Source organism: Lissotriton helveticus, chromosome 2_1, assembly GCF_964261635.1.
Source record: "Lissotriton helveticus chromosome 2_1, aLisHel1.1, whole genome shotgun sequence".
NCBI lineage: Eukaryota > Metazoa > Chordata > Amphibia > Caudata > Salamandridae > Lissotriton > Lissotriton helveticus.
In genome coordinates, this window is record NC_136059.1 from 2,065,089,338 (window position 1) to 2,065,161,426 (window position 72,089).

Below are 72,089 nucleotides of genomic sequence, written 5' to 3' on the forward strand. Positions count from 1 at the left end.
TGTCACCAATGAAAGAAATATTTTAAAAAGCAAGAGCCACAACCGTTAGCTCTTTAGCAGAAGCCTCCCACCTTCGAGCTGCCCTCACATGATTTTCTCCCGCGTGGGGTTCCCCAGAGAGGTGGTGTCCGATAGGGGGACTAATTTCATCTCCAAGTACATGAAGACTCTGCGGAAGGAGTGTGGGGTGACCTATAAGTTTGACACTCCTTACCACCCCCAGGGTGGGTCGAGAGATTCAACCGGACCCTTAATGGCATGATTATGGGCCTAGGTGAGCCCATGAGGCGTAAGTGGGATGTCCTCTTGCCATGCCTGTTGTTTGCCTACTGTGAGGTACCACAGAAATCCTTAGGGTTCAGTCCCTTTGAGCTGCTCTATGGTCACCGGGTTAGAGGGCCCCTGAGTCTGGTCCAGGAAGGCTGGGAGCAATCTCCCTGGAAACCTCCCCAGGATGTGTTCATTTACATGCTGGCCTTCAGAAACCAGACTCTGCGTTTCAGGAAACTTGCTGAGGCAAACCTGGAAGCCAGACAGGAGGAGATGAAACACTGGCACCATCGGGAATGCCACTCTGATAGAGTTTCAACCTGGACAAAAGGTTTGGGTCATGGCCCCCCTGGAGCCTTGCGCTCTCCAAGATAAGTGGACCAGCCCCTTTGAGGTGGTGGAGCGCAAAAGTCCTGTTACCTACATGGTAGATTCACGGTCTCCTAGGAACCCCTTACGGGTCCTGCATGTTAATCGCCTGAAGCCCCACTTTGAGAGGTCTGAGGTGAGCATGCTCCTGGCCCCCGGTGCTGGGATGGAGGAGGAGAGTGATCCCCTTCCTGACCTCCTGTGAGATTGTTCAGTGGAAGGTGTGGTCCTTTCCCCAGCACTGACCCATCAGGAGCAGGGGGATTGTTGCCAACTGTTGGGACAATTCGGTGATCTGTTCTCCCTCGTGCCTAGTGTCACTGATTGGTGTGTCTATTACGTGGACACCGGGGTCAGTCCTCCCATTAAAAATAAGGCTTACCGAGTAGCTGACCAGGTAGGGGCCTACATTAAGGAGGAGGTCACAAACATTTTTGCCCTTGGGATGATTGAGTCCTCAAGCAGCCCGTGGTCCAGCCCAGTGGTTCTGGTCCCAAAAGCTGCTGCACCTGGTGCCACCCCAGAACTTTGGTTCTGCGTGGACAACTGGGGCCTCAATGCACCCCATCCCCAGAGCTGATGAGCTCCTAGATCGGTTGGGGGCTGCCAAATACCTCAGCACATTTGACTTGGCATATGGGTATTGGCAGATCGCCTTGACCGAGGGAGCAAAGGAGAGATCAGCCTTCTCCAACCCCGATGGGCACTACCAGTTCCGGGTGATGCCCTTTGAAATGAATAATGCCCCTTCTACCTTCCAAAGGTTGGTCAATTGGGTGTTGGTGGGGCTGGAGGACTTCAGTGCCGCCTACCTGGATGAGATTGCGGTGTTTAGCTCCTCTTGGGAGGAACACCTGCGCCACCTCTGGGAGGTATTAATGGCACTGCGGAGAGCAGGCCTCACAATCAAAGCCAGTAAGTGCCAGATTGGACAAGGTTTGGTAGTATATTTGGGACACCAGGTGGGGAGCGGCCAGGTGGCACCCCTTCAGCCCACAATTGAGACTACCCTTGCGAGGGAACCCCCCCCCCAAGACTCAGACGCTGGTGAGGGCCTTCTTAGGACTCACAGGGTACTATAGGAGGTTTGTTAAGGGATATGGCCACATTGTTGCCCATTGACAGATCTGACTTCTAAGAAGCAGCCAAAGTAGGTTAACTGGACTTACACCTGTCAGAAAGCTTTTGACGCCCTGAAAACCGCCAGGTGCACTGCACCCGTGCTTCAGGTGCCCAATATTTCAAAGAAAGTAATTGTCCAGGCGGACGCCTCAGAGCATGGTATAGGGGCTGTTCTGTCACAGAGCAATGAGGAGGGACTAGACCAACCGGTAGCCTTCCTAAGTAGAAGGTTACTTCCCTGGGAACAGAAATGGAGTGCAATTGAGCATGAGGCATACGCTGTGGTCTGGGCGCTGAAGAAGTTGAGGCCCTACCTGTTATTGGACTCACTTCCGAGTTCAGACAGACCACAGACCCCTTTGATGGTTGATGAAGATGAAGGGTGAGAATCCCAAGTAGTTGAGGTGGTCCATTTCCCTACCATGTATGGATTTCACGGTGGAACACTGCCCTGGTACCAAACACATCAATGCTGACTGTCTATCCAGATTTTTCCGCCTTAGTGAGGAAAACCCCAAGGAGATGGTTAGTTCTCCCCCACATTTCAGCTGGAGGGGACGATTGTTAGATCTGGCATCATTGGCGTAGGTCTCCCTTCCCCTGCTACTCTTCCTGTCTTGTATGTTGGCTGGCTATAGATGTTTTGGGCGCCGTGCCACAGATACTCAGTGCCACAGCGCAAATGCTCCATGTATATAAATGACCGTGTGAAGTAGTACTACTCTGACACTTACATTAGTATAGCCTGTGTTGTTAAGGAGTACTGTCTATCCCCCTATCTGGGCCTAGGACCTGATAGGAACTAGGAGTTTAATATGTTTATAACCGGGCCGGCGAGGGCCACCTTTTAGTGACAACCGTTTATGTGTTATATGTTGTGAAATGCCTTTCCTGAAAACGCAGTAGTTTCTTGTTTAAAGCTTTTCTGTGGGCTGTTGCAAGTCTGCGTAATGGCCATCTGGTTTTGGAGCAGCAGGGCCAGCTGGGTCAGACCTGGCTGGAGAGAGGAATCAGTATTTCAAGCATGGGGAGGGGCGACTCTTTGATCCAAGCAGGGTTGTGCCTGGCAAGATGAATGATGGCTCCACCTCCCACTGGGTGTCTGATAGAAGACCCCCCTCATTCAGAAAGGGTAGGATGTCAGCTCTTAAAACAAGTGCTCCCCGACCCAACCGATCTGGTTCTGACTGGCGTCAGTGATTTGTAACCTTGGAAAACAAAGACTTGTTAGGTATAAAATGCTGCGCGGGAACTTTGGCCAGATGAGTTCCTTCTGGATTTCAAGACGAGACTCTGCCCGAGTGAACGGAGAAAAGGACTTTGCAACTTTAACCCATCTTGCCAAAGAAACTACCGGAGGGCCCAAATCGAGCGAGCCTCCTGCTGAAGTCTCAGGGACATTAGACTTCACCCAGTTGGGCATTGGAATTCCCGTGCGGGGAGTTCCGCTTACAGGTGAGGCCCCCGTCGAGTAATTCGGAGCCTCTAGGTCTACTGTAAGGGCCGTGGACTGGACCACTTCTAAAACCTTTACTGAAGTTGTGCGGGACGCTGCAGCTCAGAGGGAACTGCCGCCGCTGAGTGCCTGCCTAACTCTGAACCTTTGAACCTTCCTTTGCTGAACTTGTGCAGGCCGCTGCAGCTAAGAGGGAACTGCCGTTGCTGAGCCCCCGCCTAACTCTGAACCTTTGAACCTTTCTTTGCTAAACCTGTGCAGGCCGCTGCAGCTCAGAGAGCCACCGCTGCTAAGATCCCACCAAAATCTGTACCCTCCAACCTTCTGCATGATCCGTGTGGACAGCTGCAGCTGAGGGAGAGCTGTTGCCACTGAGATCTGCCGGACCATCGTGATTTGTCCCATGGGCCGCTGCACCTGAGAGAGAGCTGTAGCCGCGGAGTGCCCACACCTTTTGCTACTGTGCACCATCATGATCTGTCCCATGGGCCACTGCAGCCGAGAGAGAGCTGTAGCCACTGAGTGCCCACATCTTTGCTACTGTGCACCATCATGATTTGTCCTGTGGGCCGCCGCAGCGGACGGAGAGCTGTAGCCGCTGAGTGCCCACACCTTTTGCTTCTGTGCACCATCGTGATCTGTCCCGTGGGCCACCACAGCAGGGAGAGATTTGTAGCCACTGAGTGCCCACATCTTTGCCACCGTAACCCATCGTGATTTGTCCCGTGGGCCGCCGCAGCCGAGAGCGAGCTATAACTGTTGAGTGCCCACACCTTCTGCTACTGTGCACCCTTGTGAGTGGTCCTGTGGGCCGCTGCAGCTGGAGGAGAGCTGTAACTGCTGAGTGCCTACACTCCTGGCCACTGTGCACCTCCGTGAGCTGTCCCGTGGGCTGTCGCAGCCAGAGGAGAACTGTACCAGCTGATCGCCATCACCCTGTGTTACTGTGCATCATCATACTTTGTGGAGCTGGGCACCGCAACTGAGAGAGAGCTGTAGCCACGGAGCGCCCACACCCTTGACACCTTTGACTACTTTGCATCCCCCTTTGGAATTGTCCAGCGGTCCGCCGCATCTGAGAGTGAGCTGTAGCCGCGAGCGCCCGCACCCTTGACACCATTGACTACTTTGCATCCCCCTTTGGAGTTGTCCCGCGGGCAGCCCCAGCTGAGAGTTGTAGCTAATGATGGCCCGCACCCTTGACAACTTTGCATCCCCCCCGGAATCGCCCTGTGGGCCGCCGCAGCCAAGAGAGAGAGCTGCTGCCGCTGTGCGCCCACCACAGAGCAACCCGACGAGAGTCCTTGCCTCCCCCAATCCGGGCCGCTGCAGCGCGTGCTGCTACTGCGGGGAGCCCACCTAATCCAAAGTACCTGAGTCAGTGTGGATGCACGCTGCGGACCTCTGCTGCCCCGTATTGTGGTCGCTAGGAGTCCGCCTGTAACCGTCTCTGGTTCTTTGAGAAGCGGCGTACTGTCCCCCCTTCCAACGACAGGTACCTAGTGCGCAATGGATCATGTAGGCCCCGTCCCTCAACTCAGTCAGTGTTCAAGACATTGTCATTCCTTTGAGTCCCTACAGGTTGACGTGAATTTTTATTGTTGATGCGCTTCGAGAGTTGAGTTAAACTGCTAGATAAAGATATTATTTTTCTATACCTTCCTGAGTTGTTTTCTTTTGTGGTGTCATTGCTGACTTATTGTACGTGGTCATAAATGCTTCACACACTGCCTCTGAGACAGGCCTAACTGCTCGTGCTATATTACCACAGGGTTGAGCAGGGGTTATCAAAAGGGGTGACCCACTTGCCCTGACATAGGAGGAAGGGTCCCTATTTGGACCGGTGCACCAGCCAGTGCCAACTAGAGACCTCCATTTCTAACACTAGCACAATATCAATTTACACAGAAAACTCTTGCACTGTGACATTGATCTGCAGTGGCAAAATACCCACAGCATCTAAGCTAGCAGATACAATAAAAAGCACAGCACCAACATGTTGGAGTTGGAGGCAAAAATCAGGGGAAACCACACCAAGAATGCCTTGTCTAACACTATTTGTCTGTACCACCCTGCAACTCTTGCTGTATCTAAAACTATGAGCAAGTAACTACCTTATATTTTTAAACTTTGTATAGATGCCCTGTCTTTCTGTATGGTCCTGAAAGGTGCAATAGAGCCTATTTCTCTTACCAGACAATGATATTTTTAAACAGAGACCTATAATATATTCTATAAGCAATACTGCCAAAGAATGCGCTTTATATCAGCAACAGAAAAATATTGAGCAACAGAAGAAACAGAAAATAGGCAGAGCTGCAGACAACTGGAAGGACACTATTTTATCTTTCCTTTGAACTGCACACAGGTCTGTCATACATTTTGCACACAATCAAAATAATGGGACTATTATAATGTTCCAGCCTTCTTACACAACAAGGCTCATGAAATCTGCAGGAATGCCAGCTCTACATCAGCTATTGCCCACAAAATGGGTGGCACATCTGCAAAAATCTTGAGGGAAAACAAACACTACTTTCTACTTACATCAATGCCCATCATAACATTCACCCGCCTCGGGACAGTGATAAGAGGAGGGTAAACTCATCACATGCTCAACACAACTAGGCATTAACTGAAAAATTCAAACAGAAGAGGACCAATGATCGGAGCAAGAGAGCACAAAACATGTGCTAAACTAATGCTTCTGAAACACCCACCAAAACACACAGCACTGTACTATTTGTAATACATAACAGAAGGAAACAATGCAGACCAATCACTCCCCAATATCTACAACTAAGTCATACGTGCAAAAATACAATAAAAATGAACCTACAAATAAACAATCAAATTTGTCTTTAAAGGCACAAATCCTATCCACTAAAATCTAAATGAAAGCCTCACTTCCTCATTTTCGCAACAACCAGAACAGCCTGAACGTCACTGCAAGAATAAAAATAGTACAAAGAAAAGGACAGCATTTGCAAATTGACTTTTCTGAAAGCAATGCTACAGCTGTATCCGGCTGGGCCATTTTAAAATGTGCATCTTAATCAGGACTCAGATAATTAACATGATCGGGTGTCCAGTAATCTGTGCTGTTTAATTTGTAAAACAATTATTTCACTGCTAGGCCTGTATCACAAACAACAAATTGGCAACTTTTCCCAAATAGGCCTGACGGGCCCTATTTCTTCTGCCACCTTCTATGAAACTAGGTTAGTAATTTCTCTTTTTAAAACTCCTACAACTATATCTGGATCTTCTACTTTCTTCACAATGAGCTTGGTAAATACAGAATTGTTAGTGTTAAAACTCTCATTTTAAAATACAGTAACCTGTTGAAATGGGTTCTCATTTTGTTTCTGGAAATTATTCACATTTGGTCTGGACAACTTATTTAAATACATTTCAGCATTTCCCATGTTTTGTGGTAGCATCTGGGCTTGAAAAACACCTGTCAGTGGAACTTGTTTCTGAATTCATATTTGCATTTGCTGAACTGGCACATTTTGCACCTGCATTTCTCTCTGTGTTTGCGCCTTTCCATTTGCTGCATCAAGTTTAAATTTACATTTTTTCTTCCAATGCTCAAATCTGTTATAAAGACAGCAAAAGGATACTTTTTCCAGCAGTGCAACATCCATACCTGAATTTGCACAAACCAAAATACCTTTACTTCCATCCTGTGAAACAAAACCTTGTAACTCGCTTACTTTCTCTGCAAACAGCTTATTCTGAAAACTTTTCTGTGCAAACCATCTCTATACCATCATTTTTTTCTTTAAACTCTTTTCTGTTTCATCCCTTGTCCAAAACTCTAGAACCTTTCAACCTTCAGAATACCATCTATCAGCTTTTCTTGAAAACAAACCAAGAGGCATATTATCAAGACAGGCGATAACATTATCTCCGTTTTAGCGGCAGAAAACTGCCGCTAAAACTGCGATAATGGGCTTGATAATATGCTCTATGGAATTTCAATTGAAGCCCATGTTAAATGTGAAGGACATCTAACATGGGTTTCAATTGGAATTTCATAGAGCATATTATCAAGCCCATTATCGCCGTTGTAGCGGCAGTTTTCTGCTGGTAAAACGGCGATAATTTTATCGCCTGTCTTGAAAATATGCCCCCAATATTTACTATACGTGCACACTAGTCTGAATAGAAAACATTAATCTAATGCACAAAGAATCTCATGCTACTGGCATCAGGCCATTCTCTCCCACAGTGTTAGACACACACTTTCACAAGACTCATGAACCAGGTCTTTTAGCTCCTGTGTTGCGCTTTCAAACTGTACCCTATTAACATTGTTTGCTAGCTTCTGCCCTTCAGGAAAGGCAGGCTCCACACTGTGTATCTCTGCCTGTCTGTGTCAGGAGCTGACCATCATGGACCCCACCTTAGGAATTCCTTTTCTGTCTTTGCAGAACTCTTTCTCCCCAGCACCTCTCTTCTCTTGTCTGCCGCTTTGCTCCAAGTCTCCCAGCTGGATGAGCCCCCTCCTTGGGAATGCCTTCCTTATCACACCAAAGGTCATGGCAAGCCAGCCACAAACTGAATTCACATGCTATGTCTTTCAACTTGAAAATCCTTTTTATTCAGATAAACACTCACAGCCCAGAGCTTGAAACACTTTTTCCAAATTAAATACACGTTCCATTGTGAGAAAATCCAAATGAAACACACCCACTCAGCAGTTTGTGTCTGAAGCTGGAAAGCTCAAAATACAAACACACTATTCCCTTTCCAGAACTTCTGCCCCCCCCCCTTTTTCAGAGAGAGAGAACACATTCAGCGCTGCTGAATTACAAGCATGTATTTCGCCCCTCCTAACTGCACGATTGGAATACGTGTCTGTTGAGCACAAAGATACATTACCTTGAATCATCATGACACTCTCTTCAATTTAAATGTGCATCCCTTCCTTACATTTTTCTCATGTTGCACTCTTCCTATGTCAAAACAAGTGCACATTATTTCAGTATTTCTGATCAAACCATATTTCTAATTATGTATTATTCTTATTCTTCAAAAATTAAAGTGTCATCCTTCCAATTGGCATCTGCATAACACAATGACAACAAGAGGCCAAATTAAGCTCATTCCAGACAATGTTAAGAAGGGGTCACACTCATCAATTTCTCAAAGATGGTCGGTCCTCAGACGTGTCATACAAAAAAACACACAACGCAGCTTGCTGAGGCAAGGCATCCTTACCTCCACACAAAGAGCAAAGTCGCTACTCACTCAAACAAGCATTTCACAAGCATTACCACCGAAGTCAGTCCACACACCTCATAGCACCCAAAAACCACAATCAAACCACAAAGACCGCACGAAGACAAGTAGACAGAGACTGTGCAAAGTTCAAGCAGACAGTCCGGAGACTGTACCAAGTTAAAGAATGCAGTCCGGAGACTGTACCAAGTTCAAGAATGCAGTCCGAAGACTGTACCAAGTTCAAGAAGACAGTCTCTAGCCCCACACCTTTTCAAGCATAGACTAAATTACCAGATAGTCTGGCAGATTGTTTGCAAACAGTCCCAGATCTTTTCGAGCGTGGGCCAAATTTCCAGTTGGCCTGGCAGACTGTTCATGAATACTCTGTGTCCTTTCCAAGGGTTCGCAAACCTACCAAGAACAAACCAAGTTGATATTAAACCGCACCAAGACACAACCCGTTGACTCATGTCGTTCAAGCAAGGTCGTTTGCAAACTGCATCCAAGACAGTCCAGAGACTATACCGATATAAGAGGACCCGCCTCTGCCCAAGACCCTTTCAAGAGGAAATCCAACTACCAGTTGGTCTGGAAGATTACCTGTGAATGGTCCCGGGCCTTTTAACAAAGAAGCTAATTACCAGTTGGCCCAGTAGACCACTCACAAGTGCTTTGTGTCCCTCAAGGGTCCGCAGACCCTCCAAGTCCAAGACAAGACAGTCCGCAGACTGTACCAGGACAAACAGCCTGCCGGCTTGTGCCATTCAAGCAAGACAGTCAGAGACTGTACCAGTACACAACCCGCAGGCTAGTGCCGTTCAAGAATGGTGCCATTTTCCAAGAATCAAATCACTCACCTGGTGCACTCAGGTCGAGCCAAGTTATTCTCCACTGCCGACTCTTTGGACCAAACAGTCAGCTCCAAGGTTTTGCCTTCTCAGGACCCCAGCCGGTGACCACTAGCAGAGGATCTACCCGATCGTAAGGGTGGGGCAGCTGCGAGAACCACGCTCGGTCTTACGGATGTGGGGCCCGATCCACCCGCCCGATCAGACACCACCCCGGCCCCTGTGACCCGATTACGGGTGAGGGGGCCACACTTCATGGGGTCCCTGTTTGGGCACCATCTGAAGGGGCCCCGCGGGTGATATATAAAAACCACCTGCTATGCCTATGTAGAGTCAGTCAGACAGTAGAGAATACAAAAAAGCATTTATTACCAATACTCTGCAGAGGAGTCCATCATGACCTGCACCCTAAGATGACCGGAGAGGGACTGCCCCTCCCAGACATAGGAATAGCAATTATACATTTCAGCAGAGCACAAGACACACCCACCCAGTAACTTTCCACAGAAGGCAGCAGGAGCTAAAGAGGGGCACACAAGGATGAGCTAAGAGTCTGAGGCTGGTAACACACTATCTCTCTCTGTCAAGGTCATTCTGCTTCCCTGCAGCTGAGCCAGTGGGAGCAGGCTCCCTCTCATGGGAAAGGTATGCAGAAGTATAAACAATATATCCATTAGAACAGTAAGGCCCAACCTTAGGAGAAAATGCACACCAGTAGCTTTCTGCTGAAGCAAGCAATACATACACATTCAGTCACAGTCTAATATAGATTGCAAAATACAAAATGGAGTCACACTGACTAACTAAAGCTTACATGCTGCAAGGATAACTCAGTGGGTTGCATAACGTGAATGCAAATGCATGTATTTTAGCCACACAATCCTAACGTGATATCACATAACAACTGCATTACTGGAAAGAGGAATTTCAAATCTAACAATGAGAACTTAATATCTGCCACCGTTATAACAAAGAAACATACCACTTCTTCCCACTGAGGATGCTACAGTGCTGGGATTGGTAAAATCCTATTAGGATTCAGAAGTTCCTTCACCACTCCGAAAAGAGTTTTTGAACAATTTTTGGCTGTGGTAATTTGGTCCAAGTAAAAAGTGGTATAAGCCGCTCTACATAGACCATGGTTGTTTCTCAAAGCTGTTTTGTACATGAGCTTACTATCCTCATAATACGCAAGCCTCCAGAATCAGTCCAGTCCTGTACATCTTTAATTCTCTGCCTGTAATGGCTCTGTGAAACAGGGAGCTTAGGGATGTGATCTGGTTGGGCAACTAATTTTCACCAGCAAAACTATAACACTCCATCATTATGTATCTCCTGGAACAGTGTTACACCTTCAATACTTTGGCCTTTGAAAGTTCAGTATAGTGAACTGATATCACCAAAAATATACCTACCAAAATTACTTTAGTAAAGTGTCTCCACAAGATCTTAAAATCTGCAGAATATACATGTTCCAAATGTGAACTATGAATCAATGGAACTCAGCAAATACAGCTATATTGTACCAATAGTTTCATACACTGAAAGCACTTTACCACTCTATGTACGTTTGACAATGTTGAACTTTCACTCCAAATCACTAAAGAATAGGGCTGCTGTCCAATGTGATGGTGACATCAGTACTGAAGTACCTTAGCAATGTATCACATTTCATATACAAACCTAGGATGTTAAAGACAGTAAGAAACACGGATTGGGGGATTTATTCATACAGCATATTAACTTGCATAGCCGCAGACACCTTCCCAATACACTTAAGTACAGAACAAAATACATTATAACATTTAACTCCTAAATGCTTATAGTTAATAAAACTTTGTGGTGTCTAAGTGAAATGATTCCACCACATATGGTGGCTTGAACTGTTGTTCTAAATATTCATGAACATCACAGTACGTTTTACATACAGCATTCGCTATCTAATACTTACCTTAACATGTCAACAGTTGTCTAATGAGTCATGAGTTTGCCCTGAGTTACAGTTCACCTCATTGAGTCCACCTACGTGTATGTAATGGGAATTATCATCGTGCACAATCCCTGCAAGAATGCCATTTATCTCCAACATTTCTTAATTATATCGACAGTACAAAGGACATGGTGAAACGCTTTAGGGTATGTGTTACTCTGTCAAAATGTATTACCACAATACTTGGATACCATGTTAACATTATTTGTCATAAAATAGACTGGCTAGCATACACATTTGTGAAGGAGTGATACCTCATCCTAATCTTACGCTGTAAGCATTTATGCAATAGTATTTCTGATATCAAACACCTATTGGGATATGTATGGCATCAAATATTGCTTGTGAAAAATCCCAAATTAACTATGTGAGATTTGGTACATCCACTGCATCATAAGTGCCCAGGTTGCTATGGCACATGTAATAGTGATATCATTTCATCATCCACATCAGTAAAGGACTATCACACCTGTTAGGTACAACTGTTCCTATGACATCAAACAACTTGAGGTATATGTGGAGTTGAGGCAGACATGTGTTTGCTCAGAATAGCCCATTGGTCGTGGGCAGGAATCATGTGGGATGCTATTGCAAAAACAATAGACAAAGAACACAATTATACACCTTGTATAAAAGTTACATCTCCAAGAACTCTCCTTGTGTGTTGGACATGGGCACCCTTAATTTGAATGTGAAAAATCATGGCTGTAACAAAAAATGGGTTATGTAAGATGTGAAACTCCGAACAGAACTTACCCCCTTCTTTCTGCTTTTGGGCTCTCAACTGCCCATTAAGCTCCGGATAGGTCAATGCAAGGATGCAGACTATTAGGGGCATCACAGTGCGGCACGCAAGCCGCATACGTTGGGAGGACTCCCCTCACTGGATTTCTGTGATCTTCCAGGTCCAGCATCTTAGGTCCTCCCACCTCTTGAGGCAATGGACGCTGTGCCTCATATATACCCCTATGGTCCGCACCTTCCTAGCGATGGCCTTCCACGTGTTGCGCTTCTGATGGGCATTGGCCAGTATGGATCCAAAAATAGGAAAGAAAAACATTCGAAATCAGATTTTTTGTTTGTCTGCATTGCTGTTATGTACATTTTCTGCAGATATCAGTACCATTGCTCATGAGTTGGTATGCCACATGTGTATTGTCACATGCTGGCCTAAACCAATATCCTCATACCTACATTTGTCTTGACCTGTTGCCCGTCCTAATTCCATGCCACGGTCTAAACACACTAATCTAGGCCTGTGACATCATCTAACCCCGGGCCCCTACATAATCTTTGATGAGACCTAGATTCTATTAGTGCTAAAGATTGATTACCTCTGAAAGATAAACATTCATAATCATGACATAGTGAATAGTGGCTGCTGTGGATAAGGGGCCTACAGTGTGGACTCTAAAGTATTTGACGTGTGAGTCAAATGAGAAAGTGTTACCTCAAGAAATGAGGTCATTCTCCCTTTAAACCGCTGTCCATTTAAATGCATTCAGGGGCCTATTTCAAGCACATCTCACAATTTTAGCTGCAACAAGTTTATGTTCTGGACAGCTTTACCCCAGTGCTTCAGTTGTATGACCCTGTGACTCAGCCCCAGGCTGGTCCATTATTCTGGAGGTAAATATGAGAGGTACCCCTTAACGAGAATCAAGGGAAGTAGGGTTAACCAACCAATGAAAAGGAAGAGATTCCCTTGAGCAAGACTAAATTAACTGAGCCAGAAGGTCAAAAACAATAACAAGATTCGCGTATGTAAAAAGAATTTTGCAATTTATTGGTAATACAAATATTAAAAAAGTGGGCAATAAGGGGACCACTTGACACAAATAGTTAAAAGAAGGGGGAGGGGGTACAATAAAAATGATAATTGACATTCAATATTGGCCAGCAAAATTGAGACATGGAGACAGAAAACAGTAAGACATTAAACTCGTACAGTACTAGGTGTATATTCAAGCTCTATTTGTGACACCTAAGTTATGCACACCACAATAGAGTATATCAACTGAGATGTCCGAGTCGTGAATTATACTAAATGGTGCGTCGACGCGTTTCGGTGGTTTTCCACAATTTTGTCCACCTTTATCAAGACTATATATTGATATCTGTCGTAGTACAGGGGTCAATATAATCTCCCTTAGTATCTGCTTTTCAAGGTAGTTAGATTTCCATTGTTTTTCATACCGGAGTACGATGTGAGAAGTGATGCTGACTTTATATGTCCATTTAAAATCTCTAGTCTTAGTCGAGCTTCAGGTAAGAAACTCCTGGTGCTTGAGCATTTAAAGGTAGGGTGTAGTCAATCAGAGATGGTTGAGCCTCATAAAACCTTTTTTCTTTGCTTGTTTAAAAAATCAGGGGCGCCTATGTCATGTCCTTGCGGTGTGAACTCGTGTTTCACAATTCGAACGCAAAGGACTGCTTGCTTCTCTGGTTCCATGCAACCAGAGAAGCAGGCAGTCCTTTGCGTTTTATCTGAAAAATACGTCTTCACATCGCAAGGACATGACGGAAGCGCCCCTGTTTTTTTTATAAAAAGGCTTCACGCCCCAGGGTTAGCAAGTGTAGCTTTGGGCGGGGATTTGATTATTAGTGGAGAGGTGGGCTTAGCAGTTATGTCCCTTGTCTCTCTCGGAGACCGAGAGATGGTCCAGGAAAGCTTACTGCCCTCTAACACTAAGAAGTATGGGCAGAAGGTGACGATCAATGGGAGGGAGGTTGAGACTCTGAGAGACACAGGAGCCAGCGTGACATCCGTGAGGTGTCAGTGGGTGTCTGAAGAGCAAATCATCCCTGATGTACTCCGCCCTGTAGTGGCCGCTGACAGCTCAGTACGCCTCTGCAAGCTGGCGCGTGTTCCCTTTGCATGGGGGGAGTCTCTGGTCTTTTGGAAGTAATTGTCAGTGATGCCTTGCCTGTAGACTGTCTGTTAGGTAACGACCTGGAGAGTTCTCCATGGAAGGATGTAGAACACAGAACTCACTTGGAGATGTTGGGTCTGCCTGCGTGGATCTGCGTGACCACGCGTGCTATGGCAGCCAGTAAGAGTGATTCAGCAGAACTGGAGCCTCAAACAGTGGCCCAGAGACCTGCCAGGAGAGGAAGAGGCAGGGGGTGCGGGAAGCCCGACCCAGCAGTTCCCACGGTCCAGGAAGGAACAGAACCTGAGGGGGATGCCCTGGAACCTACAGGGGAACAGGTGGCCGAACTGGGAGACCTACCTGAGCTGACCCATTGGCAGCAGGAAGGTGGTCCCTCCAGGGAGGAATTCTGCCAGGCGCAGAAAGAATGCCCTTCCCTCATTGGTCTGCGGCAACAGGCTGTAGATCAGGCAGCAGGTGGAGCAGCCAGAGATCACTTTATCTACTGGGAAGATTACCTACTATATAGCGAGCCTAAGTTTGCTGAGCCCGGTGCAGCCCGTGTGCTGGTGGTACCCGAGCGCTTCAGAAGCTTCCTAATGGGTCTGGCTCATGACGTGCCTCTTGCAGGACATCTGGGGCAAGACAAGACCCTGAACCGGCTTGTCACCCACTTCCACTGGCCCCAGATGAGAAAGCACGTTGGTTCCTTTTGCAGATCTTGCCAAACCTGTCAAGCCAGTGGCAAGACTGGAATGAAGTTGAAGGCACCCCTTCAACCCTTCCCAGTAGTGAGCGCCCCTTTTGGACGGGTGGGCATAGACATAGTAGGGCCCCTGGACCCCAAGACAGCCTTAGGCAACAGGTTCATCCTGGTCTTGGTGGACCATGCCATCCGATACCCGGAAGCAGTCCCTCTCAGGACGCATTTGGCTTGTTGTTTTGTCTCTTTCCTTTCCAGGATTAAGTCCTACAAAGAGTAATAATGAATAATTCATTTATATGTGTTTGATAAAATTGTGTCTAGGACCACTTTGTTTACATACCATACGATACCCAGGTCCTTTGACTCTGTCTGGGTCATACCCCATTTTTCGTAATTACTTTCAACTTAGACATCTTGACTTCAGTACCCACCCAGCATCTCCTACTACAAACATTCTTTTATTTCATTTTTATAATTTTCTTCATGCATTATTCTATATTTTATCCCACATCATCTGTTACAACCCAGTTACTCAGACTAACTATTAAAGGACTTGTGATGTATTTACAACTATATGTAGTGTTGAGGTAACATGAACAATAATGGTGGTGTCACCTGGGAATTTAAACAAAAACCACTGACATATAGTTCCCCTTAAGGATCAAATAAGGGATCATCAGTCTAGTCTACCCATCCTTTCATCTTCATCCAATTCCAATTCCATCAATTTACCGAAAGGGGTGGCAGTAACATGACATACTTCATAGTATCACATTAATTTTTATGATTTTTTTCTTTTTTTTATCCTGCCAATTTGTTAAAACAGTGGTATTTTATAGCCAATTAGACCTGCACTGGTGAGGTGCTGTGTCTTTGTTTATTCAAAAGCATATTCACAGCATCCTGTGAAATGAATGGCTAAAGCGAGTCCAACCATTTGTCTTATGGAAATGGCCACCAGCATGACCACTACTAGACATCTCGGGTAGGCTCAAAAGAGAGAGAAAGCGTACAACTACAAGCTGTCTTGCGTACTTACCATGCAAAACAGCACACAACAGTACACATAATAGGCACATAAGTCAAGGAAAATGTAAAGCCGTAAAACGCAGAGCTGTCTTGTGTACGCACCACACAAAACAGGACACAACACACTGAAACAAGACAATCCATTCACAAAAGACAGAAATACACAGAAATGTTGGACAAGAAAATATCTGCACTCTAAAGATCCTGTGTTCAAACACAGACCGTAAAACCCATACTTGCTTAAAGAAGTATTATCCCATTTTGAGCTCATTTCTATTCTCCATCTTACCCCTATAAAGAATTAGGTATGAAGTGCTGCACTGGAACTGTGGCCAGGTGTGTTCCTTCTGGATGTCAAGACGAGACTCTGTCCAAGTGAACGGAGCAAAGGACTTTGCAACGTTAACCCATCTTGCCACAGAAACTACCCGAGAGCCCAAATTAAGGGAGCCTCCTGCCGAAGTCTTAGGGACATTAGACTTCACCAAGTCGGCCATTGGAATTCCCGTGCGGGGAGTTCCGCTTACAGGTGAGGCCCCTGTCGAGTAATCTGAAGCCCCTAGGTCTACTCTACGGGCTGTGGACTGGACCTCTTCTGAAACTTTTACTGAACTTGTGCAGGTCGCTGCAGCTTAGAGGGAACTGCCGCAGCTGAGCGCCCGCCTAACTCTGAACCTTTGAACCTTTCTTTGCTGAACTTGGGTGGGCTGCTGCAGCTCAGAGGGAACTGCAGCCGCAGAGCGTCTGCCTAACTCTGAATGTTTGAACCTTTCTTTGCTGAACCTGTGCAGGCCGCTGCAGCTCAGAGAGCCGCCGCCACTGAGAGCCCATCTAAATCTGCACCCTCCAACCTTCCGCAGGATCTCTGTGGGCCGCTGCAGCTGAGGTAGAGCTGTCACCACTGAGAGCCGCCGGAACCTGCACCATCGCGATCTGTCTCGTGGGCCGGCACAGCTGAGAGAGAGCTGTTGCCGCTGAGTGCCCACATCTTTGCTACTTTGCACCATTGTGATTTGTCCCATGGTCCACCGCAGCCAAGAGAAAACTGTGGCGCTGAGTGCCCACACCTTCTGCTACTGTGAATCCTTGTGAGTGGTCCCGTGGGCCGCTGCAGCCGGAGGAGAGCTGTAGCCGCAGAGTGCCCAAACCCCTGGCAACTGTGCACCCCATGAGCTGTCCAGAGGAGAGCTGCAGCCACTGAGCACCCACCACCCTGTGTTACTGTGCATCATTGTGCTTTGTGGAGTGGCGTGCCATAGCTGAGAGAGAGCTGAAGCCGCAGAGTGCCCGCACCCTTGACACCTTTGACTACTTTGCATCCCGCTTTGGAATTGTCCCACGGGCTGCCACAGCTGAGAGAGAGTTGTAGCAGCTGAGTGCCCGCACCCTTGACAACTTTGCACCCCCCCCCAGAAATGTCCTGTTGGCCACCACAGCAAAGAGTGTTTTGTGTCAATTTAGATACTGTATATAGTTTTCCCGATGTATGCCCTTATGTAGGCACAATTCATATTGCTCTTATTTAGGCATAGAAATCCTACCCTTATTTAGGCATTATTAATGCTAACCAAATACAGGCATGGCCGCCTACATCTGTCTATCCCCGTCACAAGGAGTTCTTGGAAAACCAGACTCTTAAGCCTTCAGGACTTCCCCTTGCTTGGATTATTGATTTCTCCAAGAACTCATTTATTATGCATGAACATCTATTCCTCAGGGGTTCATTCATGACGTTCCTCTGCCCGACTTTTACATCAATACTGGCATTCCTAAACACCTTCAAGGTATAAATATACCTTCACTTGCAATGGCAAACCACGGTTCGGCTGCCTACTTGCACGTCACAGCTACGCGGCTCGCCACAGCAAGTTCTGAAGGAATTCGAGTCCCGGCCTGATGCACTGACCAGACGCTGTCATCCTCCTTGCAGAGAATCCAGCTCCAGTGTTTCTGACTCCCCTTGCGGGGTGTTAGAGATCGAGACCCGGAAAGAGATTCCAACCTCTCTCATTCTAAGGTATGGAGCAGACTGGAAACTAGAGGAACTCTTGGCAACTCTTGGCAGGACTAAACTATAGCTAGCTACACTTTAGAAAACAGCACCTACCTTTTACCTCATACTAAACTTAAGTACACTGGGGGAAGAACTATTTAGAAGCACAAGATGAGTATTCCGATTTTAGCCTATGTTATTTATGTATGTTTTTTTATGAATATATGTCATAGCTACAAACCTATTACAGTATTATTTTATCTTACTGCTAACGCTGTATGTATTATACTTTATAATCTGTCTTACGATTGTAGCAGTTCATATCTCTTGCACAAGAAATAAGACTGTTCAATAAACCCTTTTTATTTAAACGCCCGTCTATCTATTTTTTAGTAACCTATGTAGAAACGAAGCATGCACGTTTGACTGAGTACTGCCAGTAGAGGAAAGCCAAAGTCAAATGCTTGGCAGGATCTCACCTTTGAGGAAGAAAGATTAGATACCTATACTGCCAGACAGCTGAAGTCCTTTGTAGGCAATTCACAGTCCCTGTGATAGACAGCTCGGGTAGGTCCCCCAGTACAGCCACCTGTTCCCCATAGGTCCTAGGGCATCCTCCTCAGGGTCTGCCCACTCTGGGACCATGGGAACCGTGCGGGCCGGTTTCCCACACCCCCTGCCCTTTTTATTTGAGGCTGGGATCTGGGCCATAATTTCGGACTCCAGATCCTCCTGCCCAACCTTCTGAGCTGTCATGGACCGCGTGGTAGCACACTCCCATTCAGGCAGGCCCAACATTTCCAAATGAGACTTTCTCTCCACCGTTGCCCACGAGGAGTTCTCTAGATCATTGCCCAATAGACAGTCTACCGGCATGGCAGGTCTCACAACCACTTGGAGAGTTCCTGAGACCCCCCCACTCAAAGGGAACCTGATCCACCTCACACCGGCTCTCTGAGTTGTCGGCTGATAAGATGGGACAGAACACATGTGGGACAATATGCTCTTTGGACACCAACCTGGAGCTGACAGCAGTCACACTAGCTCCTGTGTCCCTAAGAGCCTCCAACCTATGGCCATTGATGATCACCAACTTCTATTGGCCCCATATGCGCAGGAGCTCAGATGCTTACTCCAGGACATGTGAGCCTTGCCAGGCAAGTGGAAAGAGTGGGGGAAGCTTAAGCCCCCCCTGCAACACTTCCCTGTTGTTAGCACCCCATTCGAGAGAGTGGGCATCGATATTATGGGGCCTCTGAATGCCAAGACAGCCATGGGCAACAGGTTCATCTTGGTCTTGGTGAACAATGCCACCTGGTACCCTGAGGCCATTCCACTCAGTACAGTGACGGCCCCATTGTGGGACGGGCACTGATGGGGATTTTTATTTATTTATTTATATCACTTCTAAAGTGCACTTTCACCTCAGAAAGGCATCCTGGCGCTGACAGACTCGTATCGAAGAAGGGGGCAAACTGATAACAAGCTAGGGGTTTGGAAAAAGCCAAGTTTTCAAGTGCCTTCCAAATGCGAGAAGGTCGGTGGCCTGCCTAAGTTCAATCGGAAGAGAATTCCAAAGTTTGGCTGCGGCCACGCTGAACGATCTACCTCCTGCTCTAGATCTCCTAAACCTTGGTATGGTCACCAACATGGCCGAGGAGGAGTGTAGATTGCGGGCCGGCACATGCCACGAGAACTTCCTTCGTGAACGAGCAGGGCTTAATCCATGAAGAGCTTTAAAGGCCAGACAGAGAGACTTACATTGCACCCTCTGTCTCACTGGGAGCCAGTGCAGCTGAGCCAAAGCCCTTGAAGAAGAAGATCTTGTTGGCCACCCCAGGGCTAATTTTGTATGTGCAGACTGAATTCTCTGGAGTCTATCCATGAGATAGCTTGGAGACTCCAACAGTAAGGAGTTGCAGTAATCTAACCTACTGAGCATAGTACAGCGCACCACCTCTACCCGAGCAAGAGGCGGTAACAAAGGAAGAATTTTTCTCAGGAGGCGAATAATGACCAAGCAGCCAGCTACTACCTTTGAAACCTGTGCCTCCAAAGTAAGGTCGCTATTAAACATCACGCCCAGGTTCCTTCGCAGGCTGCACCAGTGGAGAAAAATCCACAGGCCAGAAGTTACTGGGTAGAAAAGATTGTACCCTAGGCCTTGGGCAATATAACACCTCGGTCTTTCCTATGTTAAATTGCAAGGAGTTGGATTTCAACCAGTCCGCTGTATCTCGCAGGCAGTTGTGAAATACTTCCAAGGAGGTTGATTCATCTCCCTCCAAGGAGAGAATCAACTGCATATCATCAGCGTAGTTAACAATTTCGATCTTATATTGTTTGAGGACCGCGACTAAAGGCTTCATGTAGATGTTAAATAATATCGGACTAACTGCCGAGCCTTGTGGGACGCCATGCGAGATGGTGGAAAAAGCGGATTGGAAGGGAGGGAGGGACACAGCTTGTTCTCTACCCTTAAGGAAAGCCTCAAACCACCCAAGGGCACTACCTGCAACCTCCACCTCTCTCAGCCTGTCCAGCAGAATTCCATGGTTCACTGTGTCGAAGGCGGCAGACAGGTCAAGCAGGATCAAAACCCCTGCCTGTCCCCTGTCTGCCCGCCAATGAAGCTCATCCAGCACGGTCACCAGGGCCGTCTCGGTGTCATGGGCTGGCCGGAAGGAAAACTGGACGTCCTCCAGGAGCTTATGGTGTTCTAGGTGTCTAGAGAGGGTGCCTGCCACCACCTGCTCTACAATCTTTGCTGGATAAGGTAGAAGCGAGATGGGCCTAAAGTTCTTGAGGCATTCAGGATCAAGGGTGGGCGTTTTCAGTAAAGGGGTCACCACCGCTTATTTCCACTGAGGTGGAACCACTCCAGTAGTAAGCAACTGGTTGCACACCAGCCGGAGCGTAGGGAAGAGCTCAGCCTCGAACTCCTTCCAGATGTTTTGTGAAATCGGGTCAGGCGGAGACCCGGATGTAATACCAAAGGCCACTTCCCTGAACTCCTCTGCAGACAGCTGTGCGAATTCCACAAGGGACTCAACTTCTCCCTGTTCATAAACGGCCCCAAAAGTCGACAGACTGCCACAATCAGCTACTGCCAGGATTTGTTGCTGCTCCACCCCCAGATAATCAATAATCAGTTTGATTTTGTCCTGAAAGAACCGGACTAGGTTCTCACAGAGTTCCTGGGAGGGGGGAACTCATTCTTGGCACAGTCTGGGCTAATAAGGCATTTCAAAATATTAAAAATGCTACAAGAGCTATTCAAGGCATCAAGAATGACCCTAGAGAAGTACACTGCCTTAACTCCATGGATCTCCTTCTTATAGTAAATGTAAATGTAAAATGTAAATGCCAGCATTTGTAAAGCGGACAGCTACCTCCAACGGAAGTGTCCCAGCGCTGTCCGTATACCGCTTAGGAACCCTTCCTGGCTTTTTCCCTGTGAAATGTCCACTCCTGGGCACCCCCAAGGTGAAGCCAGGCATCCCAGCACTGTTGGGGCCGTTGTGGAGATTAAGCAAGCTATTGCCCAGAGTTGCAGAGTGGGACTCATGATTAGAATAGGCACCGAGGCGAGAATTATCAGGTCCGAGGAAATTGAGCCCAAGACCCGCCGAGGCGGGTATTTAACCCTGGTCCCGGGCCGGACCTCTGCATCAGGGTCTGCCGCTCTAACCATTTGAGCCACGCTTCTCCACGCTTCGCTTTCCAACCAAGCCTGTCCCTATCCAGGTATGCGTGCCTCCACCTCCTCTCCGCTTGTTTACATTCCAGTCACAAATTTATGAGGCTGTCCGTAAATCAGGGGGCTGAGGGTCTCCCCCTACTCCTGTGATGTTTAAGAGGAGCAGAGGTATCCAAAACCGAAGTAATCTTCAAGCAGAGGGCAGCGTAATACACCTCAATCTGCAAGTCGGAGGCAAAGCATTCTCAACCATGAACGTGGGTGAGACACCTTTTTTCCGAGCAAGGGACTTCCAATCCCTGCTAACATACTCCCTCACTTGACTAGATGTCCCTGCAGCGAGCGTGCTTGACTTCACAAAAAATGTAATCAAAGAGTGGTCAGTCCAGGCCATAGGTAAAACATCCCCAACAGTAAGGAGGTTGGTCTCAGAGAAGATCAGGTCCAACCGATGACCCCCTGTATGGGTTGCCAGCGAGACTCGCTGGGAGAGGCCAAGGGCCTCACATGAGTGAATCATGTTAAGAAATCCTGTGTTCATAGTGCCATTCAACCACAGATTAAAATCTCCAAGAATCACCAAATGGCTATGAGTAACAGTCATATTGGAGAACGATTCCAATAACGACTGCTGCTGGGCTAAAGTAAAGACCCCCGGGGGTCTATAACAGATAATGCCCGTTAAAAAAAGCCTCTGTGCATTCTTAAGAGAAAAGCCCAAAAATACACAACCATTGCACGCATCAATTTCGATGACATCAAGTCCATTGTGTCTCTAAAAATCACACCCACCCCCCCTCCCACTAGTTCTGGGCTTGTGGCGAATTTTAAACCCTGGCGGGCAAGCATTCCCAGCATCAACTTCGCACTCCGGCGCAGTCCATATTTCGGTCATACACACGAAATCAAGTTCATGAGTCTCCAATACCAATTGTATCTCAACACTGTGTTTAGGGAGAGACCTCACATTCAAAAGCCCACCGGCTATAGTGTCACTCCTCAGAAAATCAGACAGAGGGAAGACAGTGTTGGACAGCATAAGGGTCCCTTTATCACGCCCCCTCTCACGAATGATGTTAAGTTCTTTGCTGGTATAACGTCTAGGATCACCCTCTACAAGTGGCCCCAGTCCCAACCCAAAAGGGGCAGCGTAACTGGTGCTGAGCGCGTCCTTAGCACGGCCGGGCGCAGACGGGCTTGCCATTGGCGAGCTCAAGCCAGCATCTGCTTTTGTGCCCATGCGTCCTGGAGACCAGACCGCCACTCTGCTACTCCCAAGATGGCGGGTCCGCTCGCACGGATGGACCCCCACTTGAGGAGAGCAGTAGAAGTAAAACGCGGTTAGCCCAGACCCCCTTCGCTCACAGGTAAGTGCAGAGCGAGATTGGAGACAATTAAAAAGTGTCCAGTGTAATTTATTAAAAAACCTGATGAGCTACTAAAATGCCCCAAAGTAAATGTCATCAATAAAAGAAATATTTTAAAAAGCAAGAGCCATAACTGTTAGCTCTTTAGCAGCAGCCTCCCACCTTCCAGCTGCCCTTACATGCAGCGCGCTTGCGCCAGCATTTGCTTTTGTGCCTGTGCGTCCTGGAGACTAGACCGCCACTCTGCTACTCCCAAGATGGTGGGTCCGCTCACACGGACGGACCCCCACTTGAGGAGAGCAGTAGACGTAAAACGCGGTTAGCCCGGACCCCCTCTGCTCACAGGTAAGTGCAGAGCGAGATTGGAGAAAAAGTGTCAAGTGTAATTTATTAAAAAACCTGATGAGCTACTAAAATGCCCCAAAGTAAATGTCACCAATGAAAGAAATATTTTAAAAAGCAAGAGCCACAACCGTTAGCTCTTTAGCAGAAGCCTCCCACCTTCGAGCTGCCCTCACATGATTTTCTCCCGCGTGGGGTTCCCCAGAGAGGTGGTGTCCGATAGGGGGACTAATTTCATCTCCAAGTACATGAAGACTCTGCGGAAGGAGTGTGGGGTGACCTATAAGTTTGACACTCCTTACCACCCCCAGGGTGGGTCGAGAGATTCAACCGGACCCTTAATGGCATGATTATGGGCCTAGGTGAGCCCATGAGGCGTAAGTGGGATGTCCTCTTGCCATGCCTGTTGTTTGCCTACTGTGAGGTACCACAGAAATCCTTAGGGTTCAGTCCCTTTGAGCTGCTCTATGGTCACCGGGTTAGAGGGCCTCTGAGTCTGGTCCAGGAAGGCTGGGAGCAATCTCCCAGGAAACCTCCCCAGGATGTGTTCATTTACATGCTGGCCTTCAGAAACCAGACTCTGCGTTTCAGGAAACTTGCTGAGGCAAACCTGGAAGCCAGCCAGGAGGAGAGGAAACACTGGCACCATCGGGAATGCCACTCTGATAGAGTTTCAACCTGGACAAAAGGTTTGGGTCATGGCCCCCCTGGAGCCTTGCGCTCTCCAAGATAAGTGGACCAGCCCCTTTGAGGTGGTGGAGCGCAAAAGTCCTGTTACCTACATGGTAGATTCACGGTCTCCTAGGAACCCCTTACGGGTCCTGCATGTTAATCGCCTGAAGCCCCACTTTGAGAGGTCTGAGGTGAGCATGCTCCTGGCCCCCGGTGCTGGGATGGAGGAGGAGAGTGATCCCCTTCCTGACCTCCTGTGAGATTGTTCAGTGGAAGGTGTGGTCCTTTCCCCAGCACTGACCCATCAGGAGCAGGGGGATTGTTGCCAACTGTTGGGACAATTCGGTGATCTGTTCTCCCTCGTGCCTAGTGTCACTGATTGGTGTGTCTATTACGTGGACACCGGGGTCAGTCCTCCCATTAAAAATAAGGCTTACCGAGTAACTGACCAGGTAGGGGCCTACATTAAGGAGGAGGTCACAAACATTTTTGCCCTTGGGATGATTGAGTCCTCAAGCAGCCCGTGGTCCAGCCCAGTGGTTCTGGTCCCAAAAGCTGCTGCACCTGGTGCCACCCCAGAACTTTGGTTCTGCGTGGACAACTGGGGCCTCAATGCACCCCATCCCCAGAGCTGATGAGCTCCTAGATCGGTTGGGGGCTGCCAAATACCTCAGCACATTTGACTTGGCATATGGGTATTGGCAGATCGCCTTGACCGAGGGAGCAAAGGAGAGATCAGCCTTCTCCAACCCCGATGGGCACTACCAGTTCCGGGTGATGCCCTTTGGAATGAATAATGCCCCTTCTACCTTCCAAAGGTTGGTCAATTGGGTGTTGGTGGGGCTGGAGGACTTCAGTGCCGCCTACCTGGATGAGATTGCGGTGTTTAGCTCCTCTTGGGAGGACCACCTGCGCCACCTCTGGGAGGTATAAATGGCACTGCGGAGAGCAGGCCTCACAATCAAAGCCAGTAAGTGCCAGATTGGACAAGGTTTGGTAGTATATTTGGGACACCAGGTGGGGAGCGGCCAGGTGGCACCCCTTCAGCCCACAATTGAGACTACCCTTGCGAGGGAACCCCCCCCCCCAAGACTCAGACGCTGGTGAGGGCCTTCTTAGGACTCACAGGGTACTATAGGAGGTTAGTTAAGGGATATGGCCACATTGCTACCCATTGACTGATCTGACTTCTAAGAAGCAGCCAAAGTAGGTTAACTGGACTTACACCTGTCAGAAAGCTTTTGACGCCCTGAAAACCGCCAGGTGCACTGCACCCGTGCTTCAGGTGCCCAATATTTCAAAGAAAGTAATTGTCCAGGCGGACGCCTCAGAGCATGGTATAGGGGCTGTTCTGTCACAGAGCAATGAGGAGGGACTAGACCAACCGGTAGCCTTCCTAAGTAGAAGGTTACTTCCCTGGGAACAGAAATGGAGTGCAATTGAGCATGAGGCATTCGCTGTGGTATGGGCGCTGAAGAAGTTGAGGCCCTACCTGTTATTGGACTCACTTCCGAGTTCAGACAGACCACAGACCCCTTTGATGGTTGATGAAGATGAAGGGTGAGAATCCCAAGTAGTTGAGGTGGTCCATTTCCCTACCATGTATGGATTTCACGGTGGAACACTGCCCTGGTACCAAACACATCAATGCTGACTGTCTATCCAGATTTTTCCGCCTTAGTGAGGAAAACCCCAAGGAGATGGTTAGTTCTCCCCCACATTTCAGCTGGAGGGGACGATTGTTAGACCTGGCATCATTGGCGTAGGTCTCCCTTCCCCTGCTACTCTTCCTGTCTTGTATGTTGGCTGGCTATAGATGTTTTGGGCGCCGTGCCACAGATACTCAGTGCCACAGCGCAAATGCTCCATGTATATAAATGACCGTGTGAAGTAGTACAACTCTGACACTTACATTAGTATAGCCTGTGTTGTTAAGGAGTACTGTCTATCCCCCTATCTGGGCCTAGGACCTGATAGGAACTAGGAGTTTAATATGTTTATAACCGGGCCGGCGAGGGCCACCTTTTAGTGACAACCGTTTATGTGTTATATGTTGTGAAATGCCTTTCCTGAAAACGCAGTAGTTTCTTGTTTAAAGCTTTTCTGTGGGCTGTTGCAAGTCTGCGTAATGGCCATCTGGTTTTGGAGCAGCAGGGCCAGCTGGGTCAGACCTGGCTGGAGAGAGGAATCAGTATTTCAAGCATGGGGAGGGGCGACTCTTTGATCCAAGCAGGGTTGTGCCTGGCAAGATGAATGATGGCTCCACCTCCCACTGGGTGTCTGATAGAAGACCCCCCTCATTCAGAAAGGGTAGGATGTCAGCTCTTAAAACAAGTGCTCCCCGACCCAACCGATCTGGTTCTGACTGGCGTCAGTGATTTGTAACCTTGGAAAACAAAGACTTGTTAGGTATAAAATGCTGCGCGGGAACTTTGGCCAGGTGAGTTCCTTCTGGATTTCAAGACGAGACTCTGCCCGAGTGAACGGAGAAAAGGACTTTGCAACTTTAACCCATCTTGCCAAAGAAACTACCGGAGGGCCCAAATCGAGCGAGCCTCCTGCTGAAGTCTCAGGGACATTAGACTTCACCCAGTTGGGCATTGGAATTCCCGTGCGGGGAGTTCCGCTTACAGGTGAGGCCCCCGTCGAGTAATTCGGAGCCTCTAGGTCTACTGTAAGGGCCGTGGACTGGACCACTTCTAAAACCTTTACTGAAGTTGTGCGGGACGCTGCAGCTCAGAGGGAACTGCCGCCGCTGAGTGCCTGCCTAACTCTGAACCTTTGAACCTTCCTTTGCTGAACTTGTGCAGGCCGCTGCAGCTAAGAGGGAACTGCCGTTGCTGAGCCCCCGCCTAACTCTGAACCTTTGAACCTTTCTTTGCTGAACCTGTGCAGGCCGCTGCAGCTCAGAGAGCCACCGCTGCTAAGATCCCACCAAAATCTGTACCCTCCAACCTTCTGCATGATCCGTGTGGACAGCTGCAGCTGAGGGAGAGCTGTTGCCACTGAGATCTGCCGGACCATCGTGATTTGTCCCATGGGCCGCTGCACCTGAGAGAGAGCTGTAGCCGCGGAGTGCCCACACCTTTTGCTACTGTGCACCATCATGATCTGTCCCATGGGCCACTGCAGCCGAGAGAGAGCTGTAGCCACTGAGTGCCCACATCTTTGCTACTGTGCACCATCATGATTTGTCCTGTGGGCCGCCGCAGCGGACGGAGAGCTGTAGCCGCTGAGTGCCCACACCTTTTGCTTCTGTGCACCATCGTGATCTGTCCTGTGGGCCACCACAGCAGGGAGAGATTTGTAGCCACTGAGTGCCCACATCTTTGCCACCGTAACCCATCGTGATTTGTCCCGTGGGCCGCCGCAGCCGAGAGTGAGCTATAACTGTTGAGTGCCCACACCTTCTGCTACTGTGCACCCTTGTGAGTGGTCCTGTGCGCCGCTGCAGCTGGAGGAGAGCTGTAACTGCTGAGTGCCTACACTCCTGGCCACTGTGCACCTCCGTGAGCTGTCCCGTGGGCTGTCGCAGCCAGAGGAGAACTGTACCAGCTGATCGCCATCACCCTGTGTTACTGTGCATCATCATACTTTGTGGAGCTGGGCACCGCAACTGAGAGAGAGCTGTAGCCACGGAGCGCCCACACCCTTGACACCTTTGACTACTTTGCATCCCCCTTTGGAATTGTCCAGCGGTCCGCCGCATCTGAGAGTGAGCTGTAGCCGCGAGCGCCCGCACCCTTGACACCATTGACTACTTTGCATCCCCCTTTGGAGTTGTCCCGCGGGCAGCCCCAGCTGAGAGTTGTAGCTAATAATGGCCCGCACCCTTGACAACTTTGCATCCCCCCCGGAATCGCCCTGTGGGCCGCCGCAGCCAAGAGAGAGAGCTGCTGCCGCTGTGCGCCCACCACAGAGCAACCCGACGAGAGTCCTTGCCTCCCCCAATCCGGGCCGCTGCAGCGCGTGCTGCTACTGCGGGGAGCCCACCTAATCCAAAGTACCTGAGTCAGTGTGGATGCACGCTGCGGACCTCTGCTGCCCCGTATTGTGGTCGCTAGGAGTCCGCCTGTAACCGTCTCTGGTTCTTTGAGAAGCGGCGTACTGTCCCCCCTTCCAACGACAGGTACCTGGTGCGCAATGGATCATGTAGGCCCCGTCCCTCAACTCAGTCAGTGTTCAAGACATTATCATTCCTTTGAGTCCCTACAGGTTGACGTGAATTTTTATTGTTGATGCGCTTCGAGAGTTGAGTTAAACTGCTAGATAAAGATATTATTTTTCTATACCTTCCTGAGTTGTTTTCTTTTGTGGTGTCATTGCTGACTTATTGTACGTGGTCATAAAGGCTTCACACACTGCCTCTGAGACAGGCCTAACTGCTCGTGCTATATTACCACAGGGTTGAGCAGGGGTTATCAAAAGGGGTGACCCACTTGCCCTGACATAGGAGGAAGGGTCCCTATTTGGACCGGTGCACCAGCCAGTGCCAACTAGAGACCTCCATTTCTAACACTAGCACAATATCAATTTACACAGAAAACTCTTGCACTGTGACATTGATCTGCAGTGGCAAAATACCCACAGCATCTAAGCTAGCAGATACAAGAAAAAGCACAGCACCAACATGTTGGAGTTGGAGGCAAAAATCAGGGGAAACCACACCAAGAATGCCTTGTCTAACACTATTTGTCTGTACCACCCTGCAACTCTTGCTGTATCTAAAACTATGAGCAAGTAACTACCTTATATTTTTAAACTTTGTATAGATGCCCTGTCTTTCTGTATGGTCCTGAAAGGCGCAATAGAGCCTATTTCTCTTACCAGACAATGATATTTTTAAACAGAGACCTATAATATATTCTATAAGCAATACTGCCAAAGAATGCGCTTTATATCAGCAACAGAAAAATATTGAGCAACAGAAGAAACAGAAAATAGGCAGAGCTGCAGACAACTGGAAGGACACTATTTTATCTTTCCTTTGAACTGCACACAGGTCTGTCATACATTTTGCACACAATCAAAATAATGGGACTATTATAATGTTCCAGCCTTCTTACACAACAAGGCTCATGAAATCTGCAGGAATGCCAGCTCTACATCAGCTATTGCCCACAAAATGGGTGGCACATCTGCAAAAATCTTGAGGGAAAACAAACACTACTTTCTACTTACATCAATGCCCATCATAACATTCACCCGCCTCGGGACAGTGATAAGAGGAGGGTAAACTCATCACATGCTCAACACAACTAGGCATTAACTGAAAAATTCAAACAGAAGAGGACCAATGATCGGAGCAAGAGAGCACAAAACATGTGCTAAACTAATGCTTCTGAAACACCCACCAAAACACACAGCACTGTACTATTTGTAATACATAACAGAAGGAAACATTGCAGACCAATCACTCCCCAATATCTACAACTAAGTCATACGTGCAAAAATACAATAAAAATGAACCTACAAATAAACAATCAAATTTGTCTTTAAAGGCACAAATCCTATCCACTAAAATCTAAATGAAAGCCTCACTTCCTCATTTTCGCAACAACCAGAACAGCCTGAACGTCACTGCAAGAATAAAAATAGTACAAAGAAAAGGACAGCATTTGCAAATTGACTTTTCTGAAAGCAATGCTACAGCTGTATCCGGCTGGGCCATTTTAAAATGTGCATCTTAATCAGGACTCAGATAATTAACATGATCGGGTGTCCAGTAATCTGTGCTGTTTAATTTGTAAAACAATTATTTCACTGCTATGCCTGTATCACAAACAACAAATTGGCAACTTTTCCCAAATAGACCTGACGGGCCCTATTTCTTCTGCCACCTTCTATGAAACTAGGTTAGTAATTTCTCTTTTTAAAACTCCTACAACTATATCTGGATCTTCTACTTTCTTCACAATGAGCTTGGTAAATACAGAATTGTTAGTGTTAAAACTCTCATTTTAAAATACAGTAACCTGTTGAAATGGGTTCTCATTTTGTTTCTGGAAATTATTCACATTTGGTCTGGACAACTTATTTAAATACATTTCAGCATTTTCCATGTTTTGTGGTAGCATCTGGGCTTGAAAAACACCTGTCAGTGGAACTTGTTTCTGAATTCATATTTGCATTTGCTGAACTGGCACATTTTGCACCTGCATTTCTCTCTGTGTTTGCGCCTTTCCATTTGCTGCATCAAGTTTAAATTTACATTTTTTCTTCCAATGCTCAAATCTGTTATAAAGACAGCAAAAGGATACTTTTTCCAGCAGTGCAACATCCATACCTGAATTTGCACAAACCAAAATACCTTTACTTCCATCCTGTGAAACAAAACCTTGTAACTCGCTTACTTTCTCTGCAAACAGCTTATTCTGAAAACTTTTCTGTGCAAACCATCTCTATACCATCATTTTTTTCTTTAAACTCTTTTCTGTTTCATCCCTTGTCCAAAACTCTAGAACCTTTCAACCTTCAGAATACCATCTATCAGCTTTTCTTGAAAACAAACCAAGAGGCATATTATCAAGACAGGCGATAACATTATCTCCGTTTTAGCGGCAGAAAACTGCCGCTAAAACTGCGATAATGGGCTTGATAATATGCTCTATGGAATTTCAATTGAAGCCCATGTTAAATGTGAAGGACATCTAACATGGGTTTCAATTGGAATTTCATAGAGCATATTATCAAGCCCATTATCGCCGTTGTAGCGGCAGTTTTCTGCTGGTAAAACTGCGATAATTTTATCGCCTGTCTTGAAAATATGCCCCCAATATTTACTATACGTGCACACTAGTCTGAATAGAAAACATTAATCTAATGCACAAAGAATCTCATGCTACTGGCATCAGGCCATTCTCTCCCACAGTGTTAGACACACACTTTCACAAGACTCATGAACCAGATCTTTTAGCTCCTGTGTTGCGCTTTCAAACTGTACCCTATTAACATTGTTTGCTAGCTTCTGCCCTTCAGGAAAGGCAGGCTCCACACTGTGTATCTCTGCCTGTCTGTGTCAGGAGCTGACCATCATGGACCCCACCTTTGGAATTCCTTTTCTGTCTTTGCAGAACTCTTTCTCCCCAGCACCTCTCTTCTCTTGTCTGCCGCTTTGCTCCAAGTCTCCCAGCTGGATGAGCCCCCTCCTTGGGAATGCCTTCCTTATCACACCAAAGGTCATGGCAAGCCAGCCACAAACTGAATTCACATGCTATGTCTTTCAACTTGAAAATCCTTTTTATTCAGATAAACACTCACAGCCCAGAGCTTGAAACACTTTTTCCAAATTAAATACACGTTCCATTGTGAGAAAATCCAAATGAAACACACCCACTCAGCAGTTTGTGTCTGAAGCTGGAAAGCTCAAAATACAAACACACTATTCCCTTTCCAGAACTTCTGCCCCCCCCCTTTTTCAGAGAGAGAGAACACATTCAGCGCTGCTGAATTACAAGCATGTATTTCGCCTCTCCTTACTGCACGATTGGAATACGTGTCTGTTGAGCACAAAGATACATTACCTTGAATCATCATGACACTCTCTTCAATTTAAATGTGCATCCCTTCCTTACATTTTTCTCATGTTGCACTCTTCCTATGTCAAAACAAGTGCACATTATTTCAGTATTTCTGATCAAACCATATTTCTAATTATGTATTATTCTTATTCTTCAAAAATTAAAGTGTCATCCTTCCAATTGGCATCTGCATAACACAATGACAACAAGAGGCCAAATTAAGCTCATTCCAGACAATGTTAAGTAGGGGTCACACTCATCAATTTGCCTGGCAAAGGAATTTGCAAGTACTTTTCTCAAAGATGGTCGGTCCTCAGACGTGTCATACAAAAAAACACACAACGCAGCTTGCTGAGGCAAGGCATCCTTACCTCCACACAAAGAGCAAAGTCGCTACTCACTCAAACAAGCATTTCACAAGCATTACCACCGAAGTCAGTCCACACACCTCATAGCACCCAAAAACCACAATCAAACCACAAAGACCGCACGAAGACAAGTAGACAGAGACTGTGCAAAGTTCAAGCAGACAGTCCGGAGACTGTACCAAGTTAAAGAATGCAGTCCGGAGACTGTACCAAGTTCAAGAATGCAGTCCGAAGACTGTACCAAGTTCAAGAAGACAGTCTCTAGCCCCACACCTTTTCAAGCATAGACTAAATTACCAGATAGTCTGGCAGATTGTTTGCAAACAGTCCCAGATCTTTTCGAGCGTGGGCCAAATTTCCAGTTGGCCTGGCAGACTGTTCATGAATACTCTGTGTCCTTTCCAAGGGTTCGCAAACCTACCAAGAACAAACCAAGTTGATATTAAACCGCACCAAGACACAACCCGTTGACTCATGTCGTTCAAGCAAGGTCGTTTGCAAACTGCATCCAAGACAGTCCAGAGACTATACCGATATAAGAGGACCCGCCTCTGCCCAAGACCCTTTCAAGAGGAAATCCAACTACCAGTTGGTCTGGAAGATTACCTGTGAATGGTCCCGGGCCTTTTAACAAAGAAGCTAATTACCAGTTGGCCCAGTAGACCACTCACAAGTGCTTTGTGTCCCTCAAGGGTCCGCAGACCCTCCAAGTCCAAGACAAGACAGTCCGCAGACTGTACCAGGACAAACAGCCTGCCGGCTTGTGCCATTCAAGCAAGACAGTCAGAGACTGTACCAGTACACAACCCGCAGGCTAGTGCCGTTCAAGAATGGTGCCATTTTCCAAGAATCAAATCACTCACCTGGTGCACTCAGGTCGAGCCAAGTTATTCTCCACTGCCGACTCTTTGGACCAAACAGTCAGCTCCAAGGTTTTGCCTTCTCAGGACCCCAGCCGGTGACCACTAGCAGAGGATCTACCCGATCGTAAGGGTGGGGCAGCTGCGAGAACCACGCTCGGTCTTACGGATGTGGGGCCCGATCCACCCGCCCGATCAGACACCACCCCGGCCCCTGTGACCCGATTACGGGTGAGGGGGCCACACTTCATGGGGTCCCTGTTTGGGCACCATCTGAAGGGGCCCCGCGGGTGATATATAAAAACCACCTGCTATGCCTATGTAGAGTCAGTCAGACAGTAGAGAATACAAAAAAGCATTTATTACCAATACTCTGCAGAGGAGTCCATCATGACCTGCACCCTAAGATGACCGGAGAGGGACTGCCCCTCCCAGACATAGGAATAGCAATTATACATTTCAGCAGAGCACAAGACACACCCACCCAGTAACTTTCCACAGAAGGCAGCAGGAGCTAAAGAGGGGCACACAAGGATGAGCTAAGAGTCTGAGGCTGGTAACACACTATCTCTCTCTGTCAAGGTCATTCTGCTTCCCTGCAGCTGAGCCAGTGGGAGCAGGCTCCCTCTCATGGGAAAGGTATGCAGAAGTATAAACAATATATCCATTAGAACAGTAAGGCCCAACCTTAGGAGAAAATGCACACCAGTAGCTTTCTGCTGAAGCAAGCAATACATACACATTCAGTCACAGTCTAATATAGATTGCAAAATACAAAATGGAGTCACACTGACTAACTAAAGCTTACATGCTGCAAGGATAACTCAGTGGGTTGCATAACGTGAATGCAAATGCATGTATTTTAGCCACACAATCCTAACGTAATATCACATAACAAGTGCATTACTGGAAAGAGGAATTTCAAATCTAACAATGAGAACTTAATATCTGCCACCGTTATAACAAAGAAACATACCACTTCTTCCCACTGAGGATGCTACAGTGCTGGGATTGGTAAAATCCTATTAGGATTCAGAAGTTCCTTCACCACTCCGAAAAGAGTTTTTGAACAATTTTTGGCTGTGGTAATTTGGTCCAAGTAAAAAGTGGTATAAGCCGCTCTACATAGACCATGGTTGTTTCTCAAAGCTGTTTTGTACATGAGCTTACTATCCTCATAATACGCAAGCCTCCAGAATCAGTCCAGTCCTGTACATCTTTAATTCTCTGCCTGTAATGGCTCTGTGAAACAGGGAGCTTAGGGATGTGATCTGGTTGGGCAACTAATTTTCACCAGCAAAACTATAACACTCCATCATTATGTATCTCCTGGAACAGTGTTACACCTTCAATACTTTGGCCTTTGAAAGTTCAGTATAGTGAACTGATATCACCAAAAATATACCTACCAAAATTACTTTAGTAAAGTGTCTCCACAAGATCTTAAAATCTGCAGAATATACATGTTCCAAATGTGAACTATGAATCAATGGAACTCAGCAAATACAGCTATATTGTACCAATAGTTTCATACACTGAAAGCACTTTACCACTCTATGTACGTTTGACAATGTTGAACTTTCACTCCAAAGCACTAAAGAATAGGGCTGCTGTCCAATGTGATGGTGACATCAGTACTGAAGTACCTTAGCAATGTATCACATTTCATATACAAACCTAGGATGTTAAAGACAGTAAGAAACACGGATTGGGGGATTTATTCATACAGCATATTAACTTGCATAGCCGCAGACACCTTCCCAATACACTTAAGTACAGAACAAAATACATTATAACATTTAACTCCTAAATGCTTATAGTTAATAAAACTTTGTGGTGTCTAAGTGAAATGATTCCACCACATATGGTGGCTTGAACTGTTGTTCTAAATATTCATGAACATCACAGTACGTTTTACATACAGCATTCGCTATCTAATACTTACCTTAACATGTCAACAGTTGTCTAATGAGTCATGAGTTTGCCCTGAGTTACAGTTCACCTCATTGAGTCCACCTACGTGTATGTAATGGGAATTATCATCGTGCACAATCCCTGCAAGAATGCCATTTATCTCCAACATTTCTTAATTATATCGACAGTACAAAGGACATGGTGAAACGCTTTAGGGTATGTGTTACTCTGTCAAAATGTATTACCACAATACTTGGATACCATGTTAACATTATTTGTCATAAAATAGACTGGCTAGCATACACATTTGTGAAGGAGTGATACCTCATCCTAATCTTACGCTGTAAGCATTTATGCAATAGTATTTCTGATATCAAACACCTATTGGGATATGTATGGCATCAAATATTGCTTGTGAAAAATCCCAAATTAACTATGTGAGATTTGGTACATCCACTGCATCATAAGTGCCCAGGTTGCTATGGCACATGTAATAGTGATATCATTTCATCATCCACATCAGTAAAGGACTATCACACCTGTTAGGTACAACTGTTCCTATGACATCAAACAACTTGAGGTATATGTGGAGTTGAGGCAGACATGTGTTTGCTCAGAATAGCCCATTGGTCGTGGGCAGGAATCATGTGGGATGCTATTGCAAAAACAATAGACAAAGAACACAATTATACACCTTGTATAAAAGTTACATCTCCAAGAACTCTCCTTGTGTGTTGGACATGGGCACCCTTAATTTGAATGTGAAAAATCATGGCTGTAACAAAAAATGGGTTATGTAAGATGTGAAACTCCGAACAGAACTTACCCCCTTCTTTCTGCTTTTGGGCTCTCAACTGCCCATTAAGCTCCGGATAGGTCAATGCAAGGATGCAGACTATTAGGGGCATCACAGTGCGGCACGCAAGCCGCATACGTTGGGAGGACTCCCCTCACTGGATTTCTGTGATCTTCCAGGTCCAGCATCTTAGGTCCTCCCACCTCTTGAGGCAATGGACGCTGTGCCACATATATACCCCTATGGTCCGCACCTTCCTAGCGATGGCCTTCCACGTGTTGCGCTTCTGATGGGCATTGGCCAGTATGGATCCAAAAATAGGAAAGAAAAACATTCGAAATCAGATTTTTTGTTTGTCTGCATTGCTGTTATGTACATTTTCTGCAGATATCAGTACCATTGCTCATGAGTTGGTATGCCACATGTGTATTGTCACATGCTGGCCTAAACCAATATCCTCATACCTACATTTGTCTTGACCTGTTGCCCGTCCTAATTCCATGCCACGGTCTAAACACACTAATCTAGGCCTGTGACATCATCTAACCCCGGGCCCCTACATAATCTTTGATGAGACCTAGATTCTATTAGTGCTAAAGATTGATTACCTCTGAAAGATAAACATTCATAATCATGACATAGTGAATAGTGGCTGCTGTGGATAAGGGGCCTACAGTGTGGACTCTAAAGTATTTGACGTGTGAGTCAAATGAGAAAGTGTTACCTCAAGAAATGAGGTCATTCTCCCTTTAAACCGCTGTCCATTTAAATGCATTCAGGGGCCTATTTCAAGCACATCTCACAATTTTAGCTGCAACAAGTTTATGTTCTGGACAGCTTTACCCCAGTGCTTCAGTTGTATGACCCTGTGACTCAGCCCCAGGCTGGTCCATTATTCTGGAGGTAAATATGAGAGGTACCCCTTAACGAGAATCAAGGGAAGTAGGGTTAACCAACCAATGAAAAGGAAGAGATTCCCTTGAGCAAGACTAAATTAACTGAGCCAGAAGGTCAAAAACAATAACAAGATTCGCGTATGTAAAAAGAATTTTGCAATTTATTGGTAATACAAATATTAAAAAAGTGGGCAATAAGGGGACCACTTGACACAAATAGTTAAAAGAAGGGGGAGGGGGTACAATAAAAATGATAATTGACATTCAATATTGGCCAGCAAAATTGAGACATGGAGACAGAAAACAGTAAGACATTAAACTCGTACAGTACTAGGTGTATATTCAAGCTCTATTTGTGACACCTAAGTTATGCACACCACAATAGAGTATATCAACTGAGATGTCCGAGTCGTGAATTATACTAAATGGTGCGTCGACGCGTTTCGGTGGTTTTCCACAATTTTGTCCACCTTTATCAAGACTATATATTGATATCTGTCGTAGTACAGGGGTCAATATAATCTCCCTTAGTATCTGCTTTTCAAGGTAGTTAGATTTCCATTGTTTTTCATACCGGAGTACGATGTGAGAAGTGATGCTGACTTTATATGTCCATTTAAAATCTCTAGTCTTAGTCGAGCTTCAGGTAAGAAACTCCTGGTGCTTGAGCATTTAAAGGTAGGGTGTAGTCAATCAGAGATGGTTGAGCCTCATAAAACCTTTTTTCTTTGCTTGTTTAAAAAATCAGGGGCGCCTATGTCATGTCCTTGCGGTGTGAACTCGTGTTTCACAATTCGAACGCAAAGGACTGCTTGCTTCTCTGGTTCCATGCAACCAGAGAAGCAGGCAGTCCTTTGCGTTTTATCTGAAAAATACGTCTTCACATCGCAAGGACATGACGGAAGCGCCCCTGTTTTTTTTATAAAAAGGCTTCACGCCCCAGGGTTAGCAAGTGTAGCTTTGGGCGGGGATTTGATTATTAGTGGAGAGGTGGGCTTAGCAGTTATGACCCTTGTCTCTCTCGGAGACCGAGAGATGGTCCAGGAAAGCTTACTGCCCTCTAACACTAAGAAGTATGGGCAGAAGGTGACGATCAATGGGAGGGAGGTTGAGACTCTGAGAGACACAGGAGCCAGCGTGACATCCGTGAGGTGTCAGTGGGTGTCTGAAGAGCAAATCATCCCTGATGTACTCCGCCCTGTAGTGGCCGCTGACAGCTCAGTACGCCTCTGCAAGCTGGCGCGTGTTCCCTTTGCATGGGGGGAGTCTCTGGTCTTTTGGAAGTAATTGTCAGTGATGCCTTGCCTGTAGACTGTCTGTTAGGTAACGACCTGGAGAGTTCTCCATGGAAGGATGTAGAACACAGAACTCACTTGGAGATGTTGGGCCTGCCTGCGTGGATCTGCGTGACCACGCGTGCTATGGCAGCCAGTAAGAGTGATTCAGCAGAACTGGAGCCTCAAACAGTGGCCCAGAGACCTGCCAGGAGAGAAAGAGGCAGGGGGTGCGGGAAGCCCGACCCAGCAGTTCCCTCGGTCCAGGAAGGAACAGAACCTGAGGGGGATGCCCTGGAACCTACAGGGGAACAGGTGGCCGAACTGGGAGACCTACCTGAGCTGACCCATTGGCAGCAGGAAGGTGGTCCCTCCAGGGAGGAATTCTGCCAGGCGCAGAAAGAATGCCCTTCCCTCATTGGTCTGCGGCAACAGGCTGTAGATCAGGCAGCAGGTGGAGCAGCCAGAGATCACTTTATCTACTGGGAAGATGACCTACTATATAGCGAGCCTAAGTTTGCTGAGCCCGGTGCAGCCCGTGTGCTGGTGGTACCCGAGCGCTTCAGAAGCTTCCTAATGGGTCTGGCTCATGACGTGCCTCTTGCAGGACATCTGGGGCAAGACAAGACCCTGAACCGGCTTGTCACCCACTTCCACTGGCCCCAGATGAGAAAGCACGTTGGTTCCTTTTGCAGATCTTGCCAAACCTGTCAAGCCAGTGGCAAGACTGGAATGAAGTTGAAGGCACCCCTTCAACCCTTCCCAGTAGTGAGCGCCCCTTTTGGACGGGTGGGCATAGACATAGTAGGGCCCCTGGACCCCAAGACAGCCTTAGGCAACAGGTTCATCCTGGTCTTGGTGGACCATGCCATCCGATACCCGGAAGCAGTCCCTCTCAGGACAATCACAGCCCCCGTGGTGGGCCATGCCTTGATGGGGATCTTTTCCCGTGTAGGGTTCCCCAGAGAGGTGGTCTCCGACTGGGGTACCAACTTCATCTCTAAGTACATGAAGTCTCTGTGGGAGGAGTGTGGGGTAACTTATAAGTTCACCACTCCTTACCACCCTCACGGAAATGGGTTGGTTGAAAGGTTCAACCGGACCCTGAAAGGTATGATTATGGGCCTAGCGGAGCCTATGAGACGGAAGTGGGACATCTTGTTACCATGCCTGTTGCTTGCCTACAGGGAGGTGCCTCAGAAGTCCTCAGGGTTCAGTCCCTTTGAACTCCTGTATGGCCACCCTGTTAGAGGACCTCTCTCACTGGTGAAGGAGGGTTGGTAAAAGTCCTGTGGGAAACCTCCCAGGATGTGTTCAGCTATGTGCTGACCATCCGCAACCAGACACAATGCTTCAGGAAGCTCACTCAGGCGAACCTGGAAGCCAGCCAGGAAGAAATGAAAAGATGGTACGACCAGAACACCACTCTGGTCGAATTTCAACCTGGGCAGAAAGTGTGGGAGATGGCGCCAGTGGAGCCTTGCGCGTTCCAAGACAAGTGGACTGGGCCATATGAGGTGGTGGAAAGGAAGAGTGAGGTAACCTACCTGGTTAACCTGAGGACTCCAAGGCAGCCCCTGGGAGTCTTGCATGTGAACCGCCTCAAACCACACTTTGAGAGGTCTGAAGTTACTATGCTCATGGCTACAGATGCAGGAATGGAAGAGGATAGTGATCCTCTCCCTGACCTCCTGGCAGTTAAGGAGCATGATGGGTCAGTGGATGGTGTGGTCCTCTTGCCCACCCTGACCCCAGAGCAGCAGAGTGACTGTCGCCAAGTGTTGGGTCAGTTCTCCTCCCTGTTCTCCCTGACCCCAGGAGTCACCAACTGGTGCGTCCACGATGTGGACACTGGAGACAGACTGCCTCTGAAACAAAAAATTTACAGAGTAGCTGACAAGGTCAGGTCCAGCATCAAGGAAGAGGTTTCCAAGATGTTGGCGCTAGGGGTGATTGAGCCCTCCAGCAGCCCCTGGGCTAGCCCAGTGGTCTTGGTGCCCAAGAAAGCTGTTACACCCGGTGGCCCTCCAGAACTCCCGTTTTGCGTGGACTACCGTGGGCTCAATGCGGTCACGAAGACTGACGCACACTCCATCCCCAGAGCTGATGAGCTTGTGGATCAGTTGGGAGCTGCCCAGTACCTCAGCACATTTGATTTGACTTCTGGGTACTGGCAGATTGCCTTAATTGATGGGGGCAAAGAGAGGTCAGCATTCTCAATGCCAGAGGGGCACTTCCAGTTCCGAGTCATGCCCTTTGGGTTGAAGAATGCCCCTGCCACATTCCAGAGAGTGGTTAACCAGGTACTGTCCGGGCAGGAGGAATTCAGCGCCACATACCTGGATGACATTGCAGTGTTCAGCTCCACGTGGGAGGAACACTTGCAACACCTCTGTGAAGTGTTGAAGGCTCTGCAAAGGGCAGGCCTCACTATCAAGGCCAGCAAGTGCCAGATAGGGCAGGGATCTGTGGTGTATTTGGGACACTAGGTGGGGAGCGGCCAGGTGGCGCCCCTACAGGCAAAGATTGATACCATTCTGGCTTGGGAGCCCCCCCAAGACCCAGACAGAGGTGAGAGCCTTTTTAGGACTCACCGGGTATTACAGACGGTTTGTCAAGGGATATGGCACCATTGTCGCCCCCTTGACAGAACTCACTTCCAAGAAGTTGCCCAAAAGAGTTGACTGGACTGACGCCTGCCAAACTGCTTTTGATGCCCTGAAAACTGCAATTTGCACAGCACCGGTGCTCAGGGCACCTGACTTTTCCAGTGAGTTCGTAGTACAGACAGACGTTTCAGAGTATGGTGTGGGAGCAGTACTCTCACAAGTCACTGAGGAGAATGGAGACCAGCTGGTAGCTTTCTTTAGTAGGAGGCTACTCCCCAGGAAACAGAGGTGGAGTGCGATCGAAAGGGAAGCTTTTGCTGTGGTCTGGGCTCTGAAGAAGCTGAGGCCCTACCTGTTTGGGACACACTTCCGTGTTCAGACCGACCACAGGCCCCTCAGATGGTTAATGCAAATGAGGGGTGAGAACCCAAAACTGTTGAGGTGGTCCATCTCCCTAGAGGGAATGGACTTTACGGTGGAACACCGCCCTGGCACAGAACACGCCAATGCTGATGGTCTGTCCAGGTTTTTCCGCCTTAGTGAAGAGAACTCCCAAGAGGGTGGGTAGTTCTCCCCACTTTCAGCTGGAGGGGACACGTGTTAGACCTGGCATCTTTGGGGTGGTTTCCCCTATCTTTTTGCCTCTACCTCCTGTATTTTTGATGCTGTGCTGGATTTCGTTTTTGCTGGTTTAGATGCTTTGGACACTCTGCCACTGCCGATCAGTGCCAGAGTGTAAGTGCTCCCTATGTAAAGTGTTATTCTGATTGGATATACATGTTTGGCATATTTGTATCACCATGAAGTCCCTAGAAAAATGCACTGGGTGTGCCTAGGCTGGTGATGACAAATGGTACTAGTGGGCCTGCAGCGCTGATTGTGAAACCCACTGGAGTAGCCCTAAAATGATGTCTCAGGCAGTGCCTGTGTGCAGTTTAGAAACTGCCATGTCCTCCTGGTCAGTGTCCCCACTGACCAGGCCTAACCCTTCCCTTTTTGTGCACATCAGTCATCCCTATGGAAGGCCCAAGGTACCCCCCTGGGCAGGGTGCAGTGTATGTAAAAGGTAGAGCATGTACTAGTGCAGGTGACATGCTCTGGCAGTGAATGGCAGCCCTTTTCGTTTTACACTATTGTAAGGCTATCTTCCTCCATAGATTAACATGGGGGATGCTGGCTACAGTGGTTAACAGCATTTCTTCCCATAGGAACAAGATAGGACATAAGTATCTAGTATCCTTGTACTCAGAATTTAATAACACATCTTTTAGGAAAGGTTGTTTTTAAATCCTGTGTTTGAGAACAGCACTTTTAGAAAGTTGCTGTTCTCTTGTCTGACCCTTCTGTGTGCCTGGGCCTGTCTGTGTATTGACTATCTGGTTTGAGAGTGACAGGGGCTGGGGATTCCCCAGGAGGCTGGCTGTGTCACGTCGGCGCTGGGCTCAACACACACGCCTGGATTGACAGGGCCTCACCTACCACACGTGCCACAGGACGGCCTCAGCAAGCGCAAGCTACGTGCCCCCAAGAGTAGTGTGCACCCTCGGAATCACAGTTCTACAAACAAGCATTGGTCAAGCCAACTCCAGAAACAAACTCAATAAAGAAAAAAAAAAGTATAAAAGAATCACAAAAGGATAAAGGGGGAATAAAAGAGGGAAACACTAGAGGATAAATCACTGGTATATCAATGCACCCACAAGCACGGTGCCATATACGGCATTTGAATCCCTGCAGGAGTCACGCAGGAGTGGACAAGGGCCATCTCACCCCCGCAAGAGACCAGTGACAGGGCGTAAGGCCGCACAGAAACCCCGAACTAGCAGCTGGAAGAGGCCAGTGGCGCCGTCCTCCGCAGAGAGACATCCAGCCAAGTCACAGCGCCACCATGAGCGTCCAGGCGCCGGCAGCAACAGCGCCAGCAGCAACAGCGCCAGCAGCAGCAGCCGCAGCTGCCCAGCAAGGAGTGGGAAACAATCCGGGGCCTGCGCTGCGACCTCCACCACCGACAAATGCCCACACTGCAGTAACACCACTACCCCCGTTCAGCGAGTCTGCCGACCCGGCGACTGCCGCTCCCAGATGGAAGTCATGGGTGGGGCGGCTCAACCACTACTTTAAGGGGACGCGTGAAACGGACGGAACAGTCAAGAGGTCGCTCCTAATCTACTATGGAGGGGAAGAGATTTACGATTTGTTCGAAACTCTCCCAAACACCGGAGAAGATGATGACTATGACGCGGCGGTCAATGCACTGAATGCGCATTTTGACCCACAGCTCAACAATGACATCGAGAAGTTTAAATTCAAGAGAGCCTGGCAAACAGAGTCAGAATCCGTCGACATGTTCTATGCGAGACTTCGCCAGCTGGCTAGTACATGCCCCTTCACAGAACCCAGAGAAGAGATCAGAGACCAGATCATCGTAGGGTGCCGCTCCAAGCTGCTAAGAAAACTGATACTTCGCCAACCGGGCATCTCCCTCGACGAAATCCTAGTTTTGGCCCGGTCCCATGAACTGTCTGACGCTCGGGCGGAGGTGATGGAAGCAGCCAACAAACAAACTCCCGCCGATCAAGGAGGAAAAGGTGGACGCCATCCAAAGAAGACCCACCCAGATGCGACAAGCACCCAAGTGCACGACAAGGAACCCGTGCGGATACTGTGGTGAAGATCACCCCGCGGAGGCTACGTGCGGGGCCAGAGGAAAGATCTGCTCCCGCTGTGGGCGGCCGAACCACTACGCCAAAGTGTGTCGAGGAGGACGCTTCCGAGCGGGAGCACCCAGAGCAAGAAGTTTGTCGCAGAGGATCCGCCAAGTGTCACTGAACGAACAGGCACCGCCACCCGATGACCAAGCTCAAGAAAGACGTCCCATGTATGAAGATGATGGCGACGAGGAGGTGTTATCGTATGTCAACCGGGCAGGTACCAAGAGACGACCCCCTCCGATGTGCTCAGTCACCATTGATGGGACCAATGTACAAGCACTATTAGACACGGGAGCCTCTGTCAATGTGATGGACTCGGACCAGTATGAGAAGCTCTTGCCAAAACAAGCACTCGCACCCTCGAGTGCGAGAATTTACACCTACGGAGGCACAGACCCCATCCCACTGCGAGGAGTCATCCAAACTACCATCGTGAGTGGGAAGCTCTCCACCAAGGCGAAATTTCATGTAACGGAAGGCAAGAAGGGAACTTTGCTCAGTTGTCACACTGCAGAGGATTTGGAGATTGTCTTCTTTGCAAATCAGGTACACGAGTCCCATGCGGAGGCCATACTCAGAGAGTTCCCAGAACTATTCCAAGGATTGGGAAAACTCAAAGGAAAGAAGTTCCGACTCCACATTGACACCTCAGTGCGGCCGATAGCACTCCAGCACCGGCGCGTACCCTTCAATCTCAGACCGCAAGTAGAAGAGGAACTCAGAAAATTGGAAGAGTTGGGGATGATAGAAAAGGTATCCGGGCCCACCCCATGGGTATCCCCACTGGTTGTGGCCCCCAAACCGAAGCAACCAGGAGCGATTCGACTATGTGTCGACATGAGGCTGCCCAACACGGCAGTGAAAAGGGAGCGTCACATCACCCCAACAATGGACGACATAGTGGCCGACCTAAATGGCGCAAAGTGGTTCTCCAAGCTCGACTTAAACGCGGGCTACCATCAACTCGAGCTGGAGCCCGAGAGCCGATACATAACCTCTTTCTCAACTCACGTGGGGCTGTGCCGCTATCGAAGACTCAGCTTCGGGGTATCCTCTGCTGCAGAGGTTTTCCAGAATGCAATACGCGAAGTGTTATCTGGGCTATGGGGTGTCATAAACCTCAGTGACGATATTCTGGTATACTCTGATACGCTCGAAGAATATCACACACACTTGAGGGCGACTCTGCAGCAGCTGGCAGACAGCGGACTAACCCTACACAAATCTAAGTGTTCCTTCTATCAAGAAAGCATAGACTTTTTGGATACACTTTCACCCGCGAAGGGCTCCAGGTAGACCCAAAGAAAGCCGCCGCGATCAGGGCGGCGAGCACCCCACGAAACCCCACGGAGGTGAGGAGTTTTCTGGGCATGGCCACCTACTGCGGCCGCTTCATCCCAAATCTGGCCACCATGTCGGAGCCCCTGCGGACGCTCACGCGCCAAGACCGAAAGTGGGAATGGTCTGCGGCGGCACACAAAGCATTCAACGACATCAAGACTAGCCTGCTTGACAAGACAGTGATGGCTTACTTCCAGCCCCAACGCAAGACCGAACTGGTTGTTGATGCGAGTCCAGTCGGACTGGGAGAGGTGCTCCTACAAGAGCACAGTCCAGAGACATGGAAACCCGTAGCCTACGCCACCAAAGCACTGACCGACACCGAGACGCGCTACGCACAAATCTAACAAGAGGCGCTGGCCATAAGGTGGGTGTGCCAGCACTTCCACCTGTATCTTTGCGGTCAGGCCTTCACCGTGGTCACCGACCACAAGCCGTTACTACCCCTGTTCGCAGGCTCGACCCGGCTGGCTCCCCCACGCATCAAAAGATGGGCAGTGCAGCTCCAAGGATACAATTTCAAAGTTGTGTTCCGCCCTGGAGCTCACAATCCAGCAGACTACCTCTCCCGCCATCCTGAGTCTGACACTTCTGACCACCAACCTGACGCTGCTCAACGGGTTGAAGCATTTGTTCATATGGTCTCGCAATCTGCCTGTCCCAAGACAATGACATTGACCGAAATTGGACAAGCCACGCTGGAAGACGACACCCTGTCAAGAGTCAAAGAAGCGTTGGAACACAACCGCTGGGCACACTTCTTAGATGGAGCGGGGACCCTCCGGCTGGAAGTCCACCACGCTCGACAGCAGATATGGCAAGTGAGACACGAGCTGAGCATGGGAAAAGATGATGTGGTCATGCGCGGTCACCTCATCGTAGTACCGGAGAGTCTGCAAAGGAGAATCCTCGCCCTGGCCCACGTAGGCCATCAGGGATCTGCCAAAACGAAAGCGCGGCTGAGGCACAAAGTCTGGTTCCCAGCCATGGACACAATGGTGGACGAAATGGTGAGGTCGTGCCACGCCTGCACCATCACCGGCGGGGACCCTGCACCCGCACCCGTGATTACGGAAGAGCCGTGCACGACCCCTGGACACACCTAAGCATGGATTTTGGCAGTTTTTCCGACGGTCGCCACATGATGGTGGTTGTCGATTCGTTTTCAAAATTCCCGATAGTGGAAATCCTATCGTCAACAGCTTTCCCCCAAGTGAGAGCAGCCCTGGACAGGATTTTCGCACTGATGGGCCTCCCAGCCGAGATCAAGTCTGACAATGGACCCCCTTTTCAGGGAAGAGACTTCCAAGCATACCTCGAGAATCTCGCCATTCGACACTGGAAAATCATCCCGCTGTGGCCCCAAGCCAACGGGGAGGTGGAAAGACTGATGAGGACTCTCAATCGGGCGCTGCGCATTGCAGTCGACAATGGAGAAACTCCAGATACTGCCCTCGATCAATTCCTGGGAGCATTTTGCCAAACACCTCACAGTACTACAAAGTGTGCTCCAGCCCATCTGCTATTCAAAAGAGCGCCAAGGGACAACATACCGGAAGGCCCTGAATGGGTTCCAGCCCCAAGGAACGATGAAGCCATTCAGGCCAGGAGAGAAACAACCAATCGGAAAGCAAGCGAGGCGCGGCGCGCCCAAGACCCAGCACTTACCGTAGGAGACTCTGTGGTGATCAAAGACCGACACCCCGGGTGGAAATTCAGGACACCCTACGAACTTGAGGTTTGGACTGTGGAATGAGTAAAGAGAACAATGGTAACGGTTCGAAGGGGAAGTCAACTGGTCACTCGCAATGTCTCCAGCTTTAAGAGGGCTTCCGAGCCGGAAGTCGAGGCGGAAAGCCGAGTCTCTTCACACGTGACACCCCGAGGACACTCAGGACCGCCACTGATCTGGAGTCCATCACCTGAAAGACAACGGCCTGCGACACCTGAGGCTGTAGAGCAGCCAAGAACACCCGATCTGCTCCTGGACAGCGAGGTTGATGCAGGACTCCCTCACGAGAATGCAACATCTCCGATCCGCGGCAACCAACGGTACTGCCTACGGCCCAATCCAGGCCCCAGTCAGAGACTCCGAGACTTTGCCTGTGCTTCCCCATAGCAATGACTTTGGTGTCCTGGTGTCAGCTAAAATAAAGGAGGGATGTAGAGTGCCACCCAGGCACTCCCCTACATTGTAGCCACTATTCACGCATCCCCACACCCCTCGGGGCGGGTCCGCACCGAGGGGATAAATAAACCTGCGGGAGACCGCTCGGGGTCTTCCCGCCAGTGAGTAACTACACGAGTCTAGTGTGTCTTATTACCGCGCAGCAAGCGAGGCCTACCTATGCTAAGGCAGTCTCGACAGACAACTCACACGAATTTTACCCACCACTCTATACTCCTTCATTCTTGCTATTTCATCTTACAGCCATCTCCCTCTACCCTAATTCATCATAACTGATGTTGCCGTACCTGCCATGGATGTTTTAAAAAAACGTCAAGCCTGCTCGTTCTTTCCAGAAAGTGATTACTCACCCCCTAGACCCCACCTCTATTTAACCGTCATTACCAACCCTCCTACTTCCTGTTTAGCCCTCTTTTCCCGCCACCAAGGCTGATAACGGTACAATATTCTCATCCAAACACTGCATTATGGGATAACTCCGACATACGGCCGAACGGAGTTAAGTAAATAAATAAAACGATTTACATCACGCGCGCTGCATCGCCATGTGCTGCAGTTCTGATCTTTGGTTCAGGATTTTCCCTTTATCAGACAGTACAGGGAAAAATACTAATGAGGAGTTACTTGTAGAACCCTCAAGATTCAAGAGACCATTCAGCATGTTAGTCTTCTACCTCTCCCTCCCACTATTATTCCCTCCTTATTAATAACAGTGAAACGAAGAAGTAGACGGTAAGAAAATGCTTTTATGTTTTCCCTGGTGGAATTAATCTTTCAGGTTACCTTAAAATAGGTAACTAGAAGACAGTATGATACTTAAATTAGCCGATCAAAATTGCTAATCAAACTTTCCATAATTTAAACATATTTAAACACGAACAGTATATGTAATGCAAAAGCAATTGAATCGTCTACAGAATATCTTCTGCTGTTACTTACTTTTATTGCTATGAAAGTACAAATCTTTCTCCAAGCCAGGCCAGGCCAGCATTCGCAAATTATTTTACAAAGAATGGTGTTTTAGTAGACGGGTTTCTGCTTGTAGACTAAACTTCACGGCTGTCTATCATTTTTTAAACTTTTCCAACAGACTGTCAGATATAAATTCAATTTATAGAGGATTTTGTCTTTTGAGATACAATGCAGTTCCATCTGTTAAAAGAGCACGTCTGACAGAGCATTGAGATATAATACAATAACTCTTTATTCCTCAGCTTTGTGCGACACTTTATGTGGACCTAACCTTTTAATGCTACTCCATAGATGTCTAAGTGCTGCTGTGCAGTTATCCCTCTTAAAAGATCATAATCTAACCCAGCAAAGTACATCTCTTGCGTCCATTTACTTATCTCGCTGCACTGCAGGCAATTGTGTGATGGAGGTATGGTCTCTATGGAAACGCAAAAGATGTTGACTCATTTTAATTAATGGCTATTTAACAGTAAAGCTCTTCTTAGATGTGAAAAATATCATCAGTTTAATTAAATGTATTTTTGTAATTCTTTGTTAAGGCACTTTTTGCCTTCGATGTTCTAGTGATCACCGAGGAACGCTGCTTTCACATTTTTATATTGATCATGACCTGCTATTTTCCTGAGTAGAAAACTCCGAGAAAATATCTTGTTATCATAGGTATACTTAAAAATATCTGGACTTCGCAAAACATCAGTCATATAAAATGGCAAAAATGTTCATGCTGCTTAGTAATAGTTGTTTATTTGTTCAGTGCTTTTATGGAAACAAAATAATCTTTTCCAAAGGACTCAGGAAGCATTTGAGTACTCTTGAGTAGGTACCTTTCAATACTATTCCTTGGTGTTGATTGTGTATGTACACACACCTATTTTTGAAACACTAGAGACTCTATGAATGAATAATAATCTATTGGGTGCACCACGTGCTAAAGAAGTGCGTGGAGTTGCTCAAAATCCTTGTTATGTTTATAATGGCTCCATGCGAATTTATTTTATAGACTGCCACTGAGGGCTCATTAGATGTAAGAAAATGGACTCAGTTTATGATAATAAATATCCTACTAATAAGAGACAAAAGGGCAGTTGTGGGATCTTGCACCGAGCTGTTTTACAGTTTGCTTCATCACTTTACATTGATTCTGTTCATTCAATGTTATACTTTGTAGTCAACTGAGTATTCAAGACAGTTAGCTGGAGATCTGATTGTGGATTTGATTATTTCATTAAATTTCCCTCAACTTTACATTGCCTCTGGGTGCTTTGCTACACTGACTACGAGCATGCTTGTAAATTCGATACAGCCAGTGGATATGAGGAGACCGGCCATTTTTTGGCACACTTCGAGCAATAAGTTTAGGTTTGCCAAGCTGTCATTTTGCTGATAGGAGAAGATTTTTTTTTAATGCAGTGCCTCCAACCAGTGGAGGGTAGCTTGAGAACACCAATACTTGAAATGCTGTTTGACCCCTGATTTGTGCTGTGGCTACTGAGGGGAACTGTGGAGACTGGCAATCCTAACTTCATGGTATGTGGTGTACGCCTGTTGCTCAAGGAGGGTGTATTGTGGTTCAAGGAATGACCTCCTTTGTGTTTTAAGCTAAGCAACAGGCGGGAAGAGAGACAAAATAATTCCTCATTACATCTGTGTTCAGTCAAACAAGGACTGTTATGGTCTGAAAAGCGTTGGAAAGTGGATTATTATTAGTGATAAATTGTGACTTACTACTAGTAATAAGGCCGCTAACACAATGAAAGGGTCAGCCAATAAATGATTTCCTTGCTCAACCCTTGGGAGCTTACAATGAGCAGGAAGGCGTAACTCAGGAAACAGGTGTAGAAAGCAAATAAATAAACAGCAATACATACAATTAGTATGACAACTCACAATAAAATCCAATTCCAATTTACAAACACATAATTTATCTTTTTAAACCAATAAACACCAAAACAACAAAAATCCAATGTAGGGAACCGGAGATATGACTTTTCGAAGAATAAACACTTTCTAGTGCTTCAAAACAAATAGGAACACTTTGGGAGATCTGGTTGTACTTGACAAGGACACAGTCAAAATTTGAGGCAACCACGATGGAGCCGTGGTTGAATACAATAAGCGGGAGGCCTCGGTCAAAATATTACCTTCACACTTAGCCGTTTTTCTGGAGCTTTTCCTCTCATAGTCAAGCTGGATTCAGTGCCGGTTCCCTAACTTCGGTGCAGGTTCACCAGCTTGACTTTCTGTGAGGCCCCGGTCAAATCCTGGAAGCATGAAGCTCCTGAGCTTTCAGTGGGATGAACCTGAAATCAAGTTTGGATTGTGGTTGAAGGTAGCCGGCTTGAATCATGATGCCGGGTCGGTCACCTTATGGAGATTTTTCAAAAAGTTGCTCCAAACTTCTTCAAATGTCTTGAACTTCTTCCTGAAGTTCCTTTTGAGGGTTCAAAGTGTCTACAACACACATCCAAGGGTCTGAAGTCTTCTAGATAGTCCTTGGGATGTCTGCACTACAGTTCCCACAATGCATCTGGCCAAATCCCTTAAAAGAACCCTGGATGCACTGCAGGATGGGTACTCTTGGTGGAAATGATGCAGGTGGACTCTGTTAACCTGCAGCTTGCAGGGAGTCCACTCCTTAGACACTCAGAGTCAGGCAAAGTTTGTCTGATGCTGACTTCCACAGTGTGCTGCAGGTGCAGTCCTGGTGAGTGCAGTCATCTTGGTGCAGGTCAGTGTGTCAGCAGGGCAGTCCTTCAATCAATCAATCAATCAAGACATTTATAGAGCGCACTACTCACCCGTGGGGTCTCAAGGCGCTAGGGGGGGGGTGCCATTACTGCTCGAACAGCCAGGTCTTGAGCTTCTTCCTGAAGGAGGGGTGGTCTTGGGTCAGGCGCAGGTCGGTCGGGAGGGAGTTCCAGGTCTTGGCGGCCAGGTAGGAGAAGGACCTTCCTCCTGTTGTCGCTCTTCGGATGCGGGGGACGGCGGCGAGGGCGTGGTTGGTCGATCTGAGGTGGCGTTTGGGAGCGTAGAAGTTGATTCGGTTGTTGAGGTAGCTCGGGCCTTGATCGTGTAGGGCTTTGTGTGCGTGGGTGAGGAGACGGAAGGTGATTCTTTTGTTGACGGGGAGCCAGTGCAGATTTCTCAGGTGTCCGGAGATGTGGCTGTTTCGTGGGATGTCGAGGATGAGTCTGGCTGAGGCGTTCTGGATCCGCTGGAGTCTCTTCTGGAGCTTGGCGGTGGTTCCGGCGTAGAGGGCGTTGCCGTCGTCCAGTCGGCTGGTGACGAGGGCCTGGGTGACAGTCTTCCTGGTCTCGGTGGGGATCCACCAGAAGATCTTCCGTAGCATGCGTAGGATGTAGAAGCACGACGAGGAGACGGCGTTGACTTGTCTGGTCATGGAGAGGGAGGAGTCCAGGATGAAGCCCAGGTTGCGTGCGTGGTCCGTCGGTTTGGGTGCGGTGCCCAGGGCGGGGGGCCACCAGGAGTCGTCCCAGGCGGAGGGCGAGGAGCCCAGGATGAGGACCTCCGTCTTGTCTGAGTTCAGTTTCAGGCGGCTGGTCGTCATCCACTCGGCTACATCTCTCATCCCTTCGTGCAGGTTGGCTCTGGCGGCGGCGGGGTAGTTGGTCAGGGAGAGGATCAGCTGGGTGTCGTCGGCGTAGGAGATTATGTTGAGGTTGTGTTGGCGTGCGATGGCCGCGAGGGGGCTCATGTAGACGTTGAAGAGGGTGGGGCTCAGCGAGGATCCTTGAGGGACGCCGCAGATGACTTCGGTGGCCTCTGACTTGTACGGTGGTAGGCGGACTCTCTGTGTTCTTCCGTCGAGGAAGGATGTGATCCATTCCAGTGCCTTCTCCTGGATTCCGATGTTGCCGAGGCGCTGCACTAGGGTGCGGTGGCAGACGGTGTCGAATGCCGTGGAGAGGTCCAGGAGGATGAGGGCCGCTGTGTCTCCGTTGTCCATCAGGGCTCGGATGTCGTCGGTGGCAGCGATGAGGGCGGTCTCGGTGCTGTGGTTGGCTCGGAAGCCAGACTGTGAGGGGTCGAGGGATCCATTCGTCTCGAGGAAGGCGGCCAGTTGTTTGTTGACGGTCTTTTCGATGACTTTGGCCGGGAACGGGAGGAGCGAAATGGGACGGTAGTTCTTGAGTTCGGTGGGGTCCGCTGTAGGTTTCTTGAGTAGAGCGCTGAGTTCGGCGTGCTTCCAGCTCTCAGGGAAGGTGGCGGTGTCGAAGGAGGTGTTGATAATGTCCCGTAGGTGGGGTGCGATGATCGCGTCGGCCTTGTTGAAGACGTGGTGAGGGCAGGGGTCGGTCGGAGATCCGGAGTGGACGGAGTTCATTGTGCGGATGGTGTCTTCGGTGCTGATCGGAGTCCAGGCGCGGAGGGTGGTGGTGGGTGGCGTTGCTGCGGTTATGGCGTGCGTCGGTTGCGTGCTGAAGCTGTTGTGTATGTCCGCGATCTTGTTGTGGAAGTAGGAGGCAAGGGAGTTGCAGAGGTCTTGCGATGGGGTGATGTCGTTGATTCCGGCGTTGGGGTTGGAGAGCTCTTTCACGATGTTGAAGAGTTCCTTGCAGTTGTGTGCGTTGTTGTCCAGCCGGTCCTTGTATGCATTTTTCTTGGTGGCGCGGATCAGTTGGTGGTGTTTCCGGGTGGCGAGCTTGAGGGTGTTCATGTTGTCCATTGTTGGTTCCCTTCTCCATACTTTCTCGAGGGCTCGGCAGTTCTTCTTGGAGCTCTTGAGTTCGTCGGTGAACTATGGGGTTTTTCTGCTGCCGGGTCTGCTGGGCGGGGTCCTCAGGGGGGCGAGTTCGTCCGCGCAGTTGCTGATCCATTTCGTGAGGTTGTCGGTGGCCTGGCTGGGGTTCGCTGAGCCGGCAGGAGGGTGCTGGCTCAGGGAAGCGGTGAGCTGGTCGGCTGTGATCTTGTTCCAGCTTCTGCGGGCAACCTGTTGCTGGTGGTGGTGGATCGTCGTTCTTTTGAAGGTGAAGTGGACACAGCTGTGGTCCGTCCAGTGGAGTCCTGTTGCGTGGCTGAAGGCGATGTCTTTGCTGGATGAGAAGACGGCGTCGAGTGTGTGTCCGGCGAGGTGGGTGGGGGTGGATACCAGCTGCTTGAGTCCGAGGTTGGCCAGGTTGTCGAGCAGGGTGGTGGTGTTCCGGTCGCTGTTGTTCTCCAAGTGGAAGTTGAGGTCCCCCAGGAGGATGTAGTCGGCGGAGGGGAGGGCATGCGGGCTGATGAAGTCGGCGATGTCCTCGCTGAATCGAGTGCGTGGTCCCGGGGGTCGGTAGATCAGGGTGCCTCTGAGGGTGGTCTTCGGGTCGGTGTGGATCTGGAAGTGCAGGTGTTCGGCGGTGGTTAGGGTGTCGTCGGTGTTGGTCGTGATGCGGATGGTGTCCCTGTGGATGATGGCGATGCCTCCTCCCGTCTGGTTGGCGGTGCGGTCCCTCCGGGTGATCTTGTAGCCCTCTGGGATGGCGATGGCGATGTCGGGCGCTGAGGAGGCGTTCATCCAGGTCTCCGTGAGGAAGGCGATGTCAGGGGCTGTGGTGTCGAGGAGGTTCCAGAGTTCGACGGCGTGTCTGTGGACGGAGCGGGTGTTGAGCAGGATGCACTTGAGGTGGTTGCTGCTGGTGTTCGGCTTGGCGGGTGCAGGTGCAGGGTAGGTCCGGATGCAGGTGAACTTGCAGGCGTGGCAGCTGAAGGGTCCGTGGGTGTGCCTCGGGGTGGCTCGGTGACATCCCGGGATGCCGCCGGTGTTGAGTGCGATGAGTTCGGCGGCGTTGTAGGTTCGTCGGGTCGGCTTCCGTCGGTGGGGGCCAGGGGTCCTGGCGCTGGGCGCGATCCAGGCGCGGACGGGCGCAGACGGGCTTACCTTTGGCGCGCCTTCGGCGCACAATCGGCGCGCCCGCTGCGCGTCAACGCTGCGCGTTCGCTCGGTCGCCATATATGGCGAAGTGCGCGGGTGGGCGGAGCAGCTGGGAGGCGGGAGCGGGGAGGGAACAGAAGGAAGAAATGGGCGGGGTCAGCGGTGGTGGCGGGAAGCGGGGAGCGGGGAGGGACGACGGAGGGCGGAAAACCAGTCAAACAGCGGGAAAATAAACCACAGAAATGCAAATACAGCGGGGGAAGCCCCAGTTAGGACAGATACAGCGTGAGATAAACAATTAGGACAAATCCAGCGGGAGAAAAGCAGTTAGGAAAAATACAGCGTGGGAAAAAAAAAAACAATGAGGACAAATACAGCGTGAGGAAACCAATTAAGACAATGACAACACCAGGGGCACAGGCGGCAGTCGGTCAGCAAGGCACAGCGGAGGGGGAAGCGCACGCAGCAGCTGGTGGCCGTGCGGCGCGGGAGCGTCCTAGGACTAGGACACACTCACCTGCGTCGCACGGTCGCCATATATGGCCAAGTGCGCGGGTGGGCAGAGCAGCTGGGAGGCGGGAGCAGTGATGGAACAGAAGGAAGAAATGGGCGGGGTCAGCGGTGGTGGCGGGAAGCGGGGAGCGGGGAGGGACGACGGAGGGCGGAAAACCAGTCAAACAGCGGGAAAATAAACCACAGAAATGCAAATACAGCGGGGGAAGCCCCAGTTAGGACAGATACAGCGTGAGATAAACAATTAGGACAAATCCAGCGGGAGAAAAGCAGTTAGGAAAAATACAGCGTGGGAAAAAAAAACAATGAGGACAAATACAGCGTGAGGAAACCAATTAAGACAATGACAACACCAGGGGCACAGGCGGCAGTCGGTCAGCAAGGCACAGCGGAGGGGGAAGCGCACGCAGCAGCTGGTGGCCGTGCGGCGCGGGAGCGTCCTAGGACTAGGACACACTCACCTGCGTCGCACGGTTGCCATATATGGCCAAGTGCGCGGGTGGGCGGAGCAGCTGGGAGGCGGGAGCGGGGAGGGAACAGAAGGAAGAAATGGGCGGGGTCAGCGGTGGTGGCGGGAAGCGGGGAGCGGGGAGGGACGACGGAGGGCGGAAAACCAGTCAAACAGCGGGAAAATAAACCACAGAAATGCAAATACAGCGGGGGAAGCCCCAGTTAGGACAGATACAGCATGAGATAAACAATTAGGACAAATCCAGCGGGAGAAAAGCAGTTAGGAAAAATACAGCGTGGGAAAAAAAAACAATGAGGACAAATACAGCGTGAGGAAACCAATTAAGACAATGACAACACCAGGGGCACAGGCGGCAGTCGGTCAGCAAGGCACAGCGGAGGGGGAAGCGCACGCAGCAGCTGGTGGCCGTGCGGCGCGGGAGCGTCCTAGGACTAGGACACACTCACCTGCGTCGCACGGTCGCCATATATGGCCAAGTGCGCGGGTGGGCGGAGCAGCTGGGAGGCGGGAGCGGGGAGGGAACAGAAGGAAGAAATGGGCGGGGTCAGCGGTGGTGGCGGGAAGCGGAGAGCGGGGAGGGACGACGGAGGGCGGAAAACCAGTCAAACAGCGGGAAAATAAACCACAGAAATGCAAATACAGCGGGGGAAGCCCCAGTTAGGACAGATACAGCGTGAGATAAACAATTAGGACAAATCCAGCGGGAGAAAAGCAGTTAGGAAAAATACAGCGTGGGAAAAAAAAACAATGAGGACAAATACTTCTTCTTCTTATCTCTTCAGATAGAAGATCTGAAAAGCCATGCAACTTTCCCATATTTATCATCGGTGTCTTGTCATCAAACTGGGGGGCATCCCTGACCAATGGGATGCATGGTGCCACTCAGGTGCATGACCACGTCCACCAAAGTGCGGCATAAAAATGACTCAGAAAGCACCATTCTCCCAAAATGTCCAACATGGTGGAAGTCTCTCCAGAGGAGCTGGATCAGGCTAACGCAACCTACTGGTGTGGCTAATTCTGCTAAACACTCACCCTACAAACCTCTCCCTAATCTAATTACAGGGGCTCCTGGGTGGCTGGGCCAGCAGGATGTGGCATGTGCATGTGCTGTCCTAAAGTGTCATTCTCCTTTTAAAGACCAGTCAGCTACCATTTTCCCCCTTACTGCCATCTGCTCTGCAGTTTGTATTTATCTGCCTACAGGAAACCCATTGTCTCTCTATCAGGGCTTTTCACACCTCATTAGAGCAGCCTGGCGAGTCAGGAGAGAGCAGCTGAAAGGCTGGATTTTGGCTCACAGAAAACAAAGTTTGATAACATAGTCATAATAAATCTAACAGTGGCAAGTTATTGGATTTATCTTAACTATGCATTTGATACCTTGAAGTATATTTACTTGGCTCCTATCAATATTTACAGTTAAATACTAATTTACAATATTAGCTCATGGAGCCATTCACTACAATGGGGAAAAACAGAATTGGCAATTTTCCCCTCACCAGGTCTTATAGAACATCTTTTATAATGCCCTACTTACCTGGCACCTGCAAGCATGCCCTGATTTCTCACACATTCTGGAAAGACTGTTTTGAATTATGTGGCCTGAAAATTCCAAGATCTGCTGCTGCTATTTCCAATATCTCGCTCTCTCTCTCTCTCTCTCTCTCTCTCTCTCTCAGAGAGAGAGAGAGAGAGAGAGAGAGAGAGAGAGAGAGAGAGAGAGAGAGAGCGAGAGAGAGAGGCACCCAAAACTGAAGACAGACTTCAGATCAGAAATGATGACATCATCATATGGGTCGGTTGGCTATTTTGGTTTGCTAACATGCACACACACCAATGACTTTCCATGTCAACATAATCATTAAGAAGGAGCAGACAGGGATGGTAGTTACAGGCTAAACGTATTCTGTCCTTCAAGACGTGGTTTTGTGACAGCTATACTATTGCTTGTTTTCTGAGCCTGTACGTTATGGGGCCATTCTGTGACAGCCCAACCTCTTTCATACTTACCTCAACAACCACAGCAGAGTTCCACAATGATGGTCAGTAGCTCAGTGACTGGCACACCAAGGTAACTTTACAGTCATAACTCCTTTACTCCTTAGTGACGTGCTCACCATTTTGTGTTTGGAACCTGCGCCCATTACACTGAGCTAAAGAATGTTCTTCATAACAGCACTGAAAAGTTGTGTGTTTCTCTTGAGTTTGCTGATATATGAGTTAGATGGGTGTCATACAAAAAGATGTTTATTCCCATCATTTATTATTGCAATTGTACTTGACTTTAACTTGGAGGGCAGTATGTAGAACATGACACCACCATCTTTTTTTCTGGAATGCACCTCTTAATTGGTCAAAGTGGAGAAATAGTTCCTCAGTTATTCAGCAATGTGTGGCACAGACCTTCACGCAGAAAGGAAACTGGATCTCATGCAACATTGTCTGGATGGAGAAGGGGAAACACTCAACCAATAATATTCCAGGGGGCTGGAAGAATGCTTGAATTATTTACCCAAATGAACACAATACAAGGGAGGTATATTTTGGAAAGAGAGTTCAAGGTAAAGGGGAAGTGTTGAAAAATATGTTCCAAATCTCTGAAAATTGGCCTTAACACTTAATTGGGAGCTGCCAGGGAGGAGAGGAAACAAGATAATTTGCTTTTTCACTACTACATAGAGATTGAGAGAAGAACTGTGGTTGACGGCTAACCTCTTCTCATTGATGTATAAATTGTAACTAATGGTTTTGAGCACATGATGCAGTGTCTAGATGAGATAAGAAACAATATCAACAGATCTCCCAATCTCAGTGCAGTAGGGGTAGAAAAGCAAAGCCAGCTGGAAAGGGAGAAAGGGACAGTACATTTTTAGGCGAGTGCTTCCATTGTGTAACAGTTGGCCACATAGCAGGCAACAAAATGTGTTTTTATGTGACAGCTACATACTGTAAGCGTGGCAACCGTGTCCACTTCTTGAAAAGCTGTAGGGGCAGCAACATGGAGAAAAAGTCAACAGGAATACATGAGGTTGTAGAAGAAACTGTTGCAGCTGGGGAAGGGAATACATAGAAACCAGTCTGCATGTGTGTTTATGGAAAAGGCTGAATTGTAGATAATGTTTGATTCTTGCTCCCATTTGGGTGTTATCTCAAAGGAGGTGTATGCCCAGAATTTTGGGAAATAATGTAAACTGAACCAAATGGACATCAGACCCAGGAGGTATAGCTGCAATGATTTGCAGAAAGATAGACTACTGATAATGTGTATGCTTCTATTGTTGGTGACTGCAGACTGGGGTGGCCTCATCAAAGGAAGTAGGGAATTTAGTTGGATTCCAATATCACACCACAGGTTCGTGTGCCTGAGGAACTGAACGAAAGTCTGCTTTTAAGAAATGTTTTCCCAGAAGTATTTATCAATATCCTAGGTTGTCTTAGAGGCTACATACACAGAGTAAGGATGAGATACGGTGCTGTTCTGGTTGTTCCTAAAGGTAGGAGATTACCCCATGAGATGCATGCTGATGTGAATAGAGAATTGGAAAATGTATGTCAAGGTGGGTTGATAGCACTGATAGAGCTGGTAGAAGCCACCAAGTGTTGGTCACCTAGTATTGTGGCCAAAAAGGCACGTGAGGACATATATTTGTACAATGACTTTAGAGCTCTCAATAGGATAGTGGTGGTTGACAGATTACCCTTTCAGAATATTACACAGCTGAGAGGTATATGGTCTAAATATCGATTCCAAAATATAGAGTAACCTAAATATCGACTCCAAAATATCAAATGGACAGAATATAGACATCAAAAATATTGTTTTGAAGGTAGACAGTCAAAATATCGAAGTACATAATATAGGTTATTAAAAATATCGAATTTTTAATATCGATTTTTTTAAAGTGTTTTGTATGTTGGTATATGTGTGAAAAGTGTATATTTTTTTGTAATTTATTTTAAGTAATTAATTTTATGTTATTTAATTTTTGCGTAATTTAATTCTGTAGCGGGTTGTGGGTTTATAGGTGAATAGGGTGGGAAGTAATTTCATTATAATTTCAATACAATACAAGAAGATAGACGCATGATCAAGACATTTCTGCTGTTTGAGGATGTTCAGGGAGAGAAGGTTGGCACTTTAAATTGAGAAGTATAGCTTTGGTAAATCAGAGGTCATAAAGGGCCAGATGTAGGTAATTCATATTTACCACCTCTTAAATACCGAATGTTACCGATTCGGTATTTAAGAAGTGGTAAATATGAAGGGGGGAGATGTAGGTATTTCCAGATGTGGAAATACCGAATCGTTAAGATTCGGTATTTACCGAATCTGGAAATACCGAATCGGTATTTCCTATTGATTCCTATGGGCTGTGAAGCCCATAGGAATCAATGGGCAATACCGATTCTGTAATTACAGAATCGGTAAATACCGATTTTAGCAAGGGTGCAGGGGGTGTCACATTGACACCCTCTGGCACCCCTGTTTTAGGCTTGTGTGCCATGTGGCACACATACATGCCCTTAGGGCATGTATGTGTGCCACATGGCACAGGTGTACATGCACAGATGTGCATGTACACCTGCATCGGTATTTTACCATGCAATTGTATTGCATGGTAAAATACCGATTTTCAAAGCCCTGTGTCAATGTGCAACTTGGAACCTACATACCGAAAATGCATTTTCGGTAATTTTACCGACCGGTATATTTACCGATTCGGTAAAATTACCGAAAATGCCTGTTTTTTTCCCCCTACATCTCAAAATCCAATTACCGGTCGGTAACGGCCGAATTCGGCCGTTACCGACCGGTAATTGGCCACCTACATCTGGCCCCTAGTTTCTGTTGATGATGTGATGGTCTAGTGAGAATTGCATAGCTACTGACCATCTAGGGGATGGTGGAATATCATACCTGCTTAGTGAAGAATTTGGTGAGCAAGACAATGGCGATGAGAAATCTGTTAAAGAGAGTTTGATATTGAATTTGAGGAAGTGAAAATCTCAGATATGCAGATTCTTTGCAGGCTTATGTGGCAAACATAGAGACATTTATTATTATTGATGCCAGCTTGAAGGACTTTAGGGCAGTGCTTGGGCAGAAAAAGGGTAAGCTAGAAAATACCACCGCTTTTGCATAAAGAACAGTTAAGGGTAGTGAGTTGAACTATTCTGGGTATAAAAAAGATATTAGCAGTAAACTGAGCAGTGAGTAAGAGAAGGTGCTTTGTGTAGAGTTAGAGGTTATTCCTGGGAAAAACTTTTGATTTGCTTCTGGATATGCAAAAGGATAGTGGAATTACAAGAATATACTTTCAGTTTGTGGTACTTTCCTGGTAGGAAGAATTATTCTGCAGACTACCTCTCAAGGTTGGCAATCTCTAGAGAAGGTCATCTTTTTAGGGGAATGATCCCCTGGTACTGGAGAGTGTTGGTGCCTCTGATTAGCAAGACGTGACGTGACGGTGACTAAACGGTTTTTGTTCAGGTAGACACCATTGGGATTGTTAAATCCGAAGAAAGGATGTAGTTGGACATTTTCTAGGCCGGGTAAGCTATGGATATTGAGAGAGCTGTCAGGGAGTTTGGTTTATGTGATTAGGGGCCAGATTACGAAGCATTTTACTGATTTTACTGCTCGTTCCAACCCAATTTTGCAAGTTGGTAATCTATTACTAACTCACAAAACAGTTCCGTTTTCCTTTGGGAAAACAGGCTGCATTTGAAAAAAAAGATGCTTTATTTGAAAAGCAAACACAGACATGATGGTCTGCTGCCAGAGGCAGGCCAGCATCCCTGTGTTATTACCCGTTCCCAATGGGTCGCAAATTGAAACCTGCCTCATGAATATTGATGAGGCAGGTCCCTTGCAACCCTTTTGGAAATCCCTAATGTTTCTGAGACACAATAGAACATTTCATTTGTGAGTCTTTAATTGCGACTCGCAAAAATCGCAGTTACAGACTCACAAAATGGTGAATCATGTCATGCCTGAAGGGGAGTGAGCTACTCTGTACATGCTGGTACGGGTGGATTTATTTTTCTGATGGTTGTTAGTTACATGGGTTGGTGGAATAACAAAATGCAAGTTAATAACGTTCCTGGAGGAAGTGTTCAGGGGGGAAGACTTCATGAAAATAATTTTGACAGACAATGGGTCACAGTTTTGTTCGAGGAAAGTGGAGTTTTTTTGCAGGAGAATGAAGTGAGTCACACAAAATGTGCTTTGCACCATCCCAAGTCCAATGAGGTGGACATGATGTTACAAGTTTACATACAGTTGTCCAGAGTTATTAGCCTAAGCTGGAAGAAAGAGGTGCAGAAGCTCCTGGTCAACTATAGAATGTCCCCCACATACCACCACAGAAAGGTCACCCTTTGAGCTTAACGTGGAGGAAAACTTAATGACACTTTCAGGTTGGGAGAAGTGGAACAAAGTTTTAGGGGATGTGTGTATAAGGTTCGCATGAAGGCTCTAGAGCTGTGTAACTGTCAGAAGAAGTACAATGACAAAGAAAATTCAACTCTTGCGTACAAGATGTGTGTAAGTGATCTGGTGTGTATTAAAGCTCTCATGGGTCATACTATTTGGTCTAAGTTTACCAAACCTCTAAGGGGTGACAAGTTGTTAAAAATCGCAGTTTTGATAAGTGCAGGAGCAAAATAGGGCAAGGTGAGTTGGCAGGTACATTGTGCCCTCTGGTGCTAGTGAGACAGAAATAGTTGATTGCATATGGTATCCAGGAGTGGCAGAGTCTGAAGGAATCCAGAGTATCTCAAGGAGTACAGGGTATATTTACAATTAATTGGTGAAGCGTGTCATTAAGCAAAGAAGGCTATGACACGCTTTGTCACTTTAGAAACATAGGGCTGCACCATATTTACAAGAATATGGTGCAGCTCTGCGTTTCCCCCCGCGCTGATGCTACATTTAGAAGCCTAGCGCCAATGCAGGCACCTAAGTGCAAGGCTGTCTGTATTGAAGGGGAATATTGTTTATGTCCAGGAAAGTCTCCCTCCTGTACATAAACAATCTGGAAATGTTTTTTATAACTTGTACGTGTGATGCTTAATGCAGCACACAGAGAAGTTACAAAATGTCATTTTTTAAATTATTTTTTATGGGTAGGAAGGGGTACCTTCCAGCACATAAACAATCTTTGGCGTTTTTCTGTTTCCATTTGAGCTGCAAAAGCAGCATACATGCAAACAGCAAAAACGAGAGAGAACTAAAGCATTTCTCCTTGTTTCGCCTGTTTAAGACCAGGTTTTCCCCGGTCTTAATTTTGGTGCTGCCTCCTATTTACACCACTGTTGTATTCGCCCTGTGCCATGCGTCACTGTCATTGTCGCGCGCTGTGCTCGCGCTGCCGATTTGGTGACATGTCTCGTGTTCGGTCCAACGGTCGTCAGTGGCCCGTTTGGTTCCGTCCACGATGGTTGGGTTTTCTACGTCGTATCTAAATAAACGACCCTGCCTGACACGACGCTGGTGTGCCGCCTCTTACTTCTATTTATAACAACCACCCTTGTAAATAAGGGGCAGCGTCAAAATCAATGGGTGTTAAGTTGGAACGCCCAACGCAACACCCACTGCCCTCCCCTTTCAAGTACAGCGTGAAAGGGTGCCTTATTTACAAGGCAGCGTTAAGCCATGTTAAGTGGCTTAACACTGACTTATAAATAAGGCGAAGTCCTATCGTGGTGGTGATAGGGGCTTGTAAATATGCCCCTACATGCCTTAGTGTGATTGCTTGTCATTTTGCCTTCGCCTACAATAGGGTTTTTCTTGATTTATTTGTAAATGTGTAATTCTGTTGCTGTTCTTCTTTCTCTTCCATCTCACTCCTTGTCCCTGTGTACTCCTCTTTTTGTCTCTTTTCCTTGTATTCTCTCTAATGTAAGTATGTAAAGTTTATTGTATAATTAATTAAAACCATAACAATTTTACTGCATCTGTTTAACTTTGATTAAAAACAGACACTTAAAATCAATTCATCAACCCAATATATTAATAATGTAAAATTTCACAGTTATAAAAATCTTCAATCATCAATAAATACTCTAAAAAATTCCACCAAGTGGTTTCTAAAACATGTAAGACCACAGTTTTGTTTAGGACAGACAGGTATAAAACAATCGATTAAAAGGTGGCAAACTCATTAGTTTCATTTCCTCCAAGAATTTGTTGTAATTTAAATATAGGAGTCACTGAGGGCCAGATGTAGGATGTCGGTAACGGCCGACATTACCAAATTTCGGCCGTTACCGACCGGTATTAGGCATTTTAGATGTAGGGGCCTAATTTAAGGATTCGGTAATTTACTGAATGGGTAATTTAAGGAATCGGTAAATTACCGAATTCTTAAATACCTTTTCGGTAAATTACCGAATCCTTAATGTAGGAAGCACTCAAGTGAGTGCTTTTCACTTGTAAGGATTCGTTATTTATCACCAACTACAAGTTGGTGGTAAATAATGAAAAACGTTAAAAAAGCAATTTTGTGCTTTTTTAAAAGTGCCATGTGGCAGACATACATGCCCTTAGGGCATGTGTGTGTGCCACATGTGCACCCATGCACTATTCAGGAGTGCAACAGTGTGTCAAAGTGCCACCCTGCCACCCTTGAATGTGTTCCTATTTTACCAAATCGGTATTTACCGATTCGGTAATTCCCATCCATTCCTATGGGCCTGCAGGCCCATAGGGATGAATGGGAAATACCGAATCGGTAAATACCGAATCGGTATTTACCGAATCTTACCGATTCGGTAAAAAATACCGAATGAATACCTACATCTCATTTACCAATTCTAAAATACCGAATCAGTAAAATTCGGTATTTTAGAATCTGTAAATCTGGATTACCTACATCTGGCCCTCTTATTTTACTGGGTTTAAACAGTCATTTACTCGGTGCAGGTCGTGTTTGCTTACCGCCTGGCGATTGTAGTAGGCTGCGCAAAGTACCATCCTTAAGATGACAGTCAAGCAGATCAATTGCTGCCGGCGTGGTTCCTTCAGTGAGTTGACCCTCACATATGGGCTTAGACGTCATGGCCTGATCATGTATGTGAAGGAACTTAACCAGTTTGCAGTTCATCTGAGTGTCAGATGGACAAGCCCTTTAATAATAGCAGACCTGCAGGATCACATTCCTCTGCCCAGCAATGCTTCCCTTAATAAAGTGACATGTGCTGGATGAAGTCTCTGACAGATACATATCAGGTGGATAAGATCTTCTTTTTGACTGCAACACAGGTGAAACTTTTTTGAGCCAGTTTTTTTCCACCTTGGAGCGTCTGCAAGCGAGGGATACTTGCCAAAGCTCAGTGCCATTAGCTGACTTTTTAGATGGACCGAAAAAGTTAGATCTAGGTAAACCGCTGGTTTGAGGACTTTATAGTTGTTGAGTACTGACCAGGAATGGGATCTTTAGCTAAAAATGCTTTTGTCTAATGGTAGAGAATGGAGTTTTGTAGTTTTGTTTTGTGCTAACTTAAATGTTGAAAATGGCAGGTTTTTGTTCCAGAGGTCGAAAGTGCAAGTAGATTTAAGTGCCTTGTGCAAAAAGACACTTTATGGTGAACTTTTATTGATGAATAGAGTCTGCCCAATGTTCCGTTCATTAGGTTGTGAAAGGAGTTGAAAAACCTTTAAATAAATGCTAGTTGTTAAATTATTAAGAAGAGTGTTGTCTTTTCCATGAAAGGCTGCACTCACATATGTTAAAGTTGGGAATGTTTTGGCTGAATTACCGAGGTCAGTGGTTTGAATGATGGGCCCTCCAGTTTCTTTGCCAATGACTTGTAAGTAAAAGTGAATTTGCTTGCCCGTTGACCCTTGTGGTTTTCTGTTCACGATGGGTTTGTTTATTATCAATGTAAAATCCCAGATATTTATAGCTAGACATGTTCTCCAGAGATTTGCCTTCTATCCGAATGTTATACGGATGGGCTGGCTGATTACTGATAAGCATAGTTTTTGTTTTTGTTATGTTGATTTCTAACTTATTTACTGTTAGAAATTCTACAAGTTAAGTTAATATCGGGTTAGACCAATCTTAGTTAAACTAAGTAAGACAATGTCATCGCTATAGGCAAGGTGCGGAAGGGGTAAAGTGACAAGAAGCGGAGAATGGAAGTTAATTTTATTACGTTTTACTGACAGGTCGGATATAAAAAGATTAAATAAATGTGGGGCCAACACACATCCCTGCTTTAGGCCTTTATTCATATATAATTTTCTTGAAACTCTTGAGCCGTCCCCAATTCCACTCTTACCCATGTATCGGAATAAAATAACATTAATCATTTTTAAAAAAATTCTGGGATGTTCCATGCTTGTAATTTGTCCCCAAGAAGTTTCCTGTCCACACTATTGAACGCAGCTTTTAAATCAATAAAACAGAGAGGCAAACTCTGTTTATTTTTCCTACATTTCTCTGCTATTAGGGAGACAGATAAGATGTTGGACATAGTTCCAATTGCCTTTCTAAAGCCCGTCTGGTTTATAGGGATTAGGTTGAGTTCTTCAGAACATTTGACCACATCTTCCAGGATCAAGGAGGCAAGGTATTTTGTTTCTACATCCAGTAATGCAATATGTCTGTAGTTAGATGGGTTAGTTCTTTCTCCCCCTTTGTATATTGGTGTTATAATTGATTCTCGCCAGCAGTCAGGAATTTGGTTTAGGAACTCAACTTCTGCGAAAAGGTTCTTCATTGGAGTGTTCCAGATGGCTGAATCATTTTTAAGCATGGCTTGCATGACCCGATTGGGTGTGGAGCACCATCTCTTTTGCTTTTGTTTATTAGGATTTTTACAGCATCCACTGAATAAGGGGAATTGTGTTTTTTGGTTTCCCCTTTTAGGCTAAGGTTGTCTTTTCTGCCTTTTGCGTGGGTGGAATGGTCACCAGCACCTCGTTGATAGGGATGAGTTAGGAGGTCCTGAGATGTCTGTATTCTGTTGAGAAGTATGATACTGCATTTAAATATCTTGTTTATGTAGTTAGCCCAGGCCTGTTCCTGCACATTTGATGTTAAGATGCTCTTTAGCTGATTCAACTGATTTATCATTTGCCAGAATTTATTTGAGTTGCGATGTCTTGCAATGAGTAAAAGTTTGACCCAGAATGGCCACGCACAATCTTTTGCTCTCCCATAGTTTCTTTTTGTACAATATTCCCTGTTGCTGAATTGCTTCCCATGTGGCATCTTTACTGTTGTTTGTGTGTAATATCCTTAGTGTTCTTTTTAGGTCCCTTCTTATTTTTTGAACCTCACTTGTTAATCCTTTATATGGATTAGAACATGTTACCTTATGCAGAGGTTTTGTCCTTACAATTGGAAATTCAGTCAGAAATTTCGACCATGCTTGTACCCTGTTGGTATTCCCTAGTACAGACTCAGGGAGTTGCCCTTTCATTGTTGTAAATTGCTGCTGATTAGTTCCGCTTGACCACGTAAGGCATTTTGGGTTTGTTGTGTTCAAGTTGCCTTCTTGTGATGTAGCATCTTGTCATCTTGACAAGTTCAAGTTAAAGACAATCAGCCTGATTCATCAAGCTGATTTGCGCTCGCAAAGGGCCAGAATCTCAGAATCTGGCCCTTTGCGAGTGCGATTTTTGAATTTGGTATTCATCATCCCAAATGCAAAAATCACTATTAGCGAAATCGCATATTTGCGAGGAATTGGATTTGAGGAATCTCTAATAGAGATTCCTTAAATGCAATTCATCAACCAAATAGAAATAGCGAAATCGCAATATTTGGTCTCAATTTACCACCAGGTCTGACTTGGTGGTAAATTGCGTAAATAGTGTAAAAAGTACTTTAGTGCATTTTTTTCTTTTGCATGTTACACACACACATGTCCTTTGGACATGTGTGTGCGCAACACCTGTTCAAATGTGCATTTTAGGGGTGCTACAGGGTGTCCTTTGGACACCCCTGGCACCCTTAAAATCGCTATCTGATTTGCGAGTAGCAAATTGCTACTCGCAAATAAGGGATACTCCCCATTCATTCCTATGGGCCTTTTGGCCCATAGGAATGAATGGGGAGTTATTTCCTTTTTTTGCGAGTAGCAAATTGATACTCGCAAATAGAGAACATGTAGGAATCGCTATTTATTTAGCAATTCCTACATGAATACCGTTTTGCGTGTCCTCAATAGCGAGTCGCTATGATTCGCTATTAGGGCCACGCAAAACGGCCCGTTGATGAATCAGGCTGAATGTGTTGGATTGAGTGATTGCTCCATGTGGTATACTCTAGATGGTAATGAGCAAATAACGTTATGATTGTGTAATCAAGTGTCGATTGGGACCTTGAGCCATGATTCGTTTATTTAGGCAGAGTATCTTCTTCCGATCTTCCGTTAATCTAACTCATTCTCTGATATTCTAAGGCTGTTATCAGTTGCTGGCCAATTTGGTCCGGATGGATCGGCCTGTTTGAAAGCTGTTGCTTTACGCTCCCAAAAATATTGTCAGCTGTCAAGCTTTTGTCTTCGTCAGGTATGTGGAGCAAGTTCGCATTAAAATCTCCAGTCAGAACTATGTTCCGGGCTGGTTCGGCTCAGCGTAAGTCTGAATTTCTTTCTTTTGTGATTTTTTTAGTTTAGCTTTGATTTCAGGATGCTCTGATTTCAGGATAGTGCCCAGTCAGACCAGTAAGAGGTAAGAAAGAGCCCGGTCACTCCGCACCGGAGGATGGGTACGTTTTACCCCGGGATCAGTCGTAAAAGCAAACCTCCTGGATTGACCATGGCCCCAATTCTTCTACAGGCCAGTGCATTGAGATAACTGGACCACTATCATAACAGCCTGTACAGCAATTTGGTAATCATTGGACCATTGAGTACACCACTTAGTTTCTTACTTAAATAGGAAGGAGAGAGTAAGCCCCACAAAAGAGTGCCAATAAGAAAGTTTGTAAAAGTTATGTTCCGTGAGAGAGACTAGAGACATAAGTTTTAAACCAAGTGTCCCAAAGGTCCCAGAATTTTGTTTTCTTAACCCCCCCAGACTTTCGCAATGGGATTGCGAGTGCATCGAGTAAGCATGCCGGGGTGTCCGGAGATTACCATATAGTTGCTTTGTCATTATAATATGGTATATGTAGCATTGACCTCACCTGAGACCATACCTTAGTAGCGGCTAGAAGGACTTTCAGCCTAACCTTCTTAGAAAAGTTGGGGTGGCCAAATTTTAAAAGAAAAATATCTGCTTGATTCATAAAGCTCATGCCTAGAGCCTTAAAGAGTGGCAAAAAAGCAGAGCTTCCTTTTAAGAGTTGGCATGAATTCTTTAGGTGATTTTTTCCCCTAAGCTTCTTCTGAGATATTCTTGGATTTTTCCTTCCCCAAATGAAAGAGGAAAAGAGCCCCTGTACTTTCCTAAATCAGATTTTTGAGCATTCTAGTGGGATAGAGTCAAATACAAAATAAAATTTAGGTAAAATTGACATTTTTAAAAGGTTTGATCTACCCAGGATAGGGAGTCTCCCATGCCTGTAGCTGTGATCTCACACTCACAGTTGTTTTATCAAAATTCACCTGTGCTATTTTTTCTACATTTTTAACTGTTTGGACCCCGAGATATCTTATTTCATGTTTTATAAGGTCACTCTTATAGGGGGTATTCCATGTCATTAATTCAGTTTTTTGCTGGTTAATTGAATATCTAGATACTCTCCCAAAATTATTCAACTGCTCCCCCTCAAAAACATAAGGTAGTCAGTGTACAGGCCTATTTTCTTTTTCCAGCTATTACAACTAAAAGAAGAAATACCGGCAAGCTCCTAATTTGCATGCCAATGGTTCAATATACATGTTAAACAGAAGGGGCGAAAGGGGGCAGCCCTGTCTAGTTCCTCTGGGAATTTGTATTTGTTTTGTTAAGTTACAATTAACAAGAACCCTTGCAGATGGATTTTTATATAGGGCCCTCATCGCTGCTATAAATGTTTCTCCTAAATTAAAAAAGTGGATCGCTTTATGTAGGAAGGGCCAGCTGACCCTATCAAATGCTTTTGCAGCCTCAAAGGTCATAACAGCTGGCGGGATCTCATATTCCTTATCCAAGTCGATTGATCCAATTAAGTCATGAGTTAATTCATGAAGGTGCCTCCCCTTCATAAATCCCTTCTGATCAGGATGTATTATTGACCCTGCCTCCCTGTCTAGTTAAAATCTGGGTATATATTTTATGGTCACTATTCAGAAGGGAAATAGGCCTGTACGTTTCGCAAACTTGCCGATTTTTATTCAGTTTCAAGATGATGGTTATAGTGGCTTCGTTCCAGGATAAAGGGAGGTCTTGGCAGATATAAAAGTGGACAAACAATTGGAGCAGGAATGGAGCTAACTCTTCTTTTAAGATGTTGTGGAATGGCTAGAGGGCCCTCAGTTTTTCCTTTCTTTAATGTAGTAATGGTATGGAGGATTTCTTCAAAAGTAATCGGATTGTTCAGCCTATCTTTATCTGAGTCTAGCAGTACAGGGAGTTGCAGGTCTGAGAGAAAGGTTTCTACAACTTCTTCGCTCAATGTTAAATCTTCAGAATAGAGATCTTGGAAGAATTGGGTGAAGGCCTCTTCAATCTCAGCATCCTCTGAGATGATTTTTCCAGAAGTCGGGCATTTATGGTCTTTTATCATATTCCTGGTCTTGTCTGCCTTGGCTTTCCACACCAGGAATTTACCAAATCCCTCCCCGTATTCATGATGAGACAACCTGCTCGCTTCCCACTTCCTTTTAGTTATTGCTTCTAGATAGATCTTATGTCTCCCCCACACGGCCTTCTGGAATGTTTAGGATCCTAATATTGTTTCCTCTTGCGCTATTCTCTAAGCTTTCAAGCTTATCTGTCATTTCTCCATCCCTCTGCTTTAACCTAAAGACCTCCGATGTATTTTTATCAATTTGTTTTGAGAGGTCTTCCACTGCTGCTTCCACTACTCCAACTCTTTCCATTATGTCATTAATTTTAAATTGCAGTGTTTGCCAGACCCCTTGAATCTTTTGCTGGTTAATTTCTGACACCACAAATTTTTCTCTCATTTCAGAGATTAGATTAGACAGCAAGTCTCTGTAGAAGGCTCTTTCCGTGCACTGTATCCTGTATCTTGCCCCCTCTGAGGCTCTGCCGGGGTGGTTGACTCAGCGGGACCTCCGGACTGAGACTGGGACTACGGTTAGCTAACACCTGTGTAGAGTCATCCTCTGTCATGACCTCTGTCATTGCCAATGGAGTGAACCTGTTTTCCAATAAAATTGTGTCATTTCTCACCTCCATTACTCTTGTATTTATTGTACTGCTCAGATTATCTGGAGACTTAGAGGTGAGGCTAGTTCTGTTTTCTGGTGTTGAGGAGGTGGAGGTTTGAAACTGTGGTTGTACTTTAAAGTAAGTACTCAGTGAAGGTGTTATTCGAGAACTGGCTGATTTGGTCGATTTAACTGATTTACTTCTGGTGTCCTTTTTGCCCTCAATAAATGAGGGCTTATCCGCTGACACCTTTTTCTTTTGCGGTGGGGGGCAAGATGTTGTGGTATTTTGATGAGCCTGCAGTGTTGACGAGATAATCACTTCGGGTAGAACCTCCTTGGAGGATAGATCTTGTTCCCAGAGGCCTCTACTTCTAAGGGTGTATCTGTTTGGCTTGCTATTTTTATGTAACTCCCCAGAAGTCTTACTCTTGCAAGTCTTACTCTCTCAAAATTGCTGTTCTTTATAATCGTTCTTCCCTTACTTAGATGTCAGCTCCTGCTCCCCCTTCTTCCTCCTCCTTACCCGGGGCTTTGCATCATCCAAATCAACCCCGCTGCTGCTTCTCTGCTCAATCTCACGAATGAGGGCTGCTGGAGCTAGGAATGAGCTCCTACCGAGGGGCGGATCCAAAATGGCGGAGTGAGGGTCCGTGCCGGTTGACTCACCTGTGAGCTCCGCTCGCCTCCCTTTCCTTGAGCTTCGGAGGAACGGGGAACCGCTGATGGAACTGTCTTGGAGCCGAGCAGTGTAGACCCTCTGTCGACGGCCTCTGTGCCTTGGCTAGTCGATGCTTTTTCTTCTGGATGCAGCTTTGCTGTTGCGGCAGTTGCTGAGAGGGCGGATCAGTGACTCTGAGATCGGCTGCTTTGGTCTTGCTATCCGGCCGACGATTGACTGTCGGCAACTACTGGGTCCGAAGGATGTCCCCAAAGAACCCTGTACAAATGCCACCACGTCAAACACGGAACAGTAAACAGGCGGTAGCGGCAGCAACGGCCACGGGGACGACCACTACGACGACCACTGCGACAATGGCGGTGACTGCCCCTCCCCCGGTAGCTACTTCTTCCACTGCTACCGTCGCCGTATCCTTAACGGCGCTATCGATGGTAGCGATCACCCCCTCACAGCCCTCAGAAACACCCACCTATGGTACCTTACTGGAGATCGACGAGGTTTCTGCTTCTGTCCCTGCCTCGGTGGGGGAAAAGAAATCAGCAACCGGTGCGACTAAACAGGTACTGAGGCCATCCATACTTTCTATTGGGGCACAGATTAAGGGTTTGACCCCTAAAGCAGATAAAACCGGATTAAACATGCTAACAAAGACGAGGGGGGTGGCAGAAGAGATCACTCCGCAACATCTAAAAAAAATACCAACAGACCCCGGTGCAACTCAACAGGGGGGAGATGTAGGAATGATTTTAAGCCGCCAAAATGCTGACTCCAACTCTAACGCCGGGAAAATCGCTATTGAACCTTTAAATGTACAACCTATGGCATTAGCAACCAAGCTAGTCCCCGACGATGCCATCACAAGCAATTTAGAGGGGATACCAGAAGACCAGGGTAATGAACACAGGGAACTAAATGAAAACTTAGTGCACATATCGACTTCATTGGATATCGAGCAGGATTCGTACGAGGACTATGAAGCTGAATCCGGAACAGAAGATGACACATCAACTGATCTATTAACGGGGGGGAGTTTCTCTAAGAATAAAACTGTGGGCAAACAAAAGACAAAGAAACCTAATAAGACTGGCGCTATTTCTAAGCGGTTAAAATTAAAGATAAGTAATAACTCTGCCCTGAAGAAGCATATTTCAGAGAAAAGTCCGCTAAGAAATTGGATTGTAGCAAAGAGCTTGGTGAAAACTATGACGTTGAGGTTGTCAGGTGGAAGTCCAACAGATCCTCTGCCAATAGTGATTTCCCCGGAAAAAGGCACTTTGATCAACTCCGATAATACACCCCTGGCGGACCAGATAGAAGAGTTACAAACTCAAGAGCAGTCCAAAAGACAACTTAATAACTTGGAACTTGGAACTTCCTTGGGCGTAACCAACGCTTTGTCTGCTGTCATTCAAACGTCCTCTCATGTAACATCAAGTCCATCCTCTTTAATGGAGACATCCATGGGCTCCACTCCAGTCTCAACTACAACTGTTCCAAGAAACACGGGAGCAGAAGCGGGAGATGGGGATGACATCCCGTCCCTGGGCGAAATTCTTACGATTCTGAGCAATCAACTGAGCAATCAACGGGCGGAAGCCCAGGAACACTATCTCCAACTTAGGGAAGACAACAATAAGACACAAACTTCTCTACAGGATTTAGTTGTTAAAATAGGGGGGATAACCCAAGAGACTATAGAACTTCAGGAACGGGTGGTACAAGTGGAGGAGACAAACATGAAATTAGCTGGAACAGTGGAAAAGCACGATGATCAGCTGAAGGCACTACAGCTAAAGGTCGAGGACCTGGAGAATCGTCAAAGGCGGTCTAACCTAAAACTCTTCGGTATT